The sequence below is a fragment of the Megalobrama amblycephala genome, linkage group LG17, assembly GCF_018812025.1.
Source record: "Megalobrama amblycephala isolate DHTTF-2021 linkage group LG17, ASM1881202v1, whole genome shotgun sequence".
Taxonomy (NCBI): Eukaryota; Metazoa; Chordata; class Actinopteri; order Cypriniformes; family Xenocyprididae; genus Megalobrama; species Megalobrama amblycephala.
The window spans coordinates 3,985,562-4,057,650 of NC_063060.1; the positions used below are offsets into that span (position 1 = coordinate 3,985,562).

Here is a 72,089-nt window from a genome sequence, read left to right on the forward strand (position 1 = left end):
AGCAACCACCCAGAAATCCCTAGCAACCCCCTGGCGACCACCTACATAAGAAGGCCCTATAGTAACAGAACACTTTTGGTATTGTGGCAGTGAGTTCTGCGTGGCACATTTTATTCCAGAAGTAAAAAAAATCATATTAATGACCCTTTCACAAGATGTAATATAAGTCTCTGGTGTCCTCAGAATGTGTCTGTGAAGTTTCAGCTGAAAATACCCCACCGATCATTTATTATAGCTTGTCAAATTTGCCCCATATTGGCTGTAAGCAAAAACACACAGTTTTTGCATGTCCCTTTAAATGCAAATGAGCTGCTGCTCCTGGCCCCCTTTCCAGAAGAGGGCGGAGCTTTAACAGCTTGCGCTTCAGTTGCTCAACAACAACAAAGCTGGAGAATCTCACGCAGCCAAAATGAGGATTGTCAGTAACAGTGTTATACAGTTGCGTCATTAAGTATGACTGCAAAGTGACTGTAAATACCTCAATCTCTCCGAATGAAATTTCGATCCGGTAGAAAGGGTTGATGTAGACTGCTGAGGTGTGGTAAACAATCTGATCAACAGGAAAAAAATAAGAATGTAAATGCTTGAATCTGACTATTTTCTCAATCTCATTAAAGAATACCTTGTACACGTGCAGAGCGCATGATGCTTGTGTTTACATGTTTTGCTTATTACAAACATTATTATTAAGGCCTATGTCTTATTATTTGTAATGGAGGAGACTGAATATTTGCTAAAAGAATCACTTCTGACATTTAAGCAGCTTTCTTTTCAGATGTCAAGGCAAAAATGGAAAAAAGGAAGCTCCTGTGACATTATCCAGTGGTTCTGAATGCTAGGATGGCAGGTCCATATATGTATCAAATTGCAACGTTTAGGGTTCATATAAGCAGTGCAGTATTCAGCATAAAGAATTCATGGACAAAAACAGGAGCATTAATTTTCATGCAGGGAGCAGTTTAGTTTAGTTTTTGCCACCGCCTCAGGGAAACTGTTTTATTGCCCGTCGTTTATGTTCTGATGGCTTCGAGTCGCTTTATGGAGGATAGTGATAGATCTTGACTGGCAGCATGACCTCCAAAAAAGCTATCCAATATGTCAGTAACTGCATTTTTATTAGCAGGATGAAGAAAACAACACAGAATGAGAATTTCGTTAGCGCTGTCTGAGGTATTTTGAGAACTGCACAAGGCCTGTAAACATGTCTGACTCAGTCAAGAGACATGAGACATCCTTCAAATCCCAGCGGATCTTCACTCATCCAGTGATTCATTGCTCAGCATTCAGGACCTGAAGTAACAGAAATTAAATAGTGAAAATAAGACAACACATTTATATGGAAGCTTGTTTAAAACAATTTAAAAGATAATTGCGACTTTGCAAGTTATAGAGTCAGAATTGCGGGATATAAACTCACAATTTTTCTTGCGATTTTGAATTTCTGTCTCACCATTCTGACTTTTTTTCTCACAATTGTGCATTATACTGTATCTCGCAATTCTGACTTTTCTCAATTCGGGCTTTATATCAGCAATTCGGGTTTATTTCACACAGTTGTGACTATATATCATGCAATTCGGGCTATATGTCACGCAGTTGTGACTATATCGCAATTCGGGCTTTATATCTGTCATGGTTCATGGGTTCACTTACTCGCCCTCGTGTGGTTGTGGTGTGTGTTGCACTGAGTGAGTGATTGTGTGGGCGTCACCCACCTGTCTGATTGAGATGTGCCTTGTTCAGTGTTTGCTATTTAATGTGTGTGTCTACATGGTGTCTTTGTCAGTTCGTTGCAGGCTGTCCCGCTGTCGTGTTTCTGTGTTTCACCTCCTGTTATCCTGGGGTTCTGGATCTCCGTCTTGTGCCCGCGTCTGGGTTGGATTATCCCTTGGCTTCTGATACCCATTGCAGCCCTGCGCCACCCGATTCCTCTGTTTCTACACATCACGGCGTCAGCTCGTCTTTGTGACTGCAACTACTGTCCTTTTTGGAGTGAAGTTATTGTACAGCGTATTCTGTCAATAAATCCGGTTTTACTTGCACTTGGATCCTCTCTCTGTGTTTATTCCCTGACAGAACTAACTGACCAAGATGGATCCAGCAAGGTCGTCGGATCTTCAGGAGTATTTGAGCAAGAGCGCTCAACGGATGGATCAGCAGGGCGAGCAGGTGATTGCCACTGCTCGCGCCGTGCAAACATTGGTGGCGCAGGTGGCCGAGCTCTCGACCCAGGTACAACATCTTTCATCTCCCACTGCACCAGCCCCACCGCCCGTTCCCCACTCATCGACCAGCACGCCACAAGAGCCTCGTATTCCTGCACCAGAGAGGTATGGTGGAGAACCTGATGCTTGTAGAGCTTTTCTGTCTAAATGCTCTATTTATTTCTCTCTGCAACCTAACACGTTCTCTTCTGAGGAGTCTAAAGTCGCGTTAGTGATGACGTTATTGACGGGACGAGCGGCGTTATGGGGAACGGCGGTGTGGGAGAACGATCATCATTGCTGCTCCTCGTTCCAGTCCCTGTCGCAGGAGATGAGGCGAGTGTTCGACCGTTCGGTGGCGGGACGGGAGGCTGCTCGCAAGCTCGCGGACCTGCGGCAGGGAGTTCGACCTGTTTCCAACTACGCCATTGAGTTCCACACCCTGGCAGCGGAGTGTAAGTGGAACGAGGAGGCGCAGTGGGATGTGTTCCTGCATGGGCTGGCCGACCGTGTGCAGCAGGAAATCTATTCACTGGATTTACCTCCCACTCTTAATGGACTGATTGAGCTCGCGCTGCGAGTGGATGGCCTTTTGCACGAACGCGCTGAACGCAGGAAGCCTGTGGCGCGTCTCGAGGAACTGGATGCTGCGGGGGTCAGCGGTGAGCACATGGTCGGTTCCCCGTTCGATCACGAGCCCATGCAGGTGGGGAGAGCTCGGCTCTGCCGGGAGGAGAGGACACACCGGAAGGAGAAAGGACTCTGTCTGTACTGTGGTGGAGCTGGACACTTTCTTAAGGACTGTCCGGTAAAAGGCAAAGTCCGGCAGTAGGACCGAGGTTACTGTCGGGCGGTCTAGCCTTGGATAAATCCTCGTCTGCGATGCTCCTCCCGGTGAGACTGCAATGGGTATCCGGACATCACACCTGCCAGGCCCTGGTCGACTTGGGCGCGGAGGGAAGCATAATGGACTTTGAGCTGGCCATTCGGTTGCACATTCCCATTCGCCCGTTGGATCACGCCATATCTGTTGTTGCCCTCAACGGACAGAAACTACCCACCATCACACACTCCACGGAACCCGTCACTGCCATAATTTCCGGTAATCACACTGAACTATTGTCATTTTACCTCTCCAGATCCGTTCACCATCCTATCGTCCTGGGACATCCCTGGCTGGTGAAGCACAAGCCCAGGATTGAGTGGGGCCAGGGATCCGTGGTGGAGTGGAGCCAACACTGTCATGCGTCTTGTTTGTTGTCTGCTTGTTTGTCTGTGTCTCGTTCTGTGTTGCAGGAGGAGTCGGTGAACCTGTCAAACGTGCCCCAGGAGTACCATGACCTGAAGGAAGTGTTCAGTAAGTCCCGGGCTGCTTCTCTTCCTCCGCATCGTCCCTATGACTGTGCTATAGATTTAGTTCCAGGGTCTTCTCCGCCCAAAGGCAAGTTATATTCACTTTCTAATCCAGAAAGGGAGGTCATGGAGAAATATATTTCTGATTCTTTGGCAGCTGGGATCATTCGCCCTTCTTCATCTCCCGCGGGGGCAGGTTTTTTTTTCGTGGGTAAGAAGGATGGCTCTCTGCGGCCGTGCATTGATTACAGAGGACTGAACAACATCACGGTAAAGAATACTTATCCTTTGCCGTTGATGTCTTCACTTTGAATACATGGTTATGCCGTTCGGGCTTTCCAACTTGCCCGCCGTCTTCCAAGCACTCGTCAATGATGTGTTGAGAGATATGGTCGATCAGTTCATATATGTCTACCTGGACGACATATTGATTTTTTCTTCTTCTCTCCAGGAACACGTGCAACACGTCAGGCGAGTGCTCCAAAGGCTGTTAGAGAATGGGCTTTTTGTCAAGGCGGAGAAGTGTGTTTTTCATGCACAGTCTGTTCCATTTTTGGGGTACATCGTGTCGTCCGAGGGGGTGCGCATGGATCCTGACAAGGTTAAGACTGTAGTGGATTGGCCAATTCCGGATTCCCGCAAGGCCCTGCAGAGGTTTCTGGGCTTTGCCAATTTTTACCGGCGTTTTATTCGCAATTTCAGCCAACTAGCCGCTCCTCTGACTGCCTTAACCTCCCCCGCAATGGCGTTCAGGTGGTCGGATGCAGCTGAGGCTGCATTCTCCAACCTCAAAAGCCGCTTCGTTTTGGCTCCCATTCTTGTCGCCCCTGATCCTTCACGTCAGTTTGTGGTGGAGGTTGATGCGTCAGAGGTGGGTGTAGGTGCAGTTCTATCCCAGCGCTCCGCAGCGGACGATAAGATGTATCCTTGCGCGTTTTTTCACATCGTTTAACTGCTGCCGAACGTAATTACGACATTGGTAACAGGGAGCTGCTGGCGGTCAAATTAGCTTTGGAAGAGTGGCGTCACTGGTTGGAGGGTTCGGGGGTACCTTTCATCGTCTGGACTGATCATAAGAACCTTGAGTATATTAGATCCGCTAAACGACTTAACTCTAGGCAGGCTCGGTGGGCTCTTTTTTCGGTCGTTTTGATTTTTCCCTATCTTACTGTCCCGGGTCCAAAAACATCAAGCCCGAAGCACTTTCTCGTGTTTTTGATCGCTCCGAGCGCCTGTCCACTCCCGAGTGTATTCTTCCTGAGAGACTCATTGTCTCTTCACTCACATGGGAGGTCGAGTCGAAGGTCCGCACGGCCTTAGAAGGGGTAACGCCTCCGCCCGGGTGCCCACCGAGTTGGTTATTTGTGCCAGAGGGGTTGCGTTCAGACGTTATCCGATGGGGCCACGATTCCAATCTGGCTTGTCATCCAGGGGTTAGTCGCACCAACTTTTTGGTCAAACAACGATTTTGGTGGCCCTGCATGGCTCGCGATATTCACAATTTTGTTTTGGCTTGCTCTGTCTGCGCTCGTGGTAAGACTTCTAATCGTCCCCCTGAGGGACTCCTTCAGCCGCTGTCTGTCCCTTCGAGACCCTGGTCCCACATAGCGCTATTTTCGTCACAGGCCTCCCTCCTTCACAGGGCAATACGGTGATTTTGACCGTAGTGGACCGGTTCTCGAAGGCGGCGCATTTCATCCCCTTGCCCAAATTACCCACTGCCAAGGAGACAGCAGATACTGTCATTAATCACGTCTTCCGTATCCATGGCCTCCCGGTAGACGTGGTTTCTGACAGGGGATCCCAATTTACCTCCAAATTCTGGAAGGAGTTTTGTCGTTTACTGGGGGCGACGGTTAGTTTGTCATCTGGGTTCCATCCCCAGATGAACGGGCAAGCTGAGAGAGCCAACCAGGATTTGGAGAGAATGTTGCGATGTCGGGTTGCTCAGAATCCTTCCTCCTGGAGTCAGCAGCTTCCTTGGGTGGAGTACGCGCACAATTCGTTACCAGTGTCGGCTACGGGCCTGTCGCCTTTTTAGTGTAGTCTAGGTTACCAGCCACCTGCCTTTCCGAGCCTGGAATCCGAAGTCGCTGTCCCCTCTGCTCACGCCTTCATCCAGAGGTGTCGTCACACGTGGAGAAGAGCCCGAGAGACTCTCCTTCAGGTGGGGGCGCGCACCAAGGCCCAGGCCGATCGCCACCGGCTGAAGCCTCCCGTATACGTCGTTGGTCAAAAAGTGTGGCTTTCTTCCAAGAACATTCCGCTCCGCTCCGTAAGTAACAAATTAGCACCCAAATTCATTGGCCCGTTCACGGTCACCAAGATCCTTAGCCCAGTGACTGTCCGCCTCAAATTACCACCAGCGTACAGCAGAATTCATTCCGTCTTTCACGTTTTCAAAATTAAACCCGTTTTTCATACTAACATTAATCCGCCAGCCCCGGTTCCTCCCCCGGCGCGACTCGTAGATGGGGAACCTGCTTATTCGGTCCATCGTATTTTGGACGCTAGGCGAAGGGGACGCGGATTCCAGTACTTGGTGGACTGGGAAGGTTACGGTCTGGAGGAGAGGAGTTGGGTTCCTGCCAGGGACATCCTGGATCACTCTCTTATTGATGAATATCGTCAACAGGTAGGCTCTCCTGGGAGCGCCAGGAGGCGCTCGTAGGAGAGGGGGTACTGTCACGGTTCATGGGTTCACTTACTCGCCCTCGTGTGGTTGTGGTGTGTGTTGCACTGAGTTAATGATTGTGTGGGCGTCACCCACCTGTCTGATTGTGATGTGCTGCCAGCCATGTCTTGTTCAGTGTTTGCTATTTAATGTGTGTGTCTACATGGTGTCTTTGTCAGTTCGTTGCAGGCTGTCCCGCTGTCGTGTTTCTGTGTTTCACCTCCTGTTATCCTGGGGTTCTGGATCTCCGTCTTGTGCCCGCGTCTGGGTTGGATTATTCCTTGGCTTCTGATACCCATTGGAGCCCTGCGCCACCCGATTCCTCTGTTTCTACACATCACGGCGTCAGCTCGTCTTTGTGACTGCAACTACTGTCCTTTTTGGAGTGAAGTTATTGTACAGCGTATTCTGTCAATAAATCCGGTTTTACTTGCACTTGGATCCTCTCTCTGTGTTTATTCCCTGACAATATCATGCAGTTGTGACTGTAAATCACGCAATTCATGCTTTATATCATGCAATTCGGACTTTATATCACACAATTATGACTTTATATCACACAATTCATGCTTTATATCACGCAGTTGTGACTTTAAATCACGCAATTCGGGCTTTATATCACGCAGTTGCGACTTTATATCACACAATTCGGGCTTTATATCACGCAATTGTGACTTTATATCACGCAATTGCGACTTTATATCACGCAATTCGGGCTTTATATCAGCAATTGCGACTTTATATCAAGCAATTACGACTTTATATCACACAATTGCGACTTTATATCACACCATTCGGGCTTTATATCACGCAATTCGGGATTTATATCACGCAATTGCGACTTTATATCATGCAATTTGGGCTTTATATCATGCAATTGCGACTTCATATCACACAATTGCGACTTTATATCACGCCTTATATCACGCAGTTGTGACTTTATATTTCACAATTTGGACTTTATATCACACAATTGCATGTTCATATCACACAATTGCGAATTTATGTCACGCAATTTGGACTTTATAACACGCAATTGCGACTATATCTTGCAGTCTGGACTTTATATCACGCAATTACGACTTTATATCACGCAATTGGGGCTTTATATCACGCAATTGCGACTTTATATCACGCAGTTGTGACTTTATATCACGCAATTCTGACTTTATATCACACAATTGTGACTTCATATCAAGCAATTCGGACTTCATATTACGCAGTTGTGACTAAAGGTGCGTTCACGCGGCCTCGTAATTCCTGTAGTTACAAGATTCTAGCTTGTAAAAAGCGTTCACGTCCTCGTAGAGCTCGTAATTACAGCTTGTAAGCTGGGAGTTTTCTGAAAGTTCCCAGATGTACCACGTGGCCGCTGTACCACCTGACCGCTGTAGATTGATTTATTAGGCGTTGATAGTGGTGCCAAGGAAACGCATAATTCCCAGTCTAAGGACCAAAAGGACGTGAACAGCTCCAATATAACGTCACGTGTTGTCATTTCAAGATTCCGGTAAATACGAGGTGACGTGAATGCAGCTTTATATTACGCGCAATTCGGACTTTATATCACGCAATCGCATATCACGCAATTGCGACTTTATATCTCGCAATTTGGACTTTATAACACGCAATTGCGAATTTATATATCGCAGTTTGGACTTTATAATACGCAAATGTGACTTTATATCTTTCAATTCGGACATTTATAACTGGCACTTGCCAGTTTATATCACGCAACTGAGAGAAAAAAATCTGGATTGTGAGATAAAAAGTCGCAATTAGCCTACCTTTTTTTTATTCAGTGGAAACAAGCTTCCATACGTTTAGGCTGCATTTAGCACTGCAAAGACAAGCGTTCAAACACGCAAACACACTGTGCAAATTGTTCAGTAACAGTTGTCAGTGAATCATGAGAAAATATTACACAAAATAAACGTTTATTTAATTTCAGAAATTCTGTGTCCATCTCCTTTGCTCTCATTGTGGCTATAAAAAGCCTACAGATCCCTGTTAAAACAGCTGGGTTTTTTTTAGATGGGAAAAATGAAAGATTTGCAACTTTGATGTAAAACACAAAAACAAAGTGACACATTTCAGAGAGAGAGAGAGAGAGAGAGAGAGAGAGAGAGAGTAAAAAACTTGGAATAACATAAGTGTGCACACCCTATTATAATTGGGTATGTGGCTGTGTTCAGAATTAACTAATCATCAGCTCATGTGAAATAGTACATATGACCCAATATGATTTTTATATGATCTTTGTTTCATTTTTACAAAACAAAAAACAATACTGTTTTAATCATTGGTGTTGAGCCACACAGAAATCAGTTCAGTCACCTTAAACCTGTCGGGAGTGTTCTAATTAATAATAATAAAAAAAAGCCTTACAGCAGGAAGAACTGTGTTTACAGCTTCTGGTAAGTTTATGTGTTGGTAATATCCTGTTGATCTGAGAATGGAGCACTAGTGTCCTCTTGTGGAGAATATTCAATACTGCAGTGGACCCCTGATCCAAAAGCATTGCAGTAGAATGACCAGTTTAAGAGTCTGTCCTATGACTTTCAGTTTCAGGGATGCAAATTGCAATATGCAAAGCTGTAATGTGGATTTTTGTTTTGCTTTGCTTTGCTTAATGAGTAGAATCATACTAATGCCATTAGTATGACAAGCCAACAAAATAGTTTAGCCTCAATCTAGGCCTATACCTTGCATTTTTTTTAAAAACTTCTTATCTCAAACAGTTTGACCCTTTTTTATCATAATATATTGAGCTGTGACTGTTTGACCAATGTCAGCAGTACAACTGTAAAACACTTAAAATATTCTTTACATAGCACAAGGCTTATCATGGGGATTATACATTTTGTATCTTTTAGATAATTTTAATGACTTTATTAATCTTCAAGGAATAGACTTAATAGGCTTATGTAAAGAATTATATGAAATACATAAGCTGATGTAATACTATGTAATTCAATTAATCATTTTTTTGAACATGGTGTATATATAATATTTTATTAAAAATAAATGTTTAAGCATCATAATTTTTGTTTCAACATATACACACATTTTGAAACACAAAAAGAAACGCTTTGAATAAAGCAAAGGCCCGTTTCCTCCAAAGCTGACTGAAGGAATGACAAAGAAAAGTCTTTGTGCATCTTGGGAATTGTAGTTCCGTCAGTGCTGATAAAAGTAGTAAACATTTCCCGCACATAAGATTCATAAAGATAATTTATTATCTCTCATGACTTTTATGCAGGTGTTTGGTTAATAACTCCTTGGCTTTTATTTTCTCATTTCCACAGTTGCAGTCGGACACAGGAAGAATGCGTGTCCGCCCCTTTCCGAGTTCACGCACCCTCTCAACTACATTTCCCAGAATGCCCTGCCCGCTATTTGCTCTACTCTCCCTGACAATGCACTCTGGGAGTTGTAGTTTACACAGGCCGTGCCAGGTTGTTGCCTGACGTCTGGACGAGCATTATACATGAGGATCTCTGCAGAGGGAAGTCCATCATAGACATGAAAATAGAGGCCAGGTAATCTTGCTTTTCTCACTATTTATACAAAGACACATGTGCATGTGGAAATAAGAGTATGTGTGAAGAGAAAACACGAAGGTAAAGCGGACTTCGCCGGTTGCGCAAAGGACAGAAACGCCAGCGTTTTATAGCTGCGTTGGTGTTTTCCATGTGAAGCAGCGAAACGACCCGATTTTGTGGCTTTGTATAGACTCTAAACACTCATTTACTTGCATTACTGATGTCTGACATGCTAGTTATGATGTAAACGTTATATTTTGGGAGATATATGTAGAAACAGCACAGCTTGCACATGAAAAATAAACCGGCCTCTGTTATGCCGCAATATTGTGGACGTCTCATGTTCTGCGTTGATTTCACATCAACTTTAACGCGATATTAAACCATAAACGCATGAATACATGCCGCAGATTCGATGTAATTATGCAACACGGGCGCTGTTGAGTCATTGTCCAATCAGACGCCAGATTAATGTGGCAACGCTACAAAATAACAAAAGACAACGTGGCGTTACATATGTAACATGCACAGGTCACACCTGATTAACAATACTTGACACACTGTAACATGAACAATGTTGTAGATTTAGCTTAAGGACTGAATGGAGCTGTCAAAATCATGTGGTGAGCCACCATATGCTGACACTCCCATCAGTTTCTACTCTATGCTGAAATGAAAGTATTGTCTGCAGTTGTGTTGTGTGTATTGTTGCTCTTAACCCTAAAAACATTCCAATGATATTAACCAAGGCAAAAAAAAAAAAAAAACTTGGGTTATAGGAATAGGGAAAACATTTCATATCACCACAATTCCCCAGTTGATTCATCACAGTGCAATAAGACAATTGTTTTGCGTTACAAGTGTTATGTTTAATAAATATGTAAATGAGGCATATGCACTAATTAGCATACATCTCCAGAACATAAATCTGAACCTTGAATATAATCAGGTTCAAAATTCTTGTTTCATTTGGTTGACATAGTTTTACAGAAGTGATTTTCTTTTTATCACTCCAATCTAAATAATCATTGTTTTTAGTAATAAAATAAATCAGGCGAATGTTTTGCGAGGAAAAACCCTTCTTTAAAAATATAGATAGGAATAAAAGTGTAAATGTTTGGTGTATGTAAGTGGAGATTTCTGAAAACTCATTCTGAGAAATGGCCTTTAAAGAGATATGTTGTAATTGAATTCTACAGACACAAAAAAGTGCAATAAAGAGTAATAAAACAAACACTTCAGTGTGTATGTTGGATGTAAACCTGTTGGTTTACTTTTAATTGTGTCATTTTTCTCTTCTAGACGTGCTTGAGGTTTTGGAAACATGTCCAAGAAAAGGGGCAGGTGAGTAAAGACAATATAAACGTGCTTTAACATTGGATAGTGATGGGATCAGAATCAGGTACTTTATGATATTGAAGAGATACTCATATTCATGTAACTTGTGAATACCATAGTAAATTAATTTTAGCATGATAAATACGGAAGTGCCATGGTTTACCATCACTGCAATTTGTGGGTGAATCGTTCTCTCGAGTTGATTCTTTTCAGTGAATTGTTTGAATCAGTTCACAAGTAAGTCTGATTCATTTGTTTGTGTTGACTTAGGTATGTTTCTAGGGATACTGAAATATTTTAACCAGACCAATGAATTGGCCAATATTTGGTCATTTTGACATTATATCACCAGTTACCAGGGCTGGTTCATGGATTAACAGAAGTGTTGGTTAACCCTTATATCAGTTCCACAATCTGTCAGTGAATAAGCCTCATTGACTTTCAGTCATCATGACTAGTGTTCAAGCATCTCTTTCGCTGTGATTAAATTGTGTTATATACCACGTTGCTCTCCAGATATTTGTTTTCCGTGTTAGAAATGTTGAGTGACAGACGCACTCCAGTAGCAGTGAATGATTAAACTGTGCTCTGACTGAACTCTTGCACTTGGCTGAACTGAGGTCAGTTGTTAGTTGTTGCTAGTTTTACTTTAAAGGATTAGTTCACTTTAAAATGAAAATCACCCCAAGCTTTACTCATCCTCAAGCCATCCTAGGTGTATTTGACTTTCTTCTTTCTGATGAACATAATCGGAGATATATTAAATATCCTGATGCATCCAAGCTTTATGGGACAATGAGATTGAAGCTCAAGAAAGTGCGTCCATCCATTATAAACATACTCCACACGGCTCCAGGGTGGAGTAGCTTTCACCAGATTGCCTTCTGTATTCAAATTACGACAAAAGTTTTTTTTTTTTCCGTAAGTTGAATAGGGAAGGTGTAGGATGTAGCACAAGCGAGAGTTTCACCCTTTCTTCGTAACTTGAATATGGAAGGCGGTCTGGCGGAAGCTAGTTATTTTACTTTATAACTTGTTAAATATGGACATTTTTCTTACATAAATGCATCGCTTCACTTCAGAAGGACTTTAATATCCCCTAGAGCCGTGTGGAGTACGTTTATAACGGATGATCAGCGACGCGATCTGAACCCATCTCGAGCAGTCACAGACGCTGCGATATTTTCAGACCTGTTTGATATTATCGTCACATGATCTTGTAGTGTGTGCAATGCAACGACAAGTTGGAACAAATCCTGCCAATCACAGTGCAGATGGTATAGGAAAAATCTTGTATGAATCTTGTATGCACTTGCATGAATTTATGTGAGAACATTTTCTTTCGCTGTTGGTCTTGACCAAATGTCTTGCAGTTTGTGCACCAAGATGACAAGAACCCTTGTGTAGTGTGAGCACCACAGCGATTCATGTAGTCTTAAATTCCTGTAGTGTGACCTTGACCTTAGGGAATGAGTCAATGCACGAGAGTAAAAGTGATGAAAGCGAACAAAGAAGTCAAGACGAAGACGGCACAGACAGAAATCTGTTTTAATTTTACCTGAGCATTCAAATGCGCAAATATTTTCATAACAACATGAGCTGCCTGGAATGAAGAAAGTATAGAAGCTTTTTATCTCACAATTCTGAGAAGAAAAGTCAGAATTACATGATGTTAACTTGCAATTGTGAGATACAAAGTCGCAATTATATTTTAAGTTTTATTCCATGGAGGAAACAAGTTTCCATGAGAAAGTGATCATCATGATGGATATTTAACATGGTGAGCAAGTGCTGCTTTGTTTATGGTTTGTTTATCTTGTTTTGGTTTCTCTTTTTGAATGAGGAATATAGACTATTGACACCTGCTGATATAGACGGTTATTTTCTTAAACGCAGACGCAGAACGCAGTCTTTGTGGTGTGTTCAAGTGCAGCATTTTGGACGAGAAGCAGTCGACGCGAGGTGACAACACAGTCAGCTTTCTTCGCTGCTAGTCTTTTTATGTCGGCTTGGTCAGCCTTGTGGCTGCTGTATGTATTTATTGGGAAAAGTTACTAGTTAATCTTCATCTCATGTGAGTGAGTAGACATCATTTTCAATATTTTTTTACTATTAATTTCTATTAGGCACCTGTAGAGTCAGTGTGGACCCATTTTATTTTGGTATTTCTGAGTGAAATAGGATATTCAAGAAAAATACAGGATGGGAATTGTTTTGGAATTGGTTGGATTGTGAAAAGTGGTCAGAATAGAGCAGCGTGCTTGAAAAATAAGAGGGTTTAGCAAGTTATTACATTTCGATGAAATATTTTGTAAGAATTTGTACACTAGCATTTAAATGTTTAGATTCGGTAAGATTTATTAAATGTTTTTGAAAGAAGTCTCTTCTGCTCACCAAGGCTGCATTTATTTGATCAAAAATACAGTAAAAACAGTTAATATTATTACAATTTAAAGTAACTTTTTTTTTTATATGAATATAATTTATTCCTTTGATCAAAGCTGAATTTTCAGCATCATTACTCATTATGTAACATTATACTTCAGAAATCATTCTGATATGCTGATTTGCTGCTCAAGAAATGGTTATGATCAATGTTGAAAACGGTTGTGCTGCTTCATATTTTTGTGGACACCGTGATACATTTTTTCAGGATACTTTGATGAAGAGAAAGTTCAAAAGAACAGCATTTATTTGAAATTAGAATTAGAAATCTTTTGTAACATTCTAAATGTCTTTACTGTCACTTTTGATCAATTTAATGCATCCTTCCTGAATAAAAGTATTTATTTCTTTCAAAACATAAAATCGATAGATCATGCTACATTTTTATTTCATTCTTTATCAAAATTTATATCCCGTCTAATTTTGTTTAGCCAGCTGATGCTCATTTCAATATCACTTTAGATTACCGGACAGTATGTGTGTCTGTTACATTCATATCAACTAAGAGAAAATGCTGTGCAATATAAAATCGATAAAATCATAATCATCAGCGCTTGAGCGGTAAAACGATCCTTGATTAGCGAGTTATGCCAGACTTAATGCAGCCCATTACGCTCCTGTTTTCCTCTGCTCGGCAGGAAGCGCAGCAGCGGCGAGCTGAGCGACAGTCTCACCCCAGATCCCAACAACCTGCTGGGCCGACGGATCCAACACAGCTGGAGGGAGAAGGGCGCGCTGACCAAGTGGAAGGGCACCGTGCTGGACCGCCTCAGTGTCAACTCCTCCCTGTTCATGGTCAAGTACGACGGCTTCGATTGTGTCTATGGCATCGAGCTCTTTAAAGATGAGAGGGTCTCTAACCTGCAAGTTCTCACCGAGAAAGTGGGTGAGTAGGTGGATCTGTTGTGCTGCAAACAGGAAACAAGTCAGTGACAGGAAATAGCACATGTGAAAGGATGAGGAGGTGTTAGTATTTGTAGTGCATGAAATGTTACTAAAACATTCCTTGAGAGTGACCAAAATGGCACGGTATGAGTAACTGTATATCCAGATAATGGTATATATCATGATTTACACCACAGTTCAGAAGTTTGGGTTCAGGTTTTTTTAAGAAATTAATATTTTTATTTAGCAAGGATGCATAAAATATATCAGAAGTGACAGTAAGGACATACAGTTTTATGAATTTCTATTTCAAATAAACGTTCTATTCATGAAAGAATCCACGTAAATATGAAGCAGCACAACTGCTTTCAGCACTGATAATAATTAGAAATGTTTCTTGAGCAGCAAATCAGCATATTAGAATGATTTCTGAAGGGTCATGTGACATTGAAGAAGTAATGATGCTAAAAATCCAGCTTTGCGTCACAGGAATAAATTAGATTCAAATAGAAAGTTATTTTCAGTTGTAATAATATTGCACAATATTACTGTTTTTACTGTATTTTTAATCAAACAAATGCTGTAGTATATACACGTACTGCCATGCCACACAGCTATATAAACTTCAATGCTTATTAAGTATTTTGCATGGTGAAAGCATAGTTGTTAGACAGTTACAATAAATGCAATTATTTAATTTAAGTACACTACTAAGATTTTTTTTACAGGGTTTCTGCAGGTCTTAAAAAGGTATTAAATCAGAGGAGAAAGTCTCAAATTCATAAAGTTATGGCAAAAATGTTATATCTTCCTCTGTATTTTTATCCTGTTTTCCAGTACAAATATCTAAACATCTTTGATACATTTTCTTGAGATGCAAGTGTAAAATTAAGTCTTGAAAAATTGAACAATATGAAGTGTTTATGCTTAAACAAGAACAAATATCTGTCAGTGAGTTATGAAAACTTCCCTTTGATTTTTTTTTTTTTTTTTTTTTTTTTTTTTTAAGCCCATTGGCAGATATTTGTTATTTTTTAATGCATGAAACAGAAAATAAGACTTCATATTTTATTTCATTTTGAATCTCCAGTAAATGCATCTTGATTTAAGAATCTTCAGACAATTGCACTGAAAACAAGACAAAAATACTGTGGAAGAATTTTTTGCAGTGTAATCAGAAGATACAGTAAAGGTTATGTCCATATTCTAGTGGCTGGGAGTGGAGTTTTAGTAATTAAGACATTTATATGTTAGAAAATATTTCAATTAAAAAAAAAAAATGCTGTTCTTTTGCTGCTGACAATTCTGCTTTGCATCACAGGAATAAATTACATTTCAAAATATATTAAAATGGAAAACAGTTCTTTTAATTTATAATAATATGACACAATATTACTGTTTTTACTTTATTTTTTTATCAGATAAATGCAGCCTTAATGAGCATAAGAGACTTCTTTCATAAACATAAAAAAATCTTACTGAGTACTGTAGTGTAAACAACGCCTGTAAATCTGTAAACTTATACTCACCACAAAAACAGGACGCTTACTCTTTATTTTTTTATTCATGCATTTCCCCCCATCTTTATACTATGCAAAACATTTTCTTGAAAATCATAAAAAAAAAAAAAAAAAAGATCTTACCGACCCCAGACATTTGAACTGTAGTGTAGGTAACATTTATCATATTGCTGTTTTGGCTGTTTATATTCACATTAATTCAACCAATCACATGCATGCTTATTGAACATGGTTCATTCATTCCCACTCAGATTTCAGAGCTTTTATCCAACAAGAGTTCTTAACCAGGATAAAATCACTGTAACACAACCTCTCACACTTGAATGTGCATTTAGTCATTTTGCTGTGTTTCCTAACCCTTCAAAGTGAACAACAAGATCAAGGTTCCTCATGACGCAGAGGAGCTGGTGGGAAAAGCCGTGGAGCATCTGTTTGAGAAGGAGGACGGTGAGAAGAACGAGTGGAGGGGGATGGTCCTGTCCCGAGCGCCCATCATGACCAACTGGTACTACATCACATACGAGAAAGACCCCGTGCTCTACATGTACCAGCTCTGGGACGACTACAAAGACGGAGACCTCCGGATTTTACCTGAAGCGGGTAAATAAGCTGATGTTTTTAATAAAACCATAATGAAGTTAATTCCATTCAAAGGTTGTTGATATTACTCACCTTTTGATTGATGGATTTTATTTTATAATACTAACTTGTTACATTCATATTTATGCAATTAGCAGACAATTTTAAATTGTTGCTCTGCCTTACAGAACAATGCTTCAGAACAAAGATTGTGTTTTTTTTGGTTCTGTGTGACTCTTATTAAGCATGTCTGAGAGATCTTTCTCTTTGGTCTGTCAGCTACCTCAGTATCTCTACCTCGATAATAAATGTTGTTCTTTTTACCTTTCTGTTCACCATAGAATCCTGACAAAATGATAAGAAATGTTTCTTGAGCAGCAAATCAGCATATTAGAATGATTTCTGAAGGATCATGTGACACTCAAGACTGGAGTAATGATGCTGAAAATCCAGCTTTGCGTCACAGGAATAAATTACATTTGAACTTAGATTCAAATAAGTAAAATAGGTATTTTAAATTGTATTATTATATAAGATTACTGAAGTTTTGATTAAATAAAGGCAGTTTTGGTGAGCATAAGAGACGTTTGAATTTTATAATATTCTTCTGTATATAATTATTAGGGCTGTCAAGGAATTACAGGGAGTGCAGAATTATTAGGCAAGTTGATTTTCTGATCATATTTTTTTTCCAAGTACATTTTACCAATTCCAATCCACATCAATCTTAATAACTACCATTAATATTGTTTTTAATCATTTATAAGTGATACATAATAGTTCATGAAGGCTGGAAATGAAAAACGCCTATTATTCAGGTGTGCAGAATTATTAGGCAGGTTTTCTTTTACAGGCCAAATGAGCCAAAAAAGAGATTTAACTCAGACTGAAAAGTCAAAAATGATTAAATACTCATGAGAAGGACACAATACTAATGCAATACTAGAAATTGCAAAGTTAAAGCATGACCAATGGACAGCAAAACGCTCATTGGGTCAGCGGGGTCATACAAAAACAGGTGGAAAAGAAAAGACGCATGTTAACTGCAAAAGAATGAAGAATTAAGGTGAAGAATTAAGTGTGAAACCATCAGGAACCCTTTAGTCTCCAGCGCCACCATTTTCCAGAACTGCAACCTACCTGGAGTCTCCAGAAGTGCAAGGTCTCAGGATCTCAGAGACTTAGGCTAGCTAAAGAATCCTAAAAAATGACCCGCTCTTAATAAAAATCACAAGCTGAAGTGTTATAAAATACATTAAGACTGGGTTTTTATAGGCCTTATAGACAGACAGATTGAGAGTGACTCTTGAAGGACCAGCACCACATCCTCTTGTACCACCGTTTGAAGAATTCATCTTCCAAAATCTGACAGTAAGTTTTAGAAGATCATTTTTAGTCCATATCTGCAAGACGGACATTTCAGGATAAGAGATGGACTAAAAGTGAACTCCCACACCTTACTGCCAGATTCTGGATAAATTCTTCAAACAGTGGTACAAGAGGATGTGGTGCTGGTCCTTCAAGAGTCACTCTCAATCTGTCTGTCTATAAGGCCTATAAAAACCCAGTCTTAATGTATTTTATAACACTACAGCTTGTGATTTTTATTAAGAGCGGGTCATTTTTTAGGATTCTTTAGCTAGCCTAAGTCTCTGAGATCCTGACACCTCACACTTCTGGAGACTCCAGGTAGGTTGCAGTTCTGGAAAATGGTGGCGCTGGAGACTAAAGGGTTCCTGATGGTTTCACACTTAATTCTTCACCTTAATTCTTCATTCTTTTGCAGTTAACATGCGTCTTTTCTTTTCCACCTGTTTTTGTATGACCCCGCTGACCCAATGAGCGTTTTGCTGTCCATTGGTCATGCTTTAACTTTGCAATTTCTAGTATTGCATTAGTATTGCGTCCTTCTCATGAGTATTTAATCATTTTTGACTTTTCAGTCTGAGTTAAATCTCTTTTTTGGCTCATTTTGCCTGTAAAAGAAAACCTGCCTAATAATTCTGCACACCTGAATATAAGGCATTTTTCATTTCCAGCCTTCATGAACAATTATGTATCACTTATAAATGATTAAAAACAATATTAATAGTAGTTATTATGATTGATGTGGATTGGAATTGGTAAAATGTACTTGGAAAAAAAATATGATCAAAAAATCAACTTGCCTGAATAATTCTGCACTCCCTGTATAATTTTAAATTAAAGGATGTAGCGACTAATAAATCGAATTAATCACACATCAAATTTGGCTGAGATATTATCCCCAGAAGATAATTTAAAGTCATTATTGTGTTAAATGAGAAAAGCATGGAATAGACATAAAAACAAGTAGCTTTAGAAAGATTTCTTTTAAATCTTTTAAAGTTTCATTTGATTCAACAGAATTTATTACACAGAAACTTTTAGGCTACAACAACCTGTATGATTCTCAACAGACAACTAAACAAAATTACATGTAATTCTGACAACATGTTAATTGCTGCAGTCTATTTAAAATGTTTAATTAATCTGAATGAATTATTTAAAAAACTGTTTGAATGATTCAATGACTCATTCATAAATACTTCACTTGTTTCATTACTGGATGAATCAATGCATTTTTGAATGAATCTCGAATGAATGATACAATGACAAATACATTTTTTACAGACACTTGTTGCCACCTGGTGGTGTAACGATGTAATCAATACAATCATTATTTGAAGCACCAAGTTACTTTCAAAAGGTGATTTGCTCTATTTTGATCTCTACCATAGACATCAGTGTTTATTTCTGAAATATAAACATTTATCCTAGTACTTCTGTGATAATATGAATATTTGTAACAGAAACAATCCCTGATAGCACACATACATCTCAGAAACGTCTATTTGATGTGCGTGTTTACATCTGGAAGATGTATTTTTAGAGTGTTTGCTCATCTGCAATTGCCACAGATGTATTAATACGTCTATAGGACGTTTCCTGTCAGATGTCAAATAGACATTTAGAAGATGTCTTTAAGATGTTTATAATTTAGAATGTATGTAAAACTGACATCTTAAAGACGTTCCAGATGAAGTGATCTTTTACAGACATCTTGCAGATGTACGTGAAACTCTGTGGTTGAAAGGACTGTATGTGAAGTTGTTTCATACCTTTACATGATGACTGCTCTCTCTGGCTCAGCGGCAATGCAAACACAGATTTGAATATTCCAGTGTTATTTTGTCAAAGGTTTAATAGACACAGGCGAATCGTTGTCATTTAATTAGGAATGAGATTGCCTGGGTGTTTGAATCGAGATGAGGATCTTTTAGTGATTAATTGTGCAGCTCTATATATGGAAAAATTGAATTTTTTTTAATGAAATGATACTCTAAACAAGAAACCGGTAAATGTTTTAATGATTGAGTCATTCATTCGATTCATTCAAATGGCTGATTCATTCATGAATGAAGTAAAAGGCTCTCTTCTATGAATGGGCCATTGAATCATTGGTTCACCTGATTGATTTGTTCAAACAGCTGATTCATTCATGAATTAAGTAAAAGGCTCTCTTTATAAATGGGCCATTGAATCGTTGGTTCACCCAATTAATTTGTTCAAACAGCTGATTCATTCATGCATGATGCAAATGGCTCTCTTTATGAATGGGCCATTCATTGAATCATTGGTTCACCCGAGAGATTTGTTCAAACAGTTGATTCATTCATGAATGAAAGGGTTAGTTCACCCAAAAATGAAATTTCTGTCATTAATTACTCTGTAATTTCTGTAATTAATTACATTAATTACCCTCATGTCGTCCCAAACCCGTAAGACCATCGTTCATCTTCAGAACACAAATTCACAAAAAGATTCACAAAAAGATATTTTTGATGAAATCTGAGGGTATCTGAACCACACATAGGCAGCAACGTCATTATATATTAATAAAATAAGTAGATTTAATTCATTCATTCTGACTCATTGTACAGTAAAGTTTAAGTTTACTGTCTCCATTTCTTTGTTTCCACAGAGAATAAACACCTGCTGCCCGCAGACAGGAAGCCCGGCGAGGAAACGGAGAGCCTTGTGGGTAAGCAGGTGGAGTATGTGACGGATAAAGGAGTGAAGAGAACAGGCCTCGTCATCTATCAAGTTCCCGCCAAGCCGTCTGTCTACTACATCAAATACGATGACGATTTCCACATCCACGTGTACGACCTGGTCAAGACCACCTAAAAGAAACACAGACAAAACAAAGAAAACCGAAACAAACCCACTGCTTCACCTCTTCGTAGCTTAAGTATCATCGCCTCTCATTGTACAGTCTGCCATGCCGCGCCGTGAAGGGCTGGCCGCGGAGGTACTGTATGAAGCGTCCGTGTACAGGGTTTGTTCTTTTGAGTTGATGTCATTGTCCACAGCTTAGGGAGACGATTTTTACAATTGTCATATCAAAAGAGTGTATTTATACGTGTGAGTCGGCCATCATTTGGTATGTTTATAATCCCTTGGAATAACCCGTAAGCCCCGGAAAAAGTCAATCTCGTCACATTTTCGAGATTTGGTGAGACTGCGAAGGAGTTTCTTGGTTTTGAATTGTAAATAGTTCTGGTCAAAAAGAAAAAAAGAAGACAAATGAAAGAGACATTTGATTACAAATGAAACTCTCTAACTGACCTATTTATGTATTAATAGGCTTCATAACAAATGTTTGCTCTCAGAAACGCAGTTTGAGTTGGCGTTATGTAACGCATAGTGTCGCTCTTTTAGTTGCGTTTTCCCCTAAATCAGATCAGATCTGCAACGAGACAGAAGCGTTTCTGCTTTCCGCCACCTTTAAAAGGTGCTTCTTGATTTTGAAAGCGAAAATCCAGTCAGTAAAAGCACCAAACTAAGACTATATCTTGTTTTGAACAGATGTAGCATAGAAGCACTGTTGGCATGTTTCTGAAATGGTTTTCTGTAGTGATTTAACCTCAGAGGAGTATTAAATGACTAAAGCGGCGGCACCGAGCGACGTCAGGTCCTGTCTCGTAGCGTCATAAAATGCTCTACGAGTAGGGTTGCCCATTTCCTGTGTGAAATCATTCGTGTTTTGTTACACATTTGTTTTGTTGATGACTAGAACACCAAGCCACATACTACAGCTGCAGTTTTGAATGTCAAGCATAGCCTTTTTTTGATTTTAGTAGGATGACCAATGCAATTAGATATGACAATGCACAGCAGTTTGAATATGTTTTAATTGATGAACAATCACACAAAAACAAGAGTTTATGTTGCGTAGCCCAGTCTGATTTGACATTCAGGCCTTGGTTTAGTAAAACACGAATCCAATCCAGCAGGCTGGATAGACCTGTTAGACCTCTGCAAACATCATAACATCTTCTCCATTGCCTTGCTGTGAATTAAAGGCAGGTCTTAAATGACAAGAAGCTCAAATTCACCTCATGTTATTGTCCCAGCTGATCTGAGCACAGCCATTTTTGTTCTTTTTCTTGACTTCAGATAAGTTTCCCCACGACTCTGTGCGAGCTTTATCGTCACAGCCCCTTTAAAGTGATTAAACAGCAAATCTTTTAATGTCTTTTGTGACTAATTCTTGCTTTTTGCATTGCTTCACGTTTTGTTGTAAATAATGCACATGAGCAAGTTCATGAAGCTGATTTGGCCTTTTTTTTTTGCCTTGTAGTATTTGCACTTTATTCTTACGCTGTCAAGCATTGCTCCAATGTGTCTCGCAGGAAGTCAAAGATTAAAAAAACGCAGTCTAAAATTAATTTAGTTGATTTCAGTTTCCAAAAAAAAAATATATATATATATATGGAGTGTCTTACTATTGGCATCACCAAAATTAAATATACGGGAAAGCATTAAAACATAATTTATTTACATTGAAATTGCATTTGTTGGTTTTTAATATGACCATAGATTGCCAAGAAACTACTTCATTTTTATGCAAATTATAATGTTTTATATTTTAATCCAACTCAAAATTCTTTTCTTTTTTTGCAAATTAATTTGACTTCACACCGAATTGAACCACTACTTACAATAGACCTGTACATAAATGAATTTGGTTATGTAAATGTAATGCAAAGAAATGTTGGATGTTCAGCGCTGCTCTCTGCTTGGGTGTGTTTGCTGATCTCAACTCATTTTCCTGCTGTGGTTTGCATGTGGTTATCATCTCTCTGACAGGTTTTTAAATTTTTCCAGTACATTAGCGCTTCGCACAGATTCATCAGTCGTTGATTGTGTAGTTTTATTCTTGTTAGATATTCAGTATGTCATTATCAAAAACACGCAGCATGTTTATTTTTTTTGGAAAAGATAAATTCTTCGTTTGTCCTTACGCCAGTAAATCTTTTGGGCAACCCAATTTGGGATTACGGGAAAGTATTGTTCGGTGAAATGCACACTTCTCTAAGTGATTTGTTCAACTTTCAGCTGTGGATATGGATTGAGTTTCTGGTCCGTTTGCTATGACATCAGGTGGAATATTTTCTGTATATTCTCCGTTGTGCTTTAAAAACACTTGTACTATATTTCTGCTTTCCCTGTAGACAAAAAAGTTTGATGATTTCAAGCCGTTCAAAATGTTCGAAGTTTCACGACACTCAACAGGCTTCTACGGTTTTTCTTTCTCCTAACTGTGAACGAGTAATTCTCTCTCTCTGGCTTCTTAGTAACTGTGTTTTATTGTGTGGTCCGCGAGCTTCTGCCGGTTCCTCTGGTTCTTCTATTTAATCTGTTCTTTTGCTGCTTTTTTTTTTATTTTTTTTTTACCAAAGTTAGGTTTCAGTAGGTGACGTTGAGGAGTGTCAAACTATTCATTCTGTCTGTTTGTTTGATGTTATCGTAAATAATAAAAGAGATATTTTTTGCACTGAAAATGTTTTTTTTGACTTTTTACTTGTATTTCACGTATAAGATGCACACAATGTAAAAACACGGTTTAACTTTTTCCCCACCATTGACAGAATTTTCCAAGTGTGTCCTACTGTCTGCGTCCTGCAGTGCTACAAACCACACCCCTACAAATAAGCCTTACTGCAAGATACGCCCCCTATGATGAGACAGCCAATTAGGGGATGTCATCAAAAGCCCTCCCTCTGTGAAATATAATTATGAAACTCTACAGTAATTTTATTAAAACGGTAAGGTTAATGAAAGTTTTAGGGCTTTTAACTATAATTACCAGTTAGGTCTGTATTTGATTGATTGTATAATTTATTTTATGTTTTAGGCTACTAATAGAAGTTATTTCATACTTCTCAAAATTTGAAAGCAATATAGGCTTACAAACATTTCATACATAAAACATAACGTAAATGTACTTGAAAAGATTGTTTCAAGTCGGGATATTTTTTTTTTTTAACGATGTGTTAAAGCAGAATTGTGTTGTAAATGTGTACAAATTGTCATGAGAGTGACCTAGTGCTATTTTTTATTTGTTTTATTAATATTTTGAATTAACTTTTCTTTTTTATTTAGTTTTTAGTTTTCATGTTAAATTTAGTTTAATTTTTAGTAATTTTGTCATGTGCTTTTGTCAATATTGCTATTTATGTTTAATTTAATTTTATTTCAGTTTTAGTTTTTATTAATTTCCAGTTAATAATTTTAGTGCTTCAACTTAAACTTATTTCAGTTTATTGCCAAGGCAACATGTCTAATTTTCGTTTAGTTCAAGTTTTTCAACTAATATGTATTTTATTTCATTTCAGCTGTATTTCAATTAACAGAAATGTTTTAAATAGTTCTAGTTAATGATAACCCTGATTTTGATCCGTATGCTATGCATGAATCTAGGGCTGGGCGATATATCGCATGCGATTCTCACGCGCATTTCGTCAGTAAAGCCGGTTCCCTGATTACCGCTAAATCGCCATCACCTGCTTTCAAATGGAGCGCCTTTTAATAAACAGAGCCGTAGTTCACTGATAAGCCACGCAAAATCGGGTTCATTATCGAAGTCGATTCATCTTCGATTCATTCATCTGCGTGGCTTCTCCGTGAACTACGGCTTTGTCTATTAAAAGGCGCTCCATTTGAAAGCAGGTGATGGCGATTTAGCGGTAATCAGGGAACCGGCTTTACTGACGAAATGCGCGTGAGAATCGCATGCGATATATCGCCCAGCCCTACATGAATCTATGAACTGTAAATGTTTTAGCTATTTAAAATGTCTCACAGAACGATAGAGCAGTTTGAATTTTCTACCAATTATGCATCAGTTTTTTCTTCTTTCATCTGTTTGGAAATGTAAACAGCACTTCCAGACCTTCAGCCTAGTGAGCAGTGAACTGTGGGTCATCATCCAGAATGTCAGGCAGGTTAAAATTGGTGATCAGTCATGCTTTATGACTCTCTGTATCTGCAGTAGGTGTAACACATGCAGACGGAAGTGTTTTCAGACGGGACATTTCTCAATGCGCTCGCACAGGATTCAGACGCCAAGCTTTTGATCGAGGATAGCAGTGAAAATGAAGGCATATTTGAGTATTTTTCTGCTGAGCGCTGCTCTCACGGCCTACATGTGGCGAGATACGTTTGATCCAGGTCAGGACAACAGCTTCACAATAATATGCTCATTTTTATTATTGCATGCCATCTCTTCAGATATTCTAGTTCTTTTATGTTGAATGTGTAATAAAAAAACATATACAGTAGCCTACTTTGAGAAATCCTGAAAATGAGTTTTAAAGCTATTTGTGTGGGCAGTTTATATATTTGCACAATCTAGCATTAGAAATGAAAACTAACCAAGAATAAACAAAGAAAGCCTTGCGTTTTCCAAAGGCATTCATATTTTGTAGATGGTTTAAACACAGGCTTTGTTACCAGACTTAAACTATAAATACGTAAACTTAAAATGTTTGCAAGTATTTCACAAGAACATTAACCAGATAAAAGATTATATTGGCATCTTGTCATGAAAACTGTTGGCAGACTCATTTATTATGGTTATGTAACTCGTTTATATGAACATAACCTTGGTGAAAATACATGGCGATGATCTAGAGATTATAACTTATGTAGTTACTGAATTGTTTGAAAAACAGAATTGAAGCTGTCTTTATGTAATATTTAATATAAACTGAGCTGTGTGTGTGTGTGTATATGTATATATGTATATATATATATATATATATATATATATATATATATATATATATATATATATATATATACACACAGCTCAGTTTTATTCAGAGGCCCTTACTGTGGAAAAATATGCAATTTGGTGCATTTACTGATATTTATATGGCCAAAAAGTAAGATGAAATTTTGATAATAATGTAAATCAATGAAGTCTTTATAACAGTATAGCAGACTACTGACATAAAATGCATATAAATATCAGTCGTCACTCTATATGTCCAATAATGTCATAGTAAGTTGATATTTAAATGCTTATTTTTATGAATAAAGCTCTGTAATGCAATACAATGAGAGTGAAGGTAAAAGCCTGATGGATCATATTTGATACTCGCATGATTTTTCTAAAAAATGATGTATTGATAATCAAATAAAGTTGCTTCAGTCCAGTAAGTGTTCATCTTGAAATATTACTACCAATATAAAAGATAATTTTATGATTACTTTATAAAAATGGGTAAAGATTTCACAGCAAAAAGACACGTTTTTACATTTATACTAAACAGCCTTTTACTTGCCTTCTGTCGTCCGATTGATAGTTTATACTTATTTTTTTTAGCATGTAGATTGTGTCCAACAGGGTTTTCAGCATTTTGATCATGTTTATAATTTAGAGGCCTTAAAAATGCATGGATAAAACATGATACAGTAGGCTTTATATGGATTAGTTCACCCAAAAATGAAAGTTCTGTCAGTAATTACTCGCCCTCATGTCGTTCCAAACCCATTCATCTTCAGAACACAAATGAAGCTATTTTTGATGATATCTGAAAGCTTTCTGACGCTCCATTGACAACTACCACTTTCAAGGCCCAGAAAGGCAGTAAAGACATCATTAAAGTAATCCATGTGACTCCATGTGACCTTTATGAATTGACATGAGTGCTTTGTTTGTACACACAAACAAACACACACACACACACACACATTTTTTAAAAAATTTTTTTTTTACCAATTTAATATTTTCATATTTAAAACAACATGAGGGTGAGTACTTAATGACACAATTTTTTTAATTTTAGAGTGAACTAAGCCTTTAAAGGATTAGTCCACTTTCAAATAAAAATTTCCTGATAATTTACTCGCCCCATGTCATCCAAGATGTCCATGTCCTTCTTTCTTCAGTCCAAAAGAAATTACATACGTTTTAACATAGACGCTAGTCTTGAACTAGCTCTCTTCTTCTTCTTCTTTATTAGAATTCCGGCAGTGTAGACGCTGCTGAAGGCAGTATTCCTCGTCAGACACTTATTCCTCGTCTGGTATCATTTAAAGCCCTTTAAAGCTGCACTGAAACTGTAATTTTGACCTTCAACCGTTTGGGGCCAATTGAAGTCCACTATAAGGAGAATAATCCTGGAATGTTTTCATCAAAAACCTTCATTTCTTTTCGACTGAAGAAAGAAGGACATGGACATCTTGGATGACATGGGGGTGAGGAAATTATCAGGAAAGTGGACTAATCCTTTAAGTTGCTTCTAACCGTTATGTTTTAACCTTTGTTGGAGTTCAAGCCTTAATAAATCCTATGATCAAGTGGTGGGTTGGTTAAGAATTACATGTCCTGGATTACACTGAGAGACCAGTGTGTTCTTCAACATAGAATCAGTTCGGGGGACCCGAGTGTTGATCACAGGGGCCAGTTCAGGGATCGGGGAGCAGATGGCCTACCATTACTCAAAGTTTGGAGCTCAGATCATCATCACTGCGAGACGATTAGAGGCTTTAAAAAAGGTTAGTTCCATGTATTTACCTTGTATTAACAAGTACTTTCTTAATTAAGTACACTGTAAGTACACGTACTGTAAAATAAAGTGCAGCCAAAAGTTTGATGAGCAAATGAAAGTGTGCTGTGATGTTCAGGTGGCACAGAAGTGTGTGAAACTGGGTGCAAAGAAGATTATGTACATGACCGGAGACATGTCTGACCCCGCTGACCCCGAGAGAGTTGTCAAATATGCTGTGGAAAAACTGGGTGAGAAATGATTCAATGTATTATGCAATATATACATTACCAGTCAATAAAAATTGGAATAATTACGATTTTGTCAGGGTTTTTGAAAGGTCTCACCATGGCTGCATTTATTTGATCAAAAATACAGAAAAACAGCAATATTGTGAAATATTATTACAATTTATATGAATATGTTTTAAAATGTAATTTGTTTCTGTGATCAAAGCTGAATTTTCAGCATCATTACTCCAGTCTTCAGTGTCACATGATCCTTCAGAAATCATTCTAATATACTGATTTGCTATCAATTATTATTTGTGCTCAATTATTAATAATGGTTCTTATTTGAATCAGTTGAAAATGGTTTTTGCTGCTTAATATTGTTTTGGTGGGAAACAATAGGACATTAGTTTCAGGATATATGAATAGAAAGTTAAAAAAACATTTATAATCTGAAATAGAAATCTTTTGTAAATGTTTTCACTGTCACTTTTTAAACTATTTAAGATGTCCTTGCTTGCTGAATAAAAGTATTTGTTTGTTTGTTTCTTTCTTTTAAATCGCTCATCCCAAACTTTTGAAAGCCAGTGTATCACTTTTTCAACATTGATAATAATCATAAATGTTTCTTGAGCAGCAAATCATCATATTAGAATGATTTCTGAAGGATCATGTGACACTGAAGACTGGAGGAATGATGCTGAAAATTCAGCTTTGATCACAGGAATAAATTACATTTTAAAATATATTCACATAGAAAACAGTTCTTTTAAATTTTAATAATATTTCACAATATTACTGTTTTTACTGTGTTTTTGATCAAATAAATGCAGCTTTTGTGAGCATAAGAGACTTCTTTCAAAAATGAATTATTCCTGAATTATTCCAAACTTTTGTCTGGTAGTATATATCATGTGTTTGTGTCCTGCAGGTGGACTGGACTTTCTAGTGTTGAATCATGTTGGAAACACCAACGTTGAGTTGTGGAACAGAGACGCAGACCACGTCAGGTCAATCATGCAGGTGAAGAACGTGAGAGAATGGCTTTCTGTGCTTTTGTTGCGCCGGTGTTACAACATGTGGATTTCTTCATTTTCTTTTCACACTGATTCGTTGCAGGTGAATTTTGTGAGTTACGTGCAGATGACCGGAGCAGCACTTCCTGTGCTGGAAAAATCTGCCGGCTCCATCATTGTAATTTCCTCATTGGCAGGTGAGTGTAACTTTGCTAGTGCATGTTTAGTTAAAATAAATTTTTTCTAAATTTAACTTAAAAGTTAAAAGCACCTCTATGATTCAGGCAGAGTTGCAGGTCCCGCAACCCCCCCCCCCACCATATGAGAAAAAATGACAGACAAAAGCATTTCATGCAATGTGACTGCAATTACTTCATTATCTCTGTTATATTTTACATTTAACATCTCATATTTCACGCGTAATAGTCTATTTATAAACACATTCTATCGACCACTATCCACACGTTCTATCTCTAATGAAATACTTTTAAGTATGTAACTAAACCACCAGTAGGTGGCAGCAAACCATTTCATCATGCTGCGTCCCAATTCGCATACTATCCGTCCTAAATAGTATTCGAAAAAAGAATTAATATGTCCCAAATCGTAGTACTGTATGTTGAAATGAGTATTCCAAAGATACCCGGATGGTCTACTTTTTCCAGTTAGAATTTGAAGTGCAGATCCGTGCACACTTCTAACGGCTAATATTGCCCATAACACATTGTGCTGTGGACGAGGATTCGATTAGAACTACAAATACGAATAAAACGTGTCAAAAAACTACAAACATGACGGATATGCAAGACCGACGGTTAAGAAGAGCGGTTAAGATAAAGGGGCTTTAAATGTTTAATAATCAGTATAACCTGACGAAAAGATATTTATTAAATGTTATCCACATTATATTTCATTTGCAACAGTATTGTGAGCTTTTATAACGATGCGTTTGGTCATTAACTTTTAAATGCATCATTATGCAAAGATGAGGAGAGTTTTCTGCATGAAAGACCCATGACTGGCAGATAAACGTGCGACTACATTTCTCTCCGAAACGGTAGGAAATTAAATTTAATTGAATGTTGAGGATTTTATCTGTGACAAGATGATTGACAGGACAGTTTAAACTGTTACAGGTTGCGTAGCTAAGCGACAGAACGTCAGTATGTCCCAAAGCTTGCATACTCTTCTGCTACACACTCAAAAGTATGTACTTTATCTTTACAAAAACAGTACATACTTTTAGGACATAGTATAAGTAGGCGAATTGGGATGCAGCAATTGTCTCAACGAGTGAGTCATTGAATCATTCAGTCAAATGATTCGTTTAAAGTGGCTGATTCATTCGGGGACAAAGCAGTGTCCGAAATCACATACTCTCGAGATAGAAACTTATTTTGAATAAGTAATTACTTCACGACTGCTAAAAAGTGTTCTATCTATGAGTGTGTGTAGTATGAATGTAATCTGGACGTACTTCGTTCGCCATGTTGTCACTATCATGTGACCTACCAGCGCCAGCTGCATCGCTTCACTGCCATTCACAAATCCTCTCCTGTGTCCATCGTATGCACACTTCAGAATCTCGCCGGAAGTAGTAGGTCTACTCTTTTATGAGTACTGTGAATTCAGACATTCTTCTTTTGTCACCTACTATATAGTAGGGAAGTATGTGATTTCGGATGCAGCTTTATGAGTGAGTCGATGAGTCATTCATTAGAATGATTCATTCAAAAACTAACAAAACATTACTGTGTTGCTCTGAGATGCACAATGGCTGTGGATTTGTTTGAAATTATTTTAACTGGTGAAATTGAGCAAAAACAGACAATATCCTAAAATGTAAGTCACCCAATAGTAACTTCTTTTTTACTGAATTGTTAAATCAATATGACACTTCAAACGTGACGATATTCGGGAAAACCGCACTCTTGCTTGTGTGGCATTGCTTAGCTATCCATTGTAAATATTAAAAATAAGAACTCACACAGAGACGTTTTTTTACATTTTTATTTTCTTTTTGGTGCCATTTTTGTGAACTGGGATGCAGTTTTTTGTGTAAGGCCATTTGTTGACTGAACTTTAGTGCCACTCACATTCAGTTATAAATGACTAAAGGTTAATGCTGTTTTCCTCCCTGATTCAGGTAAGTTGGCGAGTCCACTTGTGGCTCCGTACACCTCTACTAAGTTTGCGATGAACGGATTCTTCGGAGCACTGCAGAGTGAACTGGCAATCCAGAAGAGCAATGTGTCTGTGTCCATCATGATCCTCGGAATGATCGACACAGAGTCGGCTATGAATAAGCTCAGGTTTGTTTTCCACTACAGACAGAATTGATGACACTGACTAACTTTATCACCATTGCAAACTATCCCTTTTTAATGATAATCACCTTCATCAAGTAAATTATAATTGGTTAGGATCTTACAACTATTTTCTTGAATCAACATTTCTATCATATAGCAAACAGTATCTCATGTTTAATAAATGCTACAGACCTCTGAATTTAGTTTACTTCTTAAATGTTACATCAGGTTGCTGGTTCCCTTTCAGTCGGTCACGTTCGACGTACGTCAGTAGTGACCGACGAATTGGGATATCGCTAGAGAGCCCCTATCAGCTTCGAGAAGACTAAAACAAGCCAATGAACATTGGCGTGCGATATTTGCATAACGCACCCCTCCCCATCCGGGGCATATAAAAGGGTGAGGAGATGCAATCGCACTCTGTCTTTCGCTTCGGAGCCAAGCTTTGGTGTCCTACGGCTGAGAAGATCTTCAAAAAAAGAAGAAAACAGCACACTCTTACCGTGTTTGGCGCTACGACACTGCAGCGAGTCCACGAGCTTCCGGGTCCGGGCAGCAACATCGGCTGTGAGACAGCGTTCCGCTGTAATCCCAACATTGTTTGGTCTGCGATTTGGCCGGGTCCTGTGTGTGTGTGTTTAACACACTTCGTGACACTCCCTGTGTGTCTCATTCACAAAAGAGCTGTGAGTTTCCCCCTCTATTAGACTTTACAGACGAACCCTGCATCTGGGGAGATGGCATTTCGTCTGTGCGCTACTGGATGTGGTCGTTCCCTGGTCCTTGCTGATGGGCACGATCGCTGTATCACGTGCTTGGGCGTTCAGCACGCTGAGGCCGCGTTTGTAGATGGTTCATGTTCTCATTGTGGGAACATGACTATCGCGGTGCTGAGGTCGAGACTTTCGTTCCTTGGTTCTCAGGGAGCGGGGGTCCCCTCCCCTATGCCCCGTGCGGCCGTTTTCTCTGGCTTCGGTCGGAGTGACGGTTCGTCGGCGTGTAGGCAGGGTGACTTGAGGGTCACGGTTAGGGCTTCCCCCTGCCGCCTCTACAGCACCGCAGCCAGTGGTGTTACCGCCGTGTCACGCCGGGCCCTCTTCGGAGCGTCCGGTATTGTCCTTCGGTGCACCTGCGGAGGACCAGATGTCCATCACGGTATCGGAAGGCGAGCACGAGTCCTCGGGGGAGGATGACTCGGCTGAGCCCCCGTCTCATGGCGTGGCGGCTGTGGCCGAGTCGGATCCTGAGTTGATGGCTGTGCTTTCCCGGGCAGCCGAGAGCGTCGGGCTCGCGTGGAACCCTCCACCCTGTCCCGGCCCCTCTCGGCTTGACGATTGGTACCTCGGGGCGGGCCGCGCTGGTCCTCAGCATCCCGCCTTTCTTCCCGGAGGTGCACGACGAGGTGACCAGGTCTTGGCGGACGCCGTATATTGTGTTCGTTCGAGACCAGGCCCCTCGTCCGCCTTCACCACCCTGGATGGCGGAGAGGCTAAAGGCTATACGGGGATCCCTCCAGTCGAACGGTCTGTAGCGATGCAGCTGTGCCCTACGGCCGCCGGCTGGCGTGGTGACCCACGCCTTCCGTCCCGGGCCTGTAAGTTTTCTTCCTCTCTGACGGAGAAGGCTTATAGAGCTTGTGGGCAGGCAGCCTCCGCCCTGCATGCCATGGCCCTTTTGCAAGTATACCAGGCAAAAGCGTTATCGGAGATGCCGCAGGGTGGTCTTGACCAACATCTGTTGGGGGAGTTGCGCGCTGCCACCGATCTCGCCCTCCGGGCGACTAAAGTGACAGCACGCTCCGTTGGTCAAGCGATGGCTACTATGGTAGTCCAGCAGCGCCATCTATGGCTAAACCTGGCTGACATGAGGGAAGCCGATAAATATCGGTTCCTGGACTCCCCCGTGTCCCAGGCTGGCCTATTCGGCGACGCGGTGGAGAGCTTCGCCCAACAGTTCTCCGCTGCCCAGAAGCAGGCTGAGGCGATTAAACACGTCTTGCCCCGCCGGCCCGCTGCTGCCTCCACCCCGCCGGCGGCGCAACCTCAGCCTGCTCGTCGCCGAGGGCGCCCACCCGCGTCGTCCTCCACCCCTGCTAAGTTGGCCAAGCAGCAGCCTCCACCAGCCAAACAGCAGGGAGCCGGCGCCGGCCGGGGCGCCCAGCCCGCTCAAGCCAAGCCAGGTGGCAAGAGGTCGAGGAAGTCGCGATCCTGAAGCGGGCGACCTGGAGGAGGAAGTTGCAGCTCTTCGGGGGGGATTCCATCTGCCCCTCCACTCCCGGGGGAGGGCCGGGAGAAATTTGTTGTGTCTGTCCCGCCGCTGGCTCTCCGGAGTCCAGCGGTACCCACCTTTTCACAGAAAGAGCTGTTTCCCTTCCATCCTCCAGGTCACAAGAGGGCGCGGTTGTCAGGACCCGGGGCTCTGCCTCGGTGTCCGCAGCCCCCTCTCATTTCGCCAGTGGGGGGCGCCCCGATGGTGCAGGCCGTACCACGTGTACTGTCTCCCATCGGTGCTGTCACCCCGCAGAATCTGACTCCACTTCGGGCCGCTGCGCTGTCCGAGTCGAGTCCCAGTATTCTGCCTTGCTGCCCCACTTCCGGTGCACCTGTGGTGCCCTTGGTCCCGCTCGTTCGGTGTCTGGAAGCCTGGTTAGCGCTTCCCAGCCCGTCCCGCTGGCTCATCCGCACTATCAGGCTCGGCTATGCGATTCAGTTCGCCCGGCGTCCCCCGGTGTTCAGAGGTGTCCACTACACTCAGGTGTCACTGGACAGCGCTCCTGTTCTTCGGGCGGAGATTGCTGTCCTCCTGGCGAAGGGTGCAATCGAGCCGGTCCCTCCAGCCGATATGAAGTCAGGGTTTTACAGTCCCTACTTCATTGTACCGAAGAAAGGAGGTGGGTTACGGCCAATCTTGGATCTGCGAGTCCTGAATCGGTCCCTTCACAGGCTGCCGTTCAGGATGTTGACGCAGAAACGCATTTTTCAATGCATCCGTCCCCAAGATTGGTTCGCAGCAATAGACCTGAAGGACGCATACTTTCATGTCTCGATTCTGCCTCGTCACAGACCCTTCCTATGGTTTGCGTTCGAGGGTCGGGCATATCAGTACAAAGTCCTGCCCTTCGGGCTGGCCCTGTCTCCCCGCGTCTTTACGAAGGTTGCGGAGGCGGCCATTGTTCCCCTCAAGGAACAAGGCGTTCGTATTCTCAACTATCTCGACGACTGGCTTATTCTAGCCAGTTCGCGGGAGCAGTTGAGCGAACACAGGGATCTGGTGTTGGCTCACCTCAGCCGGTTGGGTCTTCGGGTCAACTGGGACAAGAGCAAACTCTCCCCCGGGCAGAGGATCTCTTATCTCGGTATGGAACTGGACTCGGTCGCCCTAACTGCGCAACTCACAGAGGAACGCGTCCAGTCGGTGTTGAACTGCCTGAGTGCGCTCAAGTGCAGGACAGCGGCCCCACTGAAAATGTTTCAGAGGCTCCTGGGGCATATGGCATCCGCAGCCGCAGTCACGCCGCTCGGATTGCTTCATATGAGGCCGCTCCAACACTGGCTCCACGGCCGGGTCCCGAGATGGGCGTGGCAACGCGGCACGTTCCGTGTTTCTGTGACACTGAGCTGCCGCCGTGCCCTCACTCGATGGTCAGACCCCTCGTTCCTGCGGGCAGGAGTTCCCCTCGAACAGGTGTCCAGGCATGCTGTGGTTCACACAGACGCCTCGACCTCAGGGTGGGGCGCCACGTACAACGGGCATGCAGCCTCAGGTCTTTGGACGGGGCCTCAGCTGCATTGGCATATCAATTGCCTCGAGTTGCTGGCAGTTCGTCTTGCGCTGGGCCGCTTCAAGGAGCTGTTGTCAGGCAAGCACGTTCTAGTCCGCTCAGACAACATCGCGACCGTAGCGTACATCAATCATCAAGGTGGTCTACGCTCCCGCCGCATGTCGCAACTCGCCCGCCATCTCTTGTTATGGGGTCAGAAGCATCTGAGGTCGCTTCGTGCCATTCATGTCCCGGGTGTGCTCAACCGTGCAGCCGACGAGCTCTCACGGCAGCCTCCACTTGCGGGCGAATGGTGGTCCAGCTGATTTGGCATTACTTCGGCGAGGCTCAGATAGATCTGTTTGCCTCCCAGGAGAATGCTCAGTGCCAGTGGTTCTATTCCCTGACCGCAGGTACCCTCGGCACGGATGCACTGCACACAGTTGGCCCCGGGGTCTGCGCAAGTATGCGTTTCCCCCAGTGAGCCTTCTTACTCAACTCTTGTGCAAGCTCAGGGAGGATGGGGAGCAGGTCTTGCTGGTGGCCCCTTATTGGCCCACCCGGACTTGGTTTTCGGACCTGATGCTCCTCACGACAGCCCCTCCCTGGCCCATTCCTCTGAGGAAGGATCTTCTGACTCAGAGAGGGGGCACCCTGTGGCACCCGCGTCCCGACCTGTGGAACCTCCACGTGTGGTCCCTGGACGGGATGCGGAGGTTCTAAGTGATCTCCCGCAAGCGGTTGTAGACACTATCACTTCCGCAAGAGCTCCTTCCACTAGGAGTCTCTATGCGTTGAAGTGGAACCTGTTCGTTGACTGGTGCTCTTCTCACCCGATCATGCTCGGTCAGATCCGTGCTTTCCTTCCTGCAGGAGGGGTTGGAGCGAAGGCTGTCTCCCTCCACCCTCAAAGTGTATGTTGCCGCCATTGCCGCACATCACGATGCAGTTGATGGGAAGTCCTTGGGGAAGCACGATCTGGTCGTCAGGTTCCTGAGGGGAGCGAGGAGACTGAATCCGCCTCGTCCCCCTCCATACCCTCTTGGGATCTCTCCTTAGTTCTTTCATCCCTTCGGCGTCATCCCTTCGAGCCCTTGCAATCAGTCGAGTTAAAAGTACTGTCCCTTAAGACCGTCCTCCTGGTTGCATTGGCCTCGCTCAAGAGGGTAGGGGACCTGCATGCATTTTCGGTCGACGAATCGTGCCTGGAATTCGGGCCTGGTGATTCTCACGTTATCTTGAGACCCCGGCCTGGATATGTGCCCAAGGTTCCTACCACTCCCTTCAGAGATCAGGTAGTGAACCTGCAAGCGCTGCCTTCGGAGGAGGCAGACCCAGCCCTGGCTTTGCTCTGTCCAGTCCGCGCTCTGCGCGTTTACGTGGATAGAACTCGAAGCTTCAGGACCTCAGAGCAGCTCTTTGTCTGTTACGGAGGCCAGCAGAAAGGGAAGGCTGTCTCCAAGCAGAGGATGGCCCACTGGATTGTGGATGCCATCGCCCTGGCTTATGATTCCCAGGGCGTGCCTTGCCCGTTCGGGTTGAGAGCCCACTCCACCAGAGGAGTGGCCTCTTCCTGGGCGTTGGCTCAGGGCGCCTCGCTGACAGATATCTGTAGAGCTGCGGGCTGGGCGACACCAAACACGTTTGCTAGGTTTTATAGCTTACGTGTGGAACCGGTTTCTTCCCGTGTACTCGCTTCCACGAGCCGGTAGACGCGTTGAACCTGTTCTATGTGTCGGCTTGCAATGCCATTCCCGCCCTCTGGGCTGGATACGTGCATCTTTGACTCCAGTCGTGTTCCCCGATCGGTGAACCCTGTCGAGTTCCTCCGCCTCCCCTTTCGGCTCGGACATTGCGGAGTGTCTGATGCCAGACCAACATCCATCTTCGATGTTGTCTGTTGGTTGGGTTCCATATGTTGCAATCCCTCTAAGTGAGTGACTCCATATGTGTATTGTCCACGGTTACTCCCTACGGTGAGCCCGTGTCTTCCCCTTAGCAGAGTTTCTGCTGTCACCTGCCAGATGAGTCTCCCCCTACTCAGGTGGAGCCATCCCAGGGACTCATATGCGTTCTGCCCTTCGGGCCAGGCCATATATTCCACGTAAATTCCTTCCCCACTGGGTGGGTAGTGGCTCCGCAGCGCCCCCCTTGGGTTCGCTTCCCCAGTGTAGTCTAGTTTTACTTAGTGGGTATATCGGAACAGCAGTAGACTTCCCGGCGTAAGCTCGCCCCTTCACCGTCCCAATTGGTGCGACGGGCGGCTGAGCTTGCGCTGGGCACTGGAAGGGGTTCGTAACTGTGGCGTTTTATTTGGGATCCCAATTCGTCGGTCACTACTGACGTACGTCGAACGTGACCGACTGAAAGGGAACGTCTCGGTTACGTATGTAACCCTCGTTCCCTGAAGGAGGGAACGGAGACGTACGTCCCGTCGCCACAGTTTCTGTACCCTCGCTGTTGTGCGGACACCAGTTGTCTCCTCAGCGAAAAACAGAGTGCGATTGCATCTCCTCCCCCTTTTATATGCCCCGGATGGGGAGGGGTGCGTTATGCAAATATCGCACGCCAATGTTCATTGGCTTGTTTTAGTCTTCTCGAAGCTGATAGGGGCTCTCTAGCGATATCCCAATTCGTCGGTCACTACTGACGTACGTCTCCGTTCCCTCCTTCAGGGAACGAGGGTTACATACGTAACCGAGACGTTTTTAATAATCATTATGTATTGGCATTTTATGGAATATCTTATCTTTAAAATGATAAGAATGGTTTATTTACATGAAAAACAATTTATTATTAATCATTATAGATATATAATATATATTAAAACATGAAATAGTTTAGTTCAATTGTTAGAAAACCCATTTCAACATTTGCTACAACATTAAAATCAAAAGTTGTATCTGTTAATATTATTTAACGGACTTAACGATAGATCAATGTGAACAAAGATTTCTAGCTCAACTAGTAATAACTAAAGGGACCTTATTGTAAAGTGTTACAGTTTTTATTATTATTAATTAAATGTTTGTTCTGTTAAAATGTTTCAAGGACATTGGTGCTGCGGTCCAAAATGCAATCAATGTTTCCATTCTATTCTGTACGTCACTCAAGATATTTTAGGAAGCAGTTTATGAACTAGTTTGTCCTCAGGCACATTTATCTTGTTACCTTGGTGATCTGTTATAGTGGACAGAACAATGTGCTAAACTTAACTAAAGTCTTGACACCAGACGCCACTCAGCTTCTCATGGATCATTCATAATCATTCTAGCAACTTCACACACACTGACACGACTGACTGAGTGAAGCTCAGGAACACGTCCGGGTCATATCTTTCATTTCTTTTTTTTCATAACAGATTTTCACCTGTCAATTCACCGATGTTTAGCATGTTTTTAATGTTGCTATTTCAGTGATGCATTTTTTTATTTTTTTTTTTTTTTTTTATAACCATGTATGAACATGATTTTCTCAAAAATACATTTTACATACGGGACATGCTGCTCACATATTATTGCAGCACAGTTTATGCTGAATTCAGTGTAATCAGACTTTTATAAATAACTAAAATAAGCAAAATAATTAAATTAATTAAAATAAGTTGTTTTCTATCTGAATATATTTAGCATCATTACTCCAGTCTTCAGTGTCACATGATCCTTCAGAAATCATTCTAATATGCTGCTCAAGAAACATCAATTCTGATTATTATAAGTGTTGAAAACATATTTTTGTGGAAACCATTATACATTTTTTTTTAAATATTCTTTTAGAAAGTTCAAAAGAACCACATTTATTTGAATTAAATCTTTTGTAACATTATGAATGTCTTTACTGGCACTTTTGATCAATTTAATGCATCCTTGATGAATAAAAGTATTAATTAAAAAAAAAAAAAAAACACACTGACCCCAAACTTTTGAATAGATATATGTATAAATGTGTCATATATATATATATATATATATATATATATATATATATATATATATATATATATATATATATATATATATATATATATATATATATATATATATATATATATATATATATATACACACACACGGGTTTCATAAGCATATTGTGTAAATGTACACAATATGCTTCAATATATGAGTCGGTTGTTTTATTTGTAATAACGCAATAACAAATGATGCCAAATTAGCCAGGCTACCGTAAGAAATGATGAACACATGGAAAAACAAGAGAGAACCAATGAAATGTTAATAACTGGTTATGTTGTAGACAATGCATGCTTTTACCTGAGCTTTTTTCATTTTTTTTTTTTTTTTTTTTTTTTTTTTTTTTTTGCATAGTAAAATAAAACCTGTAGCTGCAGTTTGCCTTTTTTATATCTTGTTATACCTTAATATACAAACCCGGTTCCAAAAAAGTTGGGACACTGTACAAATTGTGAATAAAAACGGAATGCCATAATTTACAAATCTCTTAAACTTATATTTTATTCACAATAGAATATAGATAACATATCAAATGTTGAAAGTGAGACATTTTGAAATGTCATGCCAAATATTGTCTCATTTTGGATTTCATGAGAGCTACACATTCCAAAAAAGTTGAGACAGGTAGCAATAAGAGGCCGGAAAAGTTAAATGTACGTATAAGGAACGGCTGGAGGACCAATTTGCAACTTATTAGGTCAATTAGCAACATGATTGGGTATTAAAAGAGCCTCTCAGAGTGGCAGTGTCTCTCAGAAGTCAAGATGGGCAGAGGATCACCAATTCTCCCATTGCTGCGGCGAAAAATAGTGGAGCAATATCAGAAAGGAGTTTCTCAGAGAAAAATTGCAAGGAGTTTGAAGTTATCATCATCTACAGTGCATAATATCATCCAAAGATTCAGAGAATCTGGAACAATCTCTGTGCGTAAGGGTCAAGGTCGGAAAACCATACTGGATGCCCGTGATCTTCGGGCCCTTAGACGGCACTGCATCACATACAGGAATGCTACTGTAATGGAAATCACAACATGGGCTCAGGAATACTTCCAGAAAACATTGTTGGTGAACACAACCCACCGTGCCATTCACCGATGCCGGCTAAAACTCTATAGGTCAAAAAAGAAGCCATATCTAAACATGATCCAGAAGCGCAGGCGTTTTCTCTGGGCCAAGGCTCATTTAAAATGGACTGTGGCAAAGTGGAAAACTGTTCTGTGGTCAGACGAATCAAAATTTGAAGTTCTTTGTAGAAAACTGGGATGCCATGTCATCCAGACTAAAGAGGACAAGGACAACCCAAGTTGTTATCAGCGCTCAGTTCAGAAGCCTGCATCTCTGATGGTATGGGGTTGCATGAGTGCGTGTGGCATGGGCAGCTTACACATCTGGAAAGGCACCATCAATGCTGAAAGGTATATCCAAGTTCTAGAACAACATATGCTCCCATCCAGACGTCGTTTCTTTCAGGGAAGACCTTGCATTTTCCAACATGACAATGCCAGACCACATACTGCATCAATTACAACATCATGGCTGCGTAGAAGAAGGATCCGGGTACTGAAATGGCCAGCCTGCAGTCCAGATCTTTCACCCATAGAAAACATTTGGCGTATCATAAAGAGGAAGTTGCGACAAAGAAGACCTAAGACAGTTGAACAACTAGAAGCCTGTATTAGACAAGAATGGGACAACATTCCTATTCCTAAACTTGAGCAACTTGTCTCCTCAGTCCCTAGACGTTTGCAGACTGTTATAAAAAGAAGAGGTGATGCCACACAGTGGTACCCATGGCCTTGTTTTTTGAGATGTGTTGATGCCATGAAATTTAAAATCAACTCTATTTTCCCTTAAAATGATACATTTTCTCAGTTTAAACATTTGATATGTAGGGCTGTAACGATATGCGATATGAAACCGAAATCGCGATACGCAGGTCCACGAACCTGTATCGCGATGTGAGAAGGCAGAATCGCGACACACCCCTTCCAACTCCCAGAGTTATCCTTCCTGTCCAGATCCAATGCTACCACATTTTTAAATTACTATAAGTATTAGGGGTGTAACGATTTATCGTAGATGGTGTGTCTCAATCAGCTCTCTAGTTCAGTAAGTGTTTCGGGCTCACATTGAATCTTGCAAGCAGGTTTAAACGTTTCTCATGTCAGTCTCTTGCATGGTCGCGTGAGAAAAGTCGTGGCTTTCTTTCACCGCAGTGCACAGCACCAGCTGTGCTCACAGAAAAGCAAAAGACGCTTGCGATGCTTTGCTTTAAGAAGTTCTGTGGGGCCGTTCACATATTGCGTCTTTTCCGCGTGCAAGTCAGTTATTATTTTCAAATGTAGCCGCGCGGCAGGCGCGCTCATAATGGGATCAACGCGGTCGCGACGCGCATGCAATTCTCAACTTCTCAGAATGCCGCAAGCGCACCGCAGGTCGTGTGACAAGAATCAACCGATCAGCTATGGCCTTTCCGTAACAAAACATCAAAAGCTCAGCCGAACAGCTGATCATAGCTGTACATGGTGTTTTTTATATCTTATCTCCATCAATATATCTCGTCGTAAAACTAATGCAAGGGCTAGAAATCATTTATCCTTTGCAGAAACATCCTGATCCTCTTGGAGAGCTCAGTTCATGGTTGCATAGCAACGACCGACGCCACGGGAGCGCAAGCGGTTTGGAAAGGAGAAGCGGTGCGGCCGCGCCTTCCACGCGTTTTTAGACGCGACATGTGAACGGCCCCTATTCATAATTCTAAGTTCATGTTAAATTTAACATTTTTTTTCAGTGACAGACAGCCCTATTCAACTGTTAATTTGAATACAGAAGGTTTTTATTAAAATTTTATATTTATTTATTTTATTGAAATGTGATCTTGTATGTACAACAAGGAAAATTATTGAAATTTGTTCATGTTTTTTTAATAAATCTTGTTTGAATTTCAGTTTCATTTTGTTCAAAATATCGTGATACGTATCGTATCGTGAACTCCGTATCGAGATACGTATCGTATCGTGACCTGAGCGTATCGTTACACCCCTATTGATATGTCATCTATGTTGTATTCTGAATAAAATATTGAAATTTGAAACTTCCACATCATTGCATTCTGTTTTTATTCACAATTTGTACAGTGTCCCAACTTTTTTGGAATCGGGTTTGTAGTTTGGCTGACGCTTTTAATCCAAAACAACTTGATTATGGGATGAAAATGACCTGGATGTGTTTTACATGAGAATCACTATTCTCTCTCTCAAATCTTTCTGCAGAGGACACAACACGTTCACCGCCTATCCTGCCAGTGAAGCTGCTCTGAGCATCATCAAAGCCGGGGCGACCCGTCAGAAAGAGGCCTTCTACCCCTGGTTCCACTATTTCACCTGCCTGATTAACAACATCTTCCCCTTTGTGAAAGATCTTATGCTGGTAGGCCTTAGCACGGAGAAAAAGGACTAAAATGTGTGTAATTCAGAGTTTCAGACATTAACAGGATTTTTTTTATTATTTTGTGAGAACATATGTATTGTGACGAGTGCTCTTGAGTCAACTTTTGCCTAGGGTTGGTTAGGAAATAAAGGACAACAGGCCATTCTTCATATCATTATTTTTTATCAATTGTATTGTATTTGTACTCTAATTTATAGACCCAAATATACAAGCCAATCCTTGTAAATAATACTAAAATACAACCAATTCATTTTAAAATCAATTAAGAACAAATATAGGTAACACTTAACAATAAAGTTTCATTAGTTAAAGGTGACCTATTATTCACAAGATGTAATGTAAGTCTCTGGTGTCTCCAGAATGTGTCTGTGAAGTTTCAGCTCAAAATCCCCCACAGATCATTTATTATAGCTTGTCAAATTTGCACCTATGTGGGTGTGAGCAAAAACACGCTGTTTTTGTGTGTGTCCCTTTAAATGCAAATGAGCTGCTGCTCCTGGCCCCCTTTCCAGAAGAGGGCGGAGCTTTAACAGCTGAAGAATCAGCCAAAATGACAATTGTTCAAACCGGAGTTGACACTGATGGAGAGATTTAGGAAGAAGTTACAACTTTTAGAATGAAACTGGACGTTTCTGAATGGTTTGTGGATAAATTGATGTAGTTGCTGTGGAGTTGATTCAACTCATCCACTAGCATGTGCCGTCATGTTCATCTTTTGTGTTGAATTGACCCTCGTTCGTGAAGCAGTCCGGCGTAAAATGACGGCATGACAACAACACTCTACTACAACAACTCTTCCTCTTCTCTAAAGCAGCCCAACATGGCCTCACCCCCTTTGTTGTGTGTTCTCGGGGGCGGGGTTTATGTAAATTCTGGGGTTTGCGATGTCACCAACCCGGGAAGAAGCTCATTTTAGTCCCTACCAGCCGTTTGTTGTTGTCCTTAAAAAGCGATTTCTGTAAAAGAAAATATCTCTCTTTGCATTGAACTTTGAGCATCGTAACTTCGCAGATGTTGTTTATGCTCAAACAGCAACATTACACACTAACTAAAGTTAAAAAAGTGAAATCATAATCAACCACCCCTTTAACATGAACTAAGAATGAACAATACTTCTACCATTTATAAGATCAAAAGTTAGACCTGTTAACATTAATGCACTGTGAACATGGACATTAACATTTTTATTAACTAACATTGATAAAGGCTATTAAATGCTGTAAATTTATATTGCTTATCATAGTTCATGTTAATGCATCAACTGATATTAACAAATGACACCTTACTGTAAAGTGTTACCCAAATAACATTCAGCACAAGATGAACAAAATGCTTTTAATCACAATTATGGAACTATTTTCACATTTTCTTTCTTAGACTTCTGAAAGAGCTACTTCTTAATTATTAAATTGTTTTTGTATTAATTTGTCTGACATTTTCAGTTAACTTTTGAACTCCACCAAGACTCTATATGAGCTGGGGATTTTCAGTGTTATTAAATCGAGTCTGTGATTCTATATGTCTGTATCCGCAGTCTTTGTATTAAAACAAATGCTGAAATAATAGCACCGTCCTTTAAGCTTTAAGATTTTTTAAAACATAAAAAATCTCGTTCCTGTGTGATTTTTTTTTTTTTTTTTTTTTTTTTTTTTCTTCTAAAAAAGAAATCTAAATGGAGAGCCAGTTTCCCATGAGCGGCTGAACCACTGAAGCATGTGAAATGTGAAATTAAACACTTGTTCCTTTGCTTATTGTGACTCAGACTCAATCCAGACAATTATTTTCCATTTGTAAAAGTAATTTATAATTAAATATTCGAAAGTCTCCAACCATTAAAGGCTTTTTCTCTTTGCCACTTTCAAAGTTTTAAAAGTATAATCATAATACAAACATTACATGTGTTTCAACTCACAGGGTCATATGGTTAATGAGCAGCCACGACAGCAAGGTCAAAACGATCAGAAGTTGCACTGTCATTGTCTGTCATAGCTGATAACATTAATCTACTGTATAAAATTCATTAAAAAGCAAATGACAGATCTGTGCTATTTGCTTTTTAATAAATTGCATATTCACTAGATTCTAGTACTTGATTTGATGTGCTCAATTGCTGTATATTTTAACACTTGGTGTCTGTTTTATTTCTGCTCTTGTTTAATCTGTGATAATCTTTCAAGGTCAGTAGATCTACAGAACTGTGGGAAAGCAGATAAGTATGGCAAGCCGTTTTGACTTTTATTCACATCTCAGGATATGAATTCTTGATATCAACAATTCAGTTGTTGATATCAGGAATTTCATTTCCACTAGTAAAAACTAGAATTCTTGATATCTGTAATTGTATTTTCACTAGTGAAATGTCACCATAGGCTGCCATTCAAATTCAATTGTTGATATCAAGAACTGATTTCTTACTTGTTCACATATCAGAAATACAATTCTTACTAGTAAAAATCGTAATTTTTGATATCAATAATTACATTGCTACTAGTAAGATGCGAATTTTTGATATCAAGAATTCAATTGTCACTAGTTTAAATGTCAATTCTTGATATCAACAATTGAATTGCTACTAGTAAAAATTTTCATTTTTGATATCTGAAAATGTATTTCTGATATCAATATAATTTCAGATATCTAAAATGGCTTTCTTACTATAGTAACAATCACATTCATGATATCAGAAACTAACATTGTCACTAGTGAAAATCAAACTACTGATATCAAAAATTAACATTTTTACTAGTACCAATTCAATTTTTGATATCAAGAACTGACATTCAACTAGTGACAACTGAATTATTGATATCAAAAATTATTATTTTTACTAGTAAGAATTGTATTTCTGATATGTGAAATTGGAATTTCAACTAGTAAGAAATCAGTTCTTGATATCAACAATTGAATTTGAATGGCAGCCTATGGTGACATTTCACTAGTGAAAATACAATTACAGATATCAAGAATTCTAGTTTTTACTAGTGGAAATATAATTCTTGATATCAAGAATTAGCATTTTAACTAGTGAAAATTGAATTGTTGATATCAAGAATTCATATCCTGAGAATGAATAAAAGTCAAAACGGCTTGCCATAGATAAGAGCCTCGGAGATCAGGGATTTACATGTGATACATGTGTGGACAGACTTTCAGTGATTCGATTTCTAGTGACGTCATGATGCAGTAACTTTCTGTATGGATGTATATTTTTGGACACTGTGCGAACGCTGGTTTATAGGGTTAGTTCACCCAAAAATGAAAATTCTGTCATTTATTACTTACCCTCATGCCGTTCTACACCCATAAGACCTTCGTTCGGAACACAAATTAAGATATTATAGATGAAATCCGATGGCTCAGTGAGGCCTGCATAGCCAGCAATGACATTTCCTCTCTCAAGATCCATTAAAGTACTAAAAACATATTTAAATCACTTCATGTGAGTACAGTGGTTCAATTTTAATATTATAAAGCAATGAGAATATTTTTGGAGTGTCAAAAAAACAAAATAAAGACTAGCCGATTTCAAAACACTGCTTCAGGAAGAATTGGAGCACAATGAATCATTTGTGTCGAATCAGCGGTTCAGAGCGTCAAAGTCATGTGATTTCAGCAGTTTGGCGGTTTGACACGCGATCTGAATCATGATTCAATATGCTGATTCATTATGCTCCGAAGCTTCCTGAAGCAGTGTTTTGAAATCGGCCATCACTATATAAGTCGTTATTTAGTTTTTTTGGCGCACCAAAAATATTCTTGTCGCTTTATAATATTAATATTGAACCACTGTACTCACATGAACTGATTTAAATATGTTTTTAGTACATTAATGGATCTTGAGAGAGGAAATGTCATTGCTCCCTATGCAGGCCTCACGGAGCCATCGGATTTCAACTAAAATATCTTAATTTGTGTTCTGAAGATTAACGAAGGTCTTACGGGTGTGAAACGGCATGAGGGTGAGTAATAAATGACAGAATTTTCATTTTTGGGTGAACTAACCCTTTAAAGGGTTAGTTTTTTTACTTAATAAGTGTGTTTTTGTTGCTTTCAAGTATCATTGATCACTGAATTGAATGCATGTGAATATGAATGACAACATAATGGTAATGGCTTGTGTCGGAACCATTTGCAATTAATAAATCGCTTGCATTAAACACACACACACACACACACACACACACACACACACACACACACACACACACACACACACACACACACACACACACACACACACACACGCACGCACGCACTCACTCACTCACATATACACACTCTCTCTCTCTCTCTCTCTCTCTCTCACACACACACACTCTTTCTTACACACTCTCTCACACATTCACTCACACACACACACACACACACACACACACACACACACACACACACACACACACACACACACACACACAAACATGCACAAGCACACACACACTCACTCTCATACATAAAATGTCCACGGCTACTTTTAAATGTCCGTCTTGGAGAAAGCTGCTGTTTAGACCTGACTGCCAGCACACAAGCAACAAGCATCAGGTTGTAATGAGATCGCGACTGCCTCTAGTGGACAATCACGGGAACTGCGACCAGAACGCAGAACACGGAGGGTCCCTGTGCGTCACAACTGCTCCAGCTCGTTGCCATGGTGACCTCGCCTCAGCCGCAGGAGTACTTTGCCAAGAGTGATGTTGCCAAAATTCCAAATCAGCAATGCAACAAAACCAGTGTTCAACACAACAGGAAAACAAGTACATCGAACCATTAAAACAAAGAACGTTAAACATAGATTCAATATAAAATAGATCAATTAAATACATTGTCATTCAAATGCTTTCACTGTTCATTATAGAGATGAATTAATGAAATTAGCAATGTTAAGTAATGAACAAAAACCCCAAACAATTCTTATTATACAGTCGCTCCAAAACAAATTTAGACACATAACCCTTGCTTAAAAATGTCTGCATCAATGCATTAAATAAAAATTATCAAGGCAAGTGTGGTTTATTGTAAAGAAAGATGCACACACTGTTCAAATACTCTTATTTATAGCTATATAGAGTATGCATACGCTGGACAAATAAGAACATTAAACTGCACAATCAACCACACAGTGGCACTATAGGGTAAAAGATTTTTGTCCAAAGGAAATCAATGAGTTGGAAATTATATTTTTACCCCCATCACCACTAGTATTTCTTGCTCAAGGACATGTCAGAATTTACATCATGAGATATTTTTAGGCCGAACTGAGGCGGTGAATGCTGTTCCTCTTAGATTTGTGCTACTAATTTTACGTCAGCTGAAATATTGAACTTCTAAATCACTGGAGTATTTGCCTACTACCACATAAACTTTTCTGTGATTACGGCTCGGCTGGTTTAAGGACAAATCTGTATGCTTATAGGCTATAGTAACATTTACTTGCCATTGCTAGACATCTGGAGGTCACGACCTCGTACGCCAGACTAATGTTACGTCCCTGATAAAGAGATCGTAAACGGATCAATGTCTCATTTTAACAATCTCTTTACAAATGATAAAGAATAGAGAGAGGGGAATTGATTTTTCTTGTTGTCTTCTTCGCAGAGAGATTCATTCTGATCTAATGGGGCTGTTAGTGAGATGTATGGAGCACCGCTGCTCTTCGCAGCCTCTGGTTGTGGGATCGCTGTCCAAAGCAAAGTTTTTGTTGATTCAAATCTGATCGGGATGGAGTGGCCGATGGCAGAGAGTCAGCACTTTGTTTTTGCAGAGTCAGCAAACCAGCGACGAGCAAATGAACACTTCATCAGAGCAGAGATCCATCGCCATACAAACACACATCTGATATCTGCTCGATGTTTCCTCCACAGATATTATGTGCAAATAATTTCGTGCAATCTGATATGATACGGTTTTCATTCCTTAATCACATGGATTTGAATAGGATAATCTTGTATCATATTGATATAAAAATATAAAGAGAATAAAAACATATTCAATTTTTTGTTATCGACAACAGCATGAAGTGCATTAAACTTTATATTAATTTAGGGTTTCCCAAAAGTGGGTTTGTGGAGGAACTGCAGGTTGATAACTTTCTAAGTTAATGATAAAAACAATCCAAACAAAACAATTCAACACAAAAATAAAATGCAAAGAGAGAACACATGCAAATGTGCTGTTAAATTATTGACTTAATTTTTAAGTAAAAAAAACAAACAAACAAACAATGTACTGCCATTGTGTGAATAAAATGTAATGTAATCAATAAAAAGTAACTGAAATCTGATTAAGAGCATTTTAAAAAGTAATCCAATTACAAGTATTTTAGTTTTGGAATCTGATTAAGTAATCCAGATTACATGAAATTAGATACTACCCAGCACTGTAAATGAGATCATGTTTGAGCTGCAGCTATTTGCGTCTATTGCTAAGTGAAAATAGCAATATATTCTATTTACACTAAGTGACAATTTTCTTAGCATTATGCTATTTACACTAGGTGAAAATAGCGATAGATTCTATTTACACCATGTAAAAGTATCAGTTCTTTGCAATAAGAGTAAATAGTAATTATATGGTATATTGGCAGATACGATTTGCACCTCAGTATTTTTGTACATTAAAAGGATGCAATAACATCATAGAGTGTAAATAATTATATTTATTAAAATTATTAAATGGATGCTGCCTTATTGGAAGAATAAAAACCTTCCCTACACCTTCCCCTAACCCTACCCATTGAACACTTTTAAAGGTGCCCTCGAATGAAAAATTGAATTTATCTTGGCATAGTCAAATAACAAGAGTTCAGTATATGGAAATGGCATACAGTGAGTCTCAAACTCCATTGTTTCCTCCTTCTTATATAAATCTCATTTGTTTAAAAGACCTCCGAAGAACAGGCGAATCTCAACATAACACCGACTGTTACGTAACAGTCGGGATCATTAATATGTACGCCCCCAATATTTGCATATGCCAGTCCATGTTCAAGGCATTAGACAAGGGCAGCCAGTATTAACGTCTGGATCTGTGCACAGCTGAATCATCAGACTAGGTAAGCAAGCAAGGACAACAGCAAAAAAGGGCAGATGGAGCAATAATAACTGACATGATCCATGATATCATGATATTTTTAGTGATATTTGTGAATTGTCTTTCTAAATGTTTCGTTAGCATGTTGCTAATGTACTGTTAAATGTGGTTAAAGTTACCATCGTTTCTTACTGTATTCACAGAGACAAGAGAGCCGTCGCTATTTTCATTATTAAACACTTGCAGTCTGTATAATGCATAAACACAACTTCATTCTTTATAAATCTCTATAACAGTGTAGCATTAGCCGTTAGCCACGGAGCACAGCCTCAAATTCATTCAGAATCAAATGTAAACAATATAACAGTATACAATACTCACATAATCCAACGCTTGCATGCCGCATGCATGACGGACACTTTGTAAAGATCCATTTGAGGGTTATATTAGCTGTGTAAACTTTGTTTATGCACTGTTGAAGGCAAGCGCGAGCTCCGTGGGCGTGGAGCAGGAGAATTAAAGGGCCAGTAGCCCTGAATCGGCTCATTTATAATGATGCCCCAAAATAGGCAGTTAAAAAAATGAATTAAAAAAAATCTATGGGGTATTTTGAGCTGAAACTTCACAGACACATTCAGGAGACACCTTAGACTTATACTACATCTTTTTAAAAAAAGTTCTAGGGCACCTTTAATATTATTAAATACTCGTTCGCAGGTTATTTCCACTTTCATTTTTATTGAAAATAAATGCAAGCTCGGCAAAAGGCGAATCTGAGTCGATTGTTAAAAGCCAGATCTGTGAGCTGTACTCGCTACTGCTGCACCACTGAAGACGTTGTATTCCTCGTCTTTTTAAAACTGGCCCAACCAGGCATTGGTGGGCGGAGCTAGAGTAAATAGCAATTGCCAACAAGGGACGCTATTTGCACTTAGTGTAAATAGACACTCTGTAAAAAGGAAAGCAAATAGCAGCTCAGATTATTTGAAGAAAAATATGTGAGCTCTCTGACTTTTGATTGTTATGGAAGCTTGTTTTCCCAACTAAATAAAAAATGTAAAATAAAATTGCGACTTTTTCTCTCACAACTGCGAGTTTACATCTGGCAATTCTGACTTTAATTAGAATTTTGAGATATAAACTCGCAATTGCAAGTTATAAAGTTCAATTCTGAGGAAAAAACAAGACTTGTTATATCTCACAATTCTGACTATAACTCACAATTTTGAGAAAAAGTCAGAATTGCAAACTTTGTATCTCGCAATTCTGACTTTATATCTCACAATTGTGTGATATAATGTCAGAATTGCGAGATGAAAAGTCACAATTACCTTTTTTATTTTCTATTCAGATCTCTTCTGAAAACTCTTTTTTTCAGGAGAAACATCTGAGGACATGTCATGGAGTCAAAATTATTTAACTTCAGTTGTTTTTTACTCCATAGACAGGATTTATAAGAATGCAGCAGACGAGATGCTTGTCCTTCATGCTCCGACTCAATCAATCTGTCTGTTTATCGCTCTCCAGTCGTATTTCCTCTCATATCGCTCACAGGCCGCTGCACTCAAACTTTTAACTCGTGTCAGACTTTCACCTTCTGCTAAGAAAGGTTCATATTAAGACAATTCATTATGATAATCCTAATTCATAATTTGTGACCCTGAGAGAGTTCAGATGAGACGAGAATGAGATTGATTCTCATTAACTGACGGTAATAAAGATGAACTGATGCTTTCAGTCATCCACCACATCAGTCCCTTCATTATAATTGGAAATGTATTTAACAAGCCACTGAGTCACTGCCACATTGAAAAGCTTTATTTCATTGGATAAATGTGGTGACGCAACTGCAGAGGTCATCTCTAACTTTATCTCTTTTTTCTTTTTCACCCCAAAATAAAAATCCTGTCACCATTTACTCACTCTCTTGTCGTTCCAAACCTGCATGACTTTTTTTCTTTTGTCAAAGCTGCTGTTTTCCACACAGTGAAGTACAAAATCTCTTTAAAAGCATGTTTTGTGAAAACCATTTAAACTCTATACATTCAAAATACTATATAATGGCATTAATGTTATAGTTAAAGGTCAGTGTAAATATAGCTAAAAATTGCCTTATTTTGCACTCCACACACCATTATACACCAGTGCTTTTGTACAAAATATATTTTGTCTAAATATAATGTCTTATTAACATTATAAGAGAAACTTGTTTGTGGTTCAAAAATATTTTGTTGATGTTTTGCTATATAATTACATGACGACTGCATCAACACAGCAATGTAATAATCAGACTGGTTGTACATATAGCCTACATTTTTAAGGGGCTATATGTAATGTTGTTCATTTATTAATCACATTTTATTGCCAATGTGTAACGAATATTAAAAAACGAGACTTCCCAGGTTGTCTATAAAAGCTTGTAGACTGCACTCGGGTCGTTTTTGCCAGGAAAATCAAAAGGATGTAACGGTTAAGCGCGCTACCGCGAGGCTCTCTTCCATTCAATGACACATAAAAAATAAATGTTCAAGATAATTTCGAAAGAGTCATTCTGTACTGTAATGTCAAAGTGTCATGCAAAGAAATGGGTTTAACTCAAAACAGTCTCATATAGATCAGTCTATAGTCTGAAATATAGCTATTTTACAATCAAACTATCATAAAAGTGTCATTTTAATTAGGCCCTAGCTCATCTGATCTGTCAACATGATGCCGGTGAATTGCAGAGGTGGTCTAAACATACAGTGGGTATGGAAAGTATTCAGACCCCCTTAAATTTTTCACTCTTTGTTATATTGCAGCCATTTGCTAAAATCATTTAAGTTCATTTTTTTCCTCATTAATGTACACACAGCACCCCATATTGACAGAAAAACACAGAATTGTTGACATTTTTGCAGATTTATTAAAAAAGAAAAACTGAAATATCACATTGTCCTAAGTATTCAGACCCTTTGCTGTGACACTCATATATTTAACTCAGGTGCTGTCCATTTCTTCTGATCATCTTTGAGATGGTTCTACACCTTCATTTGAGTCCAGCTGTGTTTGATTATACTGATTGGACTTGATTAGGAAAGCCACACACCTGTCTATATAAGACCTTACAGCTCACAGTGCATGTCAGAGCAAATGAGAATCATGAGGTCAAAGGAACTGCCTGAAGAGCTCAGAGACAGAATTGTGGCAAGATCTGGCCAAGGTTACAAAAACATTTCTGCTGCACTTAAGGTTCCTAAAAGCACAGTGGCCTCCATAATCCTTAAATGGTAGACGTTTGGGATGACCAGAACCCTTCCTAGAGCTGGCCGTCCGGCCAAACTGAGATATCGGGGGAGAAGAGCCTTGGCGAGAGAGGTAAAGAAGAACCCAAAGATCACTGTGGCTGAGCTCCAGAGATGCAGGCGGGAGATGGGAGAAAGTTGTAGAAAGTCAACCATCACTGCAGCCCTCCACCAGTCGGGGCTTTATGGCAGAGTGGCCCGACGGAAGCCTCTCCTCAGTGCAAGACACATGAAAGCCCGCATGGAGTTTGCCAAGATGGTGAGAAATAAGATTCTCTGGTCTGATGAGACCAAGATAGAACTTTTTGGCCTTAATTCTAAGCGGTACGTGTGGAGAAAACCAGGCACTGCTCATCACCTGTCCAATACAGTCCCAAAAGTGAAGCATGGTGGTGGCAGCATCATGCTGTGGGGGTGTTTTTCAGCTGCAGGGACAGGACGACTGGTTGCAATTGAGGGAAAGATGAATGCGGCCAAGTACAGGGATATCCTGGACGAAAACCTTCTCCAGAGTGCTCAGGACCTCAGACTGGGCCGAAGGTTTACCTTCCAACAAGACAATGACCCTAAGCACACAGCTAAAATAACGAAGGAGTGGCTTCACAACAACTCCGTGACTGTTCTTGAATGGCCCAGCCAGAGCCCTGACTTAAACCCAATTGAGCATCTCTGGAGAGACCTAAAAATGGCTGTCCACCAACGTTTACCATCCAACCTGACAGAACTGGAGAGGATCTGCAAGGAGGAATGGCAGAGGATCCCCAAATCCAGGTGTGAAAAACTTACTGCATCTTTCCCAAAAAGACTATGGCTGTATTAGTTCAAAAGGGTGCTTCTACTAAATACTGAGCAAAGGGTCTGAATACTTAGGACCATGTGATATTTCAGTTTTTCTTTTTTAATAAATCTGCAAAAATGTCAACAATTCTGTGTTTTTCTGTCAATATGGGGTGCTGTGTGTACATTAATGAGGAAAAGAAATGAACTTAAATGATTTTAGCAAATGGCTGCAATATAACAAAGAGTGAAAAATTTAAGGGGGTCTGAATACTATCCGTACCCGCTGTATCCACATCACTATATATGATCAGATGATTTCTTGCTATTTTCTCACCACTGTCATTTTTGTTATTGAGAGGAAAGTGCGCTGCACATATTTACATATTCATCAAACGTCGCTCAAACAGTATATCACTGCAAAGGTATTTCCAACTTCTTTTTTACTTCTAAGCAAAGAACGAAGAAGAAATTCGTCACGAGTTTATCAAGGCCTAGTGCTCGAGTTCGAGCACGTGCAGTAAGTTGCTGGCTGCAGTTCACTTAACGGCCAACCGGTGCCGCTAATAACAAGAGTCAAATTATTTTAAAATGACTTAAATCTTGTTGAATCTCGTAGAACGTATTAATACAGGTTGAAATTGCTTAAATTGCTTTCATTTGATGAGTTTAAGTAATGTAAAAATGTATGATGTCATGATTGATTGATAATATCATTTTTTTTTCACAGTGAATGATTCAAATACTGGTGAGCATTTATCATTTTTATTGTAAAATTGAAAAAAGAAGAAAGACAGAAAAAGCCCCAATAAGCATCATTTATACATATTATGTCAGAAATGATAAACTTAAAGTTCATACATAAATATATAAATAAACAAATGCAAATGATCAAATTCTAATAATAAAAATAATCAAATAAATTAATGACCAAAACAATAAATAGAACACCGTAATTAAAACCTTTTACACATTTAATTGTCAAAGCAGCAAGTTCAAGAGGGAAGATAATGGGACAAAACTAGTCTGTTGTTCTTCAAAAATGAAACCAAAAGGAAGTTTTGCTCCTTTACACCTCTTAAACTCCTCGTACAGATGTTACGGGAACATCTGGTTGTGTCCCACACTTCCCTCCATAGCATTTAAACATAGATTCATTATTTAGCTTACATCTGTTTGTATATTGTGCTAAGAAACCCTAAGATATAACACAATCGTCCATATAGCAAAGCCGACCCAAGCTGTTTTCTGTCCCGATCCGGGTCTTGTGTTGGTCTCTCGCTCAGATGTAGAGCCGAGCCTGGATCGGTCGTGACAGAAAACGCCCGGGAGCTTTTGCGCGACTCCCCGTTGTACCTGAAAGAAGCGTTCTGTGCTATCAATATCCCCAACAAATACAGAAGACAGATTTCATGAGCCCATCCCTTTGCATTCAATAACTTGACATATATAAAGAGTCCAACCTTTCATAGGAATATCATACCAGTATAGATTAATCTATAACATCCAAAATCAAACCATTTTCTTCTGTACAAAACATTCCGTGTATTGGCTGGAACAAATCATTCTATCAAAAATGTGGGAAAGAAAGCAAACATGGATTGAAAGCTTGAGGTTTGTATGTTTCGATACTGTATGCAGCGTTTGCTCTAGCAGAGGACTATGGCAGTATATGGGGAGTATGAAGGAAGAGGACATGGCTTAGTTCAGGTAGTAATATCATATGAATAATAATAATAAAAATAAAAAAAAACACAGTTTGTAAAACATACTCCCAAAATAGCCCAAACCCTGAAGAGCAGCGAGTCCAAACACACGGTGTTGGTTTGGACGCTCGGCGCAGCGCTATGTTTCCATGATATCCTTACTGCATGATAGCACGCTAAAAACTATAAACTGCAACCTCCGCTAGTAGTCTTGAAGCTTTGACTGTTACCCGTGGAGGTATCGGCTGAAAACCAAAAACAAACAAACAAAAAAATGGTGCATTTTTATGTTTTCTATGTTGTCTTTTACTACAAAAATGTCTCTCTACGTCTCTAGCAATTAGCATGCACAAAGAGTGATTTAAAGAACTATAGGCAGGGCAAGCTATGAAAGAACTAGTTTTCTCTTTTTTTTTTTTGGCAATAAATAGAATAAAAATTGAAATAGAGCATGAGAATTCACGTTTTTACAGCATGTATGTTAGTATGAGCCACAGGTTTAGAAACATCCAGACAAAACAAAAAAATAAATAAATTGCATGTGCCACTGTGTGGAACAGCTGCCGCAGTACTAGGAATGTTGTTATGTGGGATATGTTCGCTGCAAAAATTTACTTAGTATTTTTATCTTATTTTCCAGTACAAATATCTAAACACTTAAATCAAGAGAAGCAAAATTACTTAAAGGTGCAGTATGTAATATTGACAGCTAGTGGTTGAAATGGGTACTGCAGTCTAAATAAAAAATATTGGAGAGAGTTGTTTCTCCCGCCCCGTGTCCTAACCTATGGAGCCCCGCACATGACATGCAGGAAAAAAACAGGCTAAATCATGTGCACGATTTACTAATTCCTTCCCTCGATTTATAAATCATGCACGAAATAGTAAATTGTGCGCACGATTTAGCAAATCAAGGGAATGAATTAGTAAATCGTGCACAGGATTCAACCTACTATTTTTTTCTTGCATGTCATGTGCGGCGCTCCGTACTAACCAGACGCAACACGCGATAAAAAGTAACGTTTTTTTCCTAACTAGCCACAACAGCAACATGTTAGGATTCTATTTTTGAAACGGTTTCTATTTTTCTGCGACGTCGCGGCTGGAACAACAACACAAAGTATGGCAATGATAATCTCAGGTACTGTTTATGTGCTTTATTTAATGTTAAAAGCATCTAATGTAAGTTTGTATATCATTTTTTGTGTCTTTTATAGCCGTACTGAAAGCAACAATTGACAATTCACCTCAGATCTTCAAATAAATGAAAGGAAAAAAGAAAGTTAGAACTCTCAATTCGTTGTGAACATAGTGTTTTCTATGACAAAGATTGTATCAGTCACTCAGTATGTATTTTGAATAATGTTAAAATGGTGTAATCATGAATTTGATCATGTACTTATCCCTTTTTTTTGTCAGAGAGCCCGCCCACACGCTCTTCTGATTGGCTGTGATTTTTGATTGACTTTATCATGTCTCATAGTCGTGTCGCGTCTGGTGTGAACAGACAAATTGTTTGTCGCTGGAATCTTGTCGCATTGCGTCTGGTTAGGACTCGGTTTGAGACTCGACACTCGTGCGGGTTGCCAGATTGAGGACACGCAACAAGAGTGAGTGCAACTGACAATGGAAAGCGAGGAGACTTACACACTGTAAGCTGATGAGTTGATTTATCCTTGTTTTAATATGCTCTCATTTATAGAGATTTTTAGATGGATGCCGAGGCTTTTTCACAATTAATTTTGATTAATTTGTCAGATTAATTAAAACAATATTTAATATCGTAAGTCATTTGCTTGCTTAAGTCATTAAATGTATCTTGATTTAATAATGTTGAGATATTTGTACTATAGAAAACAACTTTTGCAGTGTTCAGAATGGAATAGTATACTGCTTAATGCACTCTGCATACTACCTACTGTTGTTTGTTTAAAATGTCAGTCTGTGAAATAATATGCAATGACAAAGTTTCAAACAAACTGCAAAAATTGGCAAGAAAATGCTATTTCAGTCTTTCTGCTTCAAAATTTTAACTCGGTGCGTTGCTTTCCCGTTCATTGCAATTATTTGTGAGATTTACTAGCAATTTGAAAATTGTGAAAATTGATTTAAAGTAAATCCTATACCATTTTTCCCCCCAGTGCAGTAATAAAAATACATTTTCTTAAGAAAATGTGAGTGATGATACCAATGCAAAACGGTTGGCTAGGGTGTACTGTGTGAATGTAATGGGCTGCTGTGCGGTTTCTAGGGTATTACTTTGTTGCATGCCATGTATTTGACAAATGTAGCAGATACAGAGAAGAACAGCATGCATACTGCAAAAAAGAGTATGGTACACTATTCCAAACATATCCATGATTCATTGGGTCCAGTCTCAGAATTATGATATCACTCTCCAGTTTAAAGGTTCAATTTTCGGTTCAATGTTACAAAACTGAATGAATGGAAGGTGTAGAAGTGAACAGAAGTGCCCTTGAATGCTGATTATATATTCACCTTCCACTCTGATCATCTGATTTGTGTTTAATTGAAAACCTGCTCTGTCCCTGATTACTAATTTCAGTTATGACAGACAGATGGCAGAAATCCCGCTTGAGCCACAGTAACTGGAATGTTTGTGCAACTATTATCTGCACATTTGTGTGTGTTTGAGGCCCTAATTTTAATAATCCATTCTGCATTATGGATGAAAAAAGAAAGCTTATTTTAAGACCATTATCATTTTTTTTTGTTTAGCCTTGTGACAATTTTCATAGCAATTTAGGACATTTCCCTCCCAAATTCTCATTAACATAATGAAACATTAACATCATAAATAATCTCATTCTCATTACCGTAAAAAAATCAAGTTTGTTACTAATGTAAGATGATTTCAATTAAACAGCATTATATTACAGCTATTTTCACTTTTTATTTTGGATATTGTAACAGTAATAAGAATCTAACTGAGAATGGTATTAATTATAAAACTCAACAATTATATAATAATAATAATAATAATAATAATGAGATGTTTTTTGCATTATAGTAATGGAAATTTGCATGGCAGGAAAATGTGCTAAATTTATATGTGTATATATATATATATACACACACTCTAGAAAAAGCTGGGTTAAATGTAAACAAACCCAGTGACTGGGTTGTTTAATAAGCAGTTAATAAATGTTTACTATTTAATTATTATTTATTAAAATTATTAATAAATGTTCATTTATTAAACATATTAATACATGTTAATTTCCAACCTATTTTAATTTCATTTTAAGTGACCAAAAAAGTCATTTTTAAACAAGAGTTGAGTTAAATAAATCTACCCAGCAGGTTAGGTCAAACAATTAACCCAACCGCTGGGTTTGTCCATATTTAACCCAGCTTGGGTTCATTTTAACCCAGCATTTTTTTTTTTTTAGAGTGTAGCATTGTAATATTTTATATAAATCTTGAACATGTTGAACATGTTTTGGTAAGATTCACCCATTCCTGAAGGAAAACCTGTCATAACAGTTTCACGTTTTGTGTTGACACATCAGTCACATTCACCAATACGGTCATCCATCCTGCAAAACTTTGCTCATTTCTGTCTTGATATTAAATCATTGACTATGTTTGACCTGTAAAGCACTTAAAATCTACTTTGTCCCTTGAATATTAAGAGAGTGAGTGAGTGCTTTTCAGGTCCCAGAGTGAAATGTGCTGTCCAGTCATTTTAGCTTCAACTCCTAGATGAGCTTTTAGATGAGCTCTCTTTTCCTGACAAAATATTAATGGTGCAAGAGCACAGAGAGTAACTTCCCTTGCAAATCGCTTGTTTTGATTGGGGGAAATTGTGCTGTCGTGACACGTGGCACATTTGCACGGGCAACAGATCATGGCAGGCTGTGCATGAGGACAGAAATAAATTTTGCTATCTGATATAACAGGTTTGGTCCAAAAAGTTTGAACAGTTTCTGTGGGTCAAAACAACTAAGCATGATGGGAAAGTCAACATGAAAGGGCTTTTGCAAAGGGTTTTACTTCCGTAATCGTACTTCCTATAGAGAATATGAAATACGGGGAGATTTTTGCAATTGTGTGCACTGATGAATCATTCAAAATAACACTGGAAACTAAACAGGGTCCATTTTAAAATTAATGTTTGGCAGGTGGTGATGTGGCCTTGCTGGTTTGTTTCTATATGTTTTCACCTCTAAACACTATTTTTCATACATTTTTGTTCCTTTACATCACTTCTCTCATTTTTCTTGGCCGTTTAGGCCGTAACTGTGGCCTGGCTCTACATAAGTACTACGTTTACATAGGCATGCACAATACAGTGTAACTATGAGCAATTACGAAGTTCATTTAAGTGTAATAACACATGAAATACCTGAATAAAGCATGAATAGAGGAGAACTACTGTCTTTAAAAGTATCTCTCAAGGTTATAGAAATTTTCCGAGATATGATATCTCTGTGTGCTGTGTTTTATGCTGTAAAATGGTTTGATTTGTCTAATATAAATGTTCTAGAAGGCCCTTCTGGCAAACAGCATATCAGTGCAAGCCACTGAAACAAATTCAAAGCTTTACTATGGCACGATTTTAGGCTGTTTCTAAATGAAAGAGTTTCCTGAATTCTATCTCAAAACAGCCTGTTTTCACAATGGAAACATCACTGCAGCGCGCACCACCAGAACATCTTTCGGTGGCTGTTTTAACCTCGTTTTGGAGGATTCAGTAAAGCCTCAGTTATCTTCAGATGTTATCACTTGTTTGGGACATGCAACACAGAAGTAGCTAGAGCAACAATTCAGTTCAATAGTTTTAAATAGTGATAGTGTTGTATGAATTGCATCAGTTTGCTGTGATTTTAGCACTATATGAAACACGCACATTAGCGGTAAGCAAGCTAACATACAATGTGGCAAAGTCAGATAAAATAAAACAGATACATTGACAGTAATGTTAAAGTTAGACTTGCTGTGTAATTTTATTTTATTAAAATAAACAAAATAAACTGAGAGTAATGTTAATGTAAGCCCTGCTGTGTACTTGGTAGGCTGAGATAAAATAAAATAAATAAAATAAAATAAAAGTAACGTCAATGTAAGCCTTGCTGTGCACTTGGTAAAAAAAAAAAAAAAGAGAGAGCATGATGTTAATGCAAGCCTTGTTGTGTACTTGGTAAGCTGACAAATAAAATAAAATAAAATAAAATAAAATAAAATAAAATAAAATAATAAAATAAAATAAAATAAAATAAAATAAAATAAAATGAGAGTAATGTTAATGTAAGGTGACAAATAAAAATAAAATAAAAAATAAAGTAAAAATAAAATAAAATAAAAATAAAATAAAATGAGTAATGTTAATGTAAGCTGACAAATAAAAATAAAATTAAATAAAAAATAAAGTAAAAATAAAATAAAATAAAATGAGAGTAATGTTAATGTAAGCTGACAAATACAAAATAAAATAAAAAATAAAGTAAAAATAAAATAAAATAAAATAAAATGAGAGTAATGTTAATGTAAGCTGACAAATAAAAATAAAATAAAATAAAAAATAAAGTAAAAATAAAATAAAATGAGAGTAATGTTAATGTAAGCTGACAAATAAAAATAAAATTAAATAAAAAATAAAGTAAAAATAAAATAAAATAAAATAAAATGAGAGTAATGTTAATGTAAGCTGACAAATAAAAATAAAATAAAATAAAAAATAAAGTAAAAATAAAATAAAATGAGAGTAATGTTAATGTAAGCTGACAAATAAAAATAAAATAAAATAAAAAAATTAAGTAAAAATAAAATAAAATAAAATGAGAGTATTGATAATGTAAGCCTTTATTTTGTAAGCTGACAAATAAAAATAAAATAAAATAAAATAATAAAAGCTAACATGATCCAGTTAATAACAATCCAAAGATAATTGAGACTTTACGAAATCCTCAGATACAATGTTAAAAACAGCCACTGGGAGTTTTGACGGTGCAAGAGAAAATATCACCAGAGAGACATCTCCTTGTGAAACTGTGCAGCTCAAAAACAAGAGCTGTTGTTTGGCAAAAATATCTGGTTACTGTATATGTTCGCTGTGGTCATTTGTTTACAGTATGGTGCATGAGTTAAATGATATCGCGATGGATCGAATGCCCTTTTCTCCAGCCGAGAACATGGAGATGAACAGCCCAATTCAATATCAACACACTTCATAGTCTATAACAGTAGCCTAAAATACCCCACTAAACATAATCTATCAATGTCCTTTAGACGGTTTTGCACCGACAACCTGGAAACTAGTTTTTCGCAAAAGGTTTTCAATAAAACACACCCCAAGTCCCCGTATACCTACACTATACACCCTGATTTAATTGTGTCTAACTCTTAATTGGCATATTATATGAAGTAGCATGTATGTAGCGTAAGATAATCGATCGGTGGTAATATTGTACATGGTTACGGTACCGACAGAGATTAAAAAGATTTGGTCCTCTGGTCCCTACGGGTGAGAGCGAGAGAGTTGTACTGCGTCAGTGTCATATACACATTTTACCCTTAAACCCTCATTATTCCTCGCAAATAAAAGCTACGACTGTCTTTTGATATGTGCATGGATCCGTCTTTTGCTTTAGTGAACTCTCCCGGTCCCAGCCATGCACTGTTCTTCCAAAGTGTTCGGTATATAGCGTTTTTCAAAAGAGAAAAAAAGTTTTCAGTTTGTTTGTTTTCGTCCTCGTCTTCGCCGTCGCTGTCGTCCCCCGTCACGCCAGTCTTTCATCGCTTTGTGGAAACGCACGCTTTCGTTAAATGCGATATGCTTCTCAAAACTCCCTTATGCGCTTGTTGTTTGCTTCTTCGTGTTTTTTTGTGTCGTTTTTTTTTTTTTTTCTCCGTGTGTTAGTTTTTCAAGAAAAGTTTCCATCCGTCAAAACGTCAAGACTACAACTGTTCAAAACCTGCCAGAGAGAAAGAGAGAGAGAAATGTCAGAGTTTGACTCGGGAGACAGACACCAGCAGCAGAGGAGGAAAAAAGCTCCGCTACATGCTGACAGCTTGATACCTGGATGTCGAACCAGGAGCCATCAGTCACAGCGAGAGCCGTGTGAAGCTAAAACTCAGGCCTGCGCTCTTGACATCACATTAAACATGATAGAAGGATTCAGAGAGATGACATGATACAGGTGTGCTGATAGATTGCATCATCCACTCTTGCAGCTTCCAGAAAACATTAGACTGTTTGCCGGAAGAGTTTATCGGAGATGTTTGCGGCTTTAAAGGAGAGATTACTTCATTCAGCACACTCTTTTAAACTCAAAACTTGGGATGTAGTGATACAGACATTTTGGCTGATAATAATAACAACTGATAATGATATGTCTCATTGTGGCCCTTTAGAATGGCTGATATAATTAATAATAATATAATAACTTTCAATTACTAATTATTAATAAAGTATAAAAATAACAAACACTAGTAAAATCAGACATTATTAATGTGTGATTTTGTATATTATAAAACACAATATTACAAGTTAAAATTATTATTTATAACCAGTTTAATACTTGGTATACAATATGGTATTTAGAAAAATGATACTGTTTAAAATGAAAAAAAAAAAAAAAAAACAAGGCCTGATATTATCCGTTTGCTTATAATTACAATTAATAAATAATATTACAGAATTGTAAACTGTATTTAATCTTTACGGCATGCTTCTCAAAATTATTATTTAAGCAGAACATAAAAACGTTTGCAAATTAGCAAAAGCAACTTATACTGATCTTTTCACTTGTTTTGACAGTTTTTAGAGAAAAGTAAAAATTATTAGTAAAAACTGCATTTGCATGACTGGTATCATTTTTAGTATAGGTTGGCCCAGGGCCTAAAATTAACACTCGCCAAAAGCCAAATGCGAGTAAAAATAGGTTTTGGCTAGCATATGAAATTGTGTCAATCATCAGTCGGTAACATTTTTATGAATTCTAACAATGTAAAATGTAAACAAACATGAATAACACTAGGGACAGTTGACGGGCCAGAAATTGAAATCTCTATTTGTTACCCTGAAAGCTGCACTTTTATACAGCGTGCGAATACTGAATTGAGTTCTCCTTCATGTCTTCTTGCACTCAAATAGACATTCAAATAAAATTATGTCAGAATGCCCATCTTGGCAAGTATCTTTGTAAACATGTAAGTCAGTTTTGTCTTAACTGAACATAAACAGTTGAGAAAGAAAACGCATGTGTATCAGTATATTGGATCAGTGCATTAGCTCTTAAAGTGACAGCAGCCTAATATTCCTGCTGCTGTCTGTGTTTTTAATGTTAATCAAGCAACACAAGACAAAGAACAATCTCTCATTGCTCTCGACTGAATAACTTTTGTAATTTTAATAAGGATTAATCTATGTTTCATGGCTGGTAAAAAATATTTATGGCCAGAATATTTTCTTAAAGGGACAGTTCACTGCAAAATGGAAATAATCCTATGATTTACTCACCCTCAAGCCATTGAAGTTGTATATAACTATCTTCATTCAGATGAACACAACTGGATATATATTTAAAAATATCCTGGCTCTTCCAAGCTTTATAATGGTAGTGAATGGGGGGCGTGATTCCATCATAAAAATAATCAATACGGCTCAAGTCGGGTAATAAAGTTCTTCTGAAGTGAAGCGGTGGGTTTTTGTACGACAAATATCCATATTTAAAACTTTATTAACTTTAATAACAAGCTTCCGGCAGATGGCCATATACATCGATTTGTGGTGGAAGAATGACCTCTGACCCGACACATGACACAAAGACGAACACAGAAGCACAGAGGATAGAGCAAAGCAAAACAAAACAAAACACCGGTCATGAGTTAGAAGTCCAAAACGAGACATTTTAAAGAGAAATGTCGGAGGATTTCGATATAAGAGATGTGGAGCTTGAGTTTGTTGCACAGCCCTATTTGTTTAAACCGCAAGAGGTGTCTAAGCTTACGATACTCCTACTGTTACAACAGAGACACGGAGGCAGAGGTAAAAGCAATCCAGGTAAGTTTATTTACCAATTAGCAGAGCACAGGGTGATGGTAAGCAGATATGTAGTTCTTGAGAGAAGGAGAGAATGTAATACTGTCCTGATGTTGTCTTGCAGATGCTGGCGGAGAGATGCAATGGAGGGAGATGACGGAGACACTCACACACACAGGCAGGTAGGCACACGAGGAGAACAGGAGACGAAGGAGATGGAGGAGATCGCTGGAGCAGGTAAGTATGTCGTTGGGAGTCCTTAAGGTAAGCATACATGTGTAGTAGTGCAAACGAGACCGGACAGTGAGTGTGTGTGAGTGTGGTGGTTTTGTAGTGGTGGTGATTGCAGTGCTGATGAGTAACAGGTGGCGGTGATCAGTACGCTGGTGATTGAGTGCGTGGGTAAGGGAGTGAGGTGGAACCTGACGTGTCTGTGACACCTACATCCTGCGTCATACATCGCGTCAGGGGTTACTCTTGTGGCGTAAGTCGAGTTGCGCAGTATGTGTACAGTTGTCTGCCGGAAGCTAGTTATTTTAGTTTATAAATTCGTTTTAAATATGGATATTTTTCTTCTTTTTGCTTCAGAAGGCCTTTATTAACCCCCTGGAGCCGTATGGATTATTTTTATAATGGATGGATCATTTTTTTTTTTTAAATCTCTTTAAAATCTCACCCCTACGGAAGAGGATTAGGGCCAAGCAATAATAAAAAATTAAAACCATCTCGAGATTAAAGTTGTTAAATTTCAAGAAAAAACTCGTTAAATTTCAAGAAAAAAGTCGAGATAAAATGTTGAGAATAAAGTCATTAAATTAGGAGAAAAAGTCGTTAAATAACGAGAACAAATTCGTTAAATTATGAGAAAAATTACGTTAAATTTTGAGAAAAAAGTCGAGATAAAATGTTGAGAATAAAGTCATTAAATTAGGAGAAAAAGTCGTTAAATAACGAGAACAAATTCGTTAAATTATGAGAAAAATTACGTTAAATTTTGAGAAAAAAGTTGAGATAAAATGTTGAGAATAAAGTCATTAAATTAGGAGAAAAAGTCGTTAAATTACGAGAACAAATTCGTTAAATTATGAGAAAAATGACGTTAAATTTTGAGAAAAAAGTCGAGATAAAATGTTGAGAATAAAGTCATTAAATTACGACTTTTTTTCTCGAAATTTAACGACTTTTTTTTCTCATAATTTAATGAATTTGTTCTCATAATTTAACGACTTTTTTCCTGTAATTTAATGACTTTATTCTCAACATTTTATCTCGACTTTTTTCTCGAAATTTAACGAGTTTTTTCTCGAAATTTAACAACTTTAATCATGAGATGGTTTTATTTTTTTATTATTGCTTGGCCCTAATCCTCTTCCGTACACCCCCCCCATTCACTACCATTATAAAGCTAGTAAGAGCCAAGATATTTTTTTTTTAAAATATATCCCCAATTGTGTTCGTCTGAAAGAACACACTGAGATGGCTTGAGTGTGTGTGCATAAATCATAGGATAATTTTTGGGTGAACCATCCCTTTAAGTCACCAGCCATTGGCAGGTGTGGCAAAAAGTTAGTTTTAGGCCCTGGGTAGGCCCACTTAGATCAGTATAACTAAATTTTTGCAATATAGGGATGATATATTCTACATAGAATGAGCCAAGAAAGCCAAACACCTGACATAAGCCAGCAGTATGTTATGATGGACAGCTCTGGCATCATTAAAGTATCGACTTTTTGGTCTGTGCGCTGTGGCCTACCTCTCCTAATGGCTGAGAGTGCACGTATGCATCCCTGGTTGTGGTCAGTATGGACGGCTGGCATCCTTCGGCCGTTTCAGCTGCACTTTCAAGCGTTTCATGCCGATCTGGAAGCCGTTCATGGCCTGAATCGCAGCCTGAGCGCTGGCGGGGTTATCAAAGCTCACAAAGCCTGCAGAGAAGAGGTAAACAGAGCAGCAGAATCTGGATAAGACTGTGCCGTTTATTTGTGTGTGTATGTTGTGTGTATATTATAGTCCCTGCGGTATAACAGTATTAGGCCACGTCCACAGTTACTCATTTTTAATTCATGTGGAAAGAAATGGACAACAAATCCTCAAGGAAACAAATAGACTGAGAAGACTGAATCAAATTAAACTAATGGGAGAGAGTGAAGCAGCTTGATTTCTGCGCTGGGATCGTGTTCCAGAGAGCCTATGTGGAATGTGGAGAATGAATATAAATATATGTGATTCCAGACAGTCAAGGCTCTCGGTGTGAGTGAGGAGACCAATAAACCTTCATTAAACTCACATCAGTCACACACACACACACACACACACACACACACACACACACACACACAGGTTTTTTTTGTGAATTGTGGGGACATTCCATAGCTATAATGGTTTTTATACTGTACAACCCGTATTTTCTATCCCCCTACACTACCCCTACCCCTAAACCTAACCATCACAGGAAACTGTGCACATTTTTACTTTCTCACAAAAACTCATTCTGTATGATTTATAAGCCTTTTGAAAAATGGGGCCATTGGGGTAATGTCCTCATAAGTCACCCTCGTCTTGTAATACTTATGTCATACCCATGTCATTATACACATTCGTGCCCTGATATGTCACAAAAACACGTGCACGCACACATACACAGCCCGCGCGCAGGCACCCTGGGTCCAAATTTAACATTTGGCAAACACTGACAAACATTTGGCAAATAAAAAGGGTTAATTGCCAATTGGCTGGTAATATGTTAGGAACTGAAACATAATGCATGGTTTAAATCACAATGTAAGAATTATAGTCTAACATTAGGTGTATTTAAAGGAAGAAGGTACATTAAAACATTCATTTTAACATTAGATGTTAAATCCATTATTGATTTATATAGAATTGTTCTATACAGTATTTAATGCAATTACATCAGAAGCAGCTGATGAGAAATCCCTATACACTACCGTTCAAAAGTTTGGGGTCAGTAAGATTTTTTTAATGTTTTAAAAGAAGTATCTTTTGCTCACCAAGCCTGCATTTATTTGATTAAAAATACAAACAAAAACAGTAATATTGTGAAATATTATTCCAATTTAAAACAGCTGTTTTCTATGTCAATATACAGTAAAGTGTAATTTATTTCTGTGATCAAAGCTGAATTTTCAGCATCATTACTCCAGTCTTCAGTGTCACATGATCCTTCAGAAATCATTCTAATATGATGATTTGATGCTCAAGAAACATTCATTATTATTATCAATGTTGAAAACAGTTGAGTACAAATTCTTCGATGAATAGAAAGTTCAAAAGATCAGCATTTATTTAAAATAGAATATTTTCTAACATTATAATTGTCTTTACTGTAACTTTTGATGAGTTTAACTCATCCTTGATGAATAAAAGTATTGATTAATTTTATTTCTATCCCTCAAAAATAAAATTAAAATTCATACTGACCCCAAACTTTTGAACGGTAGTGTTTAATGTTACAAAAGATTTAGATTTCAGACAAATGCTGTTCTTTTGAACTTTCTATTCATCATAGCATCATGAAATAAAAATGTAAATAACTGTTTTCAACATTGATAATAATAATGAATGTTTCTTGAGCATCAAATCATCATATTAGAATGATTTCTGAAGGATCATGTGACACTGAAGACTGAAGTAATGATGCTGAAAATTCAGCTTTGATCACAGGAATAAATTACACTTTACTGTATATTGACATAGAAAACAGCTGATTTAAATTGGAATAATATTTCACAATATTACTGTTTTTGTTTGTATTTTTAATCAAATAAATGCAGGCTTGGTGAGCAGAAGATACTTCTTTTAAAACATTAAAAAATCTTACTGACCCCAAACTTTTGAACGGTAGTGTATATATATATATATATATATATATATATATATATATATATATATATATATATATATATATAATTGAAAAAGTATAAAGTGCCAGTACTGGCACATGTGACAAAAAAGTTGACCCTGATATTTGATCAACTGATTAGAAAGATACAGAGTATATATATAGAGAGAGACAGAAGAGTGCGTTTGAAAGCAGGAAGTGGTGTCTGACCGAAACATTTGCTCTGATTGGTGGCTCGATCCATGAACACCTTTGACGAGATGACGGATCCGAACGGAAGAAACATCTGCATTAGCTCGTTATCGCCAAACTCCTGTGGCAGGTGATAGATAAACAAGTTGCAGCCCTCGGGACCTGAAACAGACGCACACGTATTTAATATGCTGTGGCTAACATAACTTGTATTTTTAGACTTCATGAAAATAATGAAAACACAAATGAAATGTATGATAGAAATATAAGACTGAGCTGTAAGGTTTATTATTTATTTACTGCATCAGTGAAATACATATGCATTTTACACAAGCAACACAACTAAACAAATCATAACATGCTCCACTGTTTTCTTTTCATCTTTAGGGATTTGTGGCATTTACAAAGTTCAAATGTGACGAGCCAATCAGGAAACACCTGACAGTGATGTAATTGAAAGTGAAGATTCTAAAATGGAACTCAGTTGTAACAAAAAAGCAGTTGAACTTTTGATGCTTCTAGATAGAAATATCTAATCTGAATTTCATTGGCTCATAGTAGAGATGTCTGTACAACAGAGACAGTGTTTAGTGAAAGAAATGAAGGTTGTGATTTCTGTCACTAACCTTCCCGCTGCTGCTGCTGTTGCTGCTGGATGATTTGAGCAGGCTGTGGCAGTGTCTGACCTATAGGGGTCAGTGTTGTGGCAGGATATATGGCTGCAGACATATGCATAATAATACAAAATAGAGAGAGAGAGAGAGAAAGAGAAAGAGAGAGGGACAGATGAGGCAAGAATAAGGACAAGACGAAGGTTGACCTTTATATGCTAATGAAATATGACAGGATCACAGTGCAATGAAATCTGAAAGCACGTTCATCATATATCAAACTGATTTAAAATGACAGATCTCTAGGCATCCGTATGATAGCTGTAATATCCCGAAAATTCGAATAGAACCTGAGGTTTCAATCACAGCAAAGTCACCTACCGGCAATAACACTCCATGAGCAAAGTTATTTTTTTCTGTGACATTTGAGAAAATATCTACTGCATGGAATGAAAAAAAATAAATCACAAATCTCTTTAACATCTCAGTTGTTTCTGCTAAACAGCAGATTAAATGGAGAGCAAATGTTTCTGAACAAACGTCTCAAACTGTGCTCAGGTTTGGAGATGATATACTGTATCTGTGGTTTCTCCTAGACAACTGGAGAACAAACTGAGAGTCTCCTGATTCTCAGATGTTTCTGCTAAGAAAAAAGACCCCAGTAATCTCACACGTGTCTACTCTAGAGTTTCAGATGAGATCTCAACAATGTCTCAAACTGTGCTCAGATTTGCAAAGATACACTATATCTCAAATATACCTCAATGGTTTCTCCTAGACAATGAGATAAAATGGAGAACAGAGTCTACTGCTTCTCAGATGTTTCTCCTGAGAAAAAGACTCCAGTAATCTCACACGTGTCTACTCTAGAGCTTCAGACGAGATCTCAACAATGTCTCAAACTGTGCTCAGATTTGCAAAGATACACTATATCTCAAATATACCTCAATGGTTTCTCCTAGACAATGAGATTAAATGGAGAACAGAGAGTCTACTGCTTCTCAGATGTTTCTCCTGAGAAAAAAACTCCAGTAATCTCACACGTGTCTACTCTAGAGCTTCAGGTGAGATCTCAACAATGTCTCAAACTGTGCTCAGGCTTACAAAGATACATTATATCTTAAAAATAATATCTAAAAGTCGTAATATCGCAAATACCTCAACTGTTTCTCTTAGACAACAATGAGATTAAATGGAGACCAAACTGAGACTTCTAAGATGTTTCTGCTGAGAAAAAGACCCCAGTAATCTCACATGTCTCCTCTAGAGTTTCAGATGAGATCTCAACAATGTCTTAAAACGTGCTCAGATTTGCAGATACACTATTCCTCACACAATATCTACACATTATAATATCGCAAATACCTCAATTGTTTCTCCTAAACAAACTGAGTCTCCTGCTTCTCAGATGTTTCTCCTGAGAAAAAGACTCCAGTAATCTCACATGTGTCTTAAAAATAATATCTAAAAATTTTAATATTTCAAATAGCTCAATTGTTTCTCTTAGACAACGAGATTAAATGGAGAACAAACTGAGACTTTTCTTAAGTTTCCTGCATCTCAGATGTTTTTCCTGAGAAAAAAGGACCCCAGTAATCTGAATGTGTCTCCTTAAGAGTTTCAGAAGAGATCTCAACAATGCCTCAAATTGTGCTCAGTTTTGCAAAGATAAACTATACCTCAAACACAATATCTAAACATTGTAATAATGCAAATACCTCAATTGTTTCTCCTAGACAATGAGATTAAATGGAGAAAAAACTGAGTCTCCTGCTTCTCAGATGTTTCTCCTGAGAAAAAGACTCCAGTAATCTCACATGTGTCTCCTCTAGAGTTTCAGGTGAGATCTCAACAATGTCTCAAACTGTGCTCAGGCTTACAAAGATACATTATATCTTAAAAATAATATCTAAAAATCGTAATATCGCAAATACCTCAATTGTTTCTCTTAGACAACAATGAGATTAAATGGAGACCAAACTGAGATTTCTAAGATGTTTCTGCTGAGAAAAAGACCCCAGTAATCTCACATGTCTCCTCTAGAGTTTCAGATGAGATCTGAACAATGTCTTAAAATGTGCTCAGATTTGCAGATACACTATTCCTCACACAATATCTAAACATTATAATATCGCAAATACCTCAATTGTTTCTCCTAAATAAACTGAGTCTCCTGCTTCTCAGATGTTTCTCCTGAGAAAAAGACTCCAGTAATCTCACACGTGTCTTAAAAATAATATCTAAACATTTTAATATTTCAATTACCTCAATTGTTTCTCTTAGACAACAATGAGATTAAATGGAGAACAAACTGAGACTTTTCTTAAGTTTCCTGCATCTCAGATGTTTTTCCTGAGAAAAAAGGACTCCAGTAATCTCACGTGTCTCCTCAAGAGTTTCAGAAGAGATCTCAACAATGCCTCAAATTGTGCTCAGATTTGCAAAGATACACTATACCTCAAACACAATATCTAAACATTGTAATATTGCAAATACCTCAATTGTTTCTCCTAGACAATGAGATTAAATGGAGAAAAAACTGAGTCTCCTGCTTCTCAGATGTTTCTCCTGAGAAAAAGACTCCAGTAATCTCACATGTGTCTCCTCTAGAGTTTCAGGTGAGATCTCAACAATGTCTCAAACTGTGCTCAGGCTTACAAAGATACATTATATCTTAAAAATAATATCTAAAAATCGTAATATCGCAAATACCTCAATTGTTTCTCTTAGACAACAATGAGATTAAATGGAGACCAAACTGAGATTTCTAAGATGTTTCTGCTGAGAAAAAGACCCCAGTAATCTCACATGTCTCCTCTAGAGTTTCAGATGAGATCTGAACAATGTCTTAAAATGTGCTCAGATTTGCAGATACACTATTCCTCACACAATATCTAAACATTATAATATCGCAAATACCTCAATTGTTTCTCCTAAATAAACTGAGTCTCCTGCTTCTCAGATGTTTCTCCTGAGAAAAAGACTCCAGTAATCTCACATGTGTCTTAAAAATAATATCTAAACATTTTAATATTTCAATTACCTCAATTGTTTCTCTTAGACAACAATGAGATTAAATGGAGAACAAACTGAGACTTTTCTTAAGTTTCCTGCATCTCAGATGTTTTTCCTGAGAAAAAAGGACTCCAGTAATCTCACATGTGTCTCCTCAAGAGTTTCAGAAGAGATCTCAACAATGCCTCAAATTGTGCTCAGATTTGCAAAGATACACTATACCTCAAACACAATATCTAAACACTGTAATATTGCAAATACCTCAATTGTTTCTCCTAGACAATGAGATTAAATGGAGAACAAACTGAGAGTCTCCTGCTTCTCAGATGTTTCTCCTGAGAAAAAGACCCCAGTAATCTCACACGTGTCTCCTCTAGAGTTTCAGATGAGATCTCAACAATGTCTTAAATGTGTTCGGATTTGCAAAGACAAAGTCTGCATTCCAAAGTCAGAGATCTCAATATGAACATTT

The 72,089-nt window shown here is 38.8% G+C and overlaps 3 protein-coding genes across 4 annotated transcripts in view; 2 read left to right on the top strand and 1 right to left on the bottom strand.

Moving 5' to 3' along the window:
- Nucleotides 1-9,650: 9,650 nt before the first annotated feature.
- zmp:0000000521 (spindlin-W) lies at nt 9,651-23,412 on the top strand. The gene is made up of 5 exons (XM_048163119.1): nt 9,651-9,773; nt 11,079-11,120; nt 14,198-14,445; nt 16,331-16,564; nt 20,547-23,412. The coding sequence occupies exons 2-5, from the start codon at nt 11,101-11,103 to the stop codon at nt 20,750-20,752; spliced, it is 708 nt and encodes a 235-aa protein (XP_048019076.1). The 5' UTR covers nt 9,651-9,773; nt 11,079-11,100; the 3' UTR covers nt 20,753-23,412.
- A 1,262-nt stretch (nt 23,413-24,674) lies between these two features.
- hsd11b1lb (hydroxysteroid (11-beta) dehydrogenase 1-like b) lies at nt 24,675-42,290 on the top strand. Of its 2 annotated transcripts, XM_048164212.1 has the most exons (8): nt 24,675-24,827; nt 24,903-25,081; nt 27,285-27,415; nt 27,545-27,656; nt 28,567-28,658; nt 28,755-28,848; nt 30,798-30,963; nt 41,960-42,290. In XM_048164212.1, the coding sequence occupies exons 2-8, from the start codon at nt 25,006-25,008 to the stop codon at nt 42,144-42,146; spliced, it is 858 nt and encodes a 285-aa protein (XP_048020169.1). In that variant the 5' UTR covers nt 24,675-24,827; nt 24,903-25,005; the 3' UTR covers nt 42,147-42,290. The 2 variants fall into 2 exon arrangements, with proteins under 2 accessions (XP_048020169.1, XP_048020168.1); XM_048164211.1 differs by lacking the exon at nt 24,675-24,827 and having other exon boundaries at nt 24,834-25,081.
- Nucleotides 42,291-61,803: 19,513 nt separating this feature from the next.
- The window catches only part of LOC125251008 (CUGBP Elav-like family member 5), a 193,850-nt gene continuing 183,564 nt past the window's right edge, over nt 61,804-72,089 (bottom strand). Inside the window, exons 9-12 of the mRNA XM_048163873.1 lie at nt 68,618-68,710; nt 68,010-68,153; nt 65,691-65,862; nt 61,804-61,868 (exon numbers count right to left, since the gene is read on the bottom strand). Coding sequence (XP_048019830.1) covers nt 65,735-65,862; nt 68,010-68,153; nt 68,618-68,710 — 365 coding nt within the window. The 3' untranslated portion in view covers nt 61,804-61,868; nt 65,691-65,734. The remainder of the gene's footprint in view (nt 61,869-65,690; nt 65,863-68,009; nt 68,154-68,617; nt 68,711-72,089) is intronic.

Coding starts and splice junctions, on each gene's coding strand:
- zmp:0000000521 (XM_048163119.1), top strand. CDS start 11,101: ATGTCCAAGAAAAGGGGCAG. Junction 11,121..14,197: donor ATGTCCAAGAAAAGGGGCAG/GTGAGTAAAGAC, acceptor TCTGCTCGGCAG/GAAGCGCAGCAGCGGCGAGC. Junction 16,565..20,546: donor CCGGATTTTACCTGAAGCGG/GTAAATAAGCTG, acceptor TTGTTTCCACAG/AGAATAAACACCTGCTGCCC.
- hsd11b1lb (XM_048164212.1), top strand. CDS start 25,006: ATGAAGGCATATTTGAGTATTTTTCTGCTGAGCGCTGCTCTCACGGCC. Junction 25,082..27,284: donor GCGAGATACGTTTGATCCAG/GTCAGGACAACA, acceptor TCTTCAACATAG/AATCAGTTCGGGGGACCCGA. Junction 27,657..28,566: donor ATATGCTGTGGAAAAACTGG/GTGAGAAATGAT, acceptor TGTGTCCTGCAG/GTGGACTGGACTTTCTAGTG.